Below are 63,775 nucleotides of genomic sequence, written 5' to 3'. Positions count from 1 at the left end.
ATGCAACCTGCATCTAATACCCCCATGGAATTCTGGCTGGTCACTTGCACACTGGCTTGCCTGAGAACCACATGTGTTCCAAATTTCTAAGAATGCAAATGGAACTATTTGGTAAAAATTCACAACTTATATGTTTGTTACAATCCTTTTCACAATAGCACCCTAAAACATGTCTTACAGCAGAGCTGCCTGTTGGTGGCAAGCTCTCTGGAGAAGCCTTCAAAGCTGTTGACAATTTCTTCCATGTCTCTATTGACCACATGAATAAAGAAAGCCTTGACAGCACATACCACTGCCAAACATAGCCGAATTTACTGCCACATTACATCCAGAAGGACTGTGGGCCCTTTCCTCAGCTGGTACTTTGAGAATTCACCTTTTCAGACAGTCTGTGAATTTGGAGTACCAGCATGGAACCTTTCACTTTGTGTCCAGACTTGGGTGGCCACTGTAGTTTAGTTGAGTGGCCATGTTTCATCTTATACTTCCTGTTTTCAGATGCTCACCCTTCCTCAAGAAAATTAATAATGCCAAAGGGCTTTCAAGATGAAAGTTATTCTGTATCACCTCCCACTCCACAGAGGAAGAAAACAGCCACCCTGGACTGGCAGTCCAAAACACTGTTAAGGGGACAGAGGCCATCAGATCCTATTATCTCGTGAGGAAAACAGCATTTCTCCAAAATAGACAGTCTTTACATACTATCTCTTTCCAGCCACTGCTGCATCTCCCTGAGTTGTCTTGCTACTTGCAGTCACACTGAAGTTCTCATTTCCTCATAAGGCATTCTGTTTCTGGCAGTGAAGTAATGGCAGTTGTGCTCCAGCTGTTTCAAGTCCCCAAGACTCAGGGCTGCACCCGAATTGTTTTTTTTTCCAGTCCCACATACCACCACTCAATGTCTACATTTATTCCAAGCAAAGGTATCTGCCAGGGTAAACTACATGCCAATCCTCTTCACCAAACTGCAGAGTGTCGTAGAAAGGACAGACAGAGCATAAGCCTTGTGACAACCATCATCTTCTTCAGCAGCATGGAATAAACAGTTTTGAGGGTTAAGAAACAGTGATTCCAGTTCTGTGAGTTCTCCCCTGCTTAGGGTATTTGCTTAAGCTACTAGTAACTGCTGTCTTAAACGGTTTTGTGAGATCTTCTTTGTGTGATTCTGGCTAAGACATTTTCCTTGCCTGTGTCTCAGTTCCTCTGCTGTTCTCACCGGCATTGTGGGAGCAACATCCCATCCCACTATTCTTGGAGGTGATGAATCACATACTACAGTGCCTGAGGTCATTTATGTATCTAGGCAGGTTGTACTACGCACATTTCACCCATGACGACGGGGAGGGTTTTCAGCATCGTATAACAAACCAGGTGATACACAGACTCCAATCACAGGCATAAAAAGATAATGGTTTGTTCCTAAAGAAGCTTAAAATAACTGACTACGAACTTGCCAGATTCTAAGGAATAAAAAAAAAAAAAACCAAAAAAAAACCAAATGAGATGTTTCTGGGAGAAACAACTGCAAAGGTAGGTTGAAGGAGGAAAAGGAGGATGATATCATCAAGTCAGAGGTTTTGTAGGTGTTCAGCTGAGTGCTTAGAGGGTTTTGACATATTCTCAGTGTCAGTGAAACAGACTGGAATGCTGCCACAGAAGGAAGTGCTCCTTCTACAGTCTAGAAAGGGCACTGCTGCAAATCAGCGATGTCTGGAACCTCCGCCGAGGTACAAGGAGGGAGCAATGAGAACCGTAGGGGAACTCATCAATGTGCTCACTGGGCAGTGCTTGTGGAAGAGTCACAGAAGCTGTGTCCTGTCCAAACTGCCTAACTAAAGCCTCCTGCTCCCCTGGCCTCGCATCTTGGATGCGGCAGCTCAGTGACCTGGGAAGGCAGATCCCATTGACAGTCACTGCTGCTCTCAGAGGCCAAGGTCCAGCACTCACCCAACATGTGGGCTGTCTGAAAGGTGACTATGTGCATCCCAGGGTCTCCTGGGTGAGCCTCAGGCTAGAGATCCATGCTCTGTGCTGTCTGCATGACATAATTTGTACACCGGCTTTGTGGCAGCCAAATTGCTGTAGAAGGCCCACAGGTTTTATTCAACTTTCTCTCTCTCTTTGGTGTTGTTTTTGGTTTTTGTTTTTGAGTAGCTCAGGTGTCCTCTGTGAGCAGTAATGGGAAATTACTGCAGCTTTTCTTCTCCAAGCTCAGGATCAGGGCTCAAGGGTGGTGGGTGATGCTCAAAGATGTCCATCTGAAAGGAAACATTCAAGAAACTAAATGTTAGATTCTGGCTGCTGCTTGATCAGGGTCTTCAACTTGACCCTGGATGAGTCAAAACACCCCTTCTCCCCTTGATAAAGGATAATGACAGAGATAATGACACTGATCTCATTTGTTTGAGAGTGTGCGAGAAATGCTGTGTATTAGGCAATAAGGGTTGTTGGGCAAGATGGTAAATGGCTTGGAAACCCCTGGGAGAAATGCTGCCTATCAGTAGATTTCTTTTTATTGCCTGGCATAATAGTGTCTGTCTTGGAACAAGGAACAAATGAAGTCCAGGCTATTTCATCGATAGACCAAGAGAATTTCCACAAGATAGGCTGACCTGTCATAGTGGATGTGCATCCCACTATCCTCCTGAATGCTCTTTGTCATCCCCAGGTCACAAAAGGAGTAATTCCTTCCTACTTTACTGATCAATTGAAATCAGGGGCATGTCTATTGCTTTGCTCTTCAGAACACTTAGTTGCAGTCTGAAAAGGCTGTAGCCATTCTAATGACAGTGGCGCCAGAGCTCATATTTAGCCTACTTGTAATCTCCCCATTATAACCTTTAACTCACTGAAGCAATTGATTGAACTTCAGTTCCATGTGGGAAAAACCCCCAGAACAACCCTCTCCTTTCAAACAGCAGTTCTTTGATAAAGATGTCAAGAAAATTAAACGGACACATTTTGATGCAGTCACTTTAACAAGTAACACTAGACTAAAATGTAAACATGGAAATTGTTTCTATTGTACTTCTAGTTCTTTAGCACAATGGAAATAATACACATTTGTGGTAGTCATAAGCCACTTTGAAAGACAGAGTCATTCCAGAAGTGAAGAGGGTAATATAGAACAAAATCAAAACTCCGGTGAAAGGGGTATAGATCTGACCTTGCTGTTAAAAAGCTGATTAATTTGCCAGGCATCCTTCACTTAAAAAAGAGAAAACAGCAACTTGTGAATTCTCATATGTGTCCATGCTATTGCTGCACAGCCACGATGGACAAACAAAAGCTGTTTGGTTGTGAACATCCTGGCTAGAACTGAGAGGAGAGGAAGGAGCAAAGAGGCATGTAAGGAACCTAGTCACCAGCTTTCACTCTTAGGAATGTGAACCAACACTCTTGCCTTTTCCTGGGAGCTCTACAGAAGGACAGAATCACTGACTTGGCTGCCTTGGCAGGACTAAACAGGCTGCAATTTAGCATGGTCATTCCCTGTTCCACAGCACACCATGAGCATCTCCCTGAGTAGCATTTTCTACACTTGCTGGAGAGAAAAGTCCTCACTGTTCTCATGATGAAGCAGTCAAATGATAGATGTTCTCTTCACGTGCGGTACTTTTATCATAGGAGTCATACTGAACTGAGATTTATCAAATTTTGTTTTTGAAAGAGCAGAAATGCTTCCTTACTGTTCCTTACCTCAGCAAATATGCCCCTGGAACTGACAGACACTGAAGCCAAGAGAAGGATCAACAGCCATTTAGCCTCTGGAAGGCTGCCCCAAATGTGAATAAATGTGGGGAGAGAGGGGGCAGTATTGAATAAATGGTGAATCCTGCAGCTGGCACCTGTGGAGGTGCAGGAAGGAAAGGTGAATCGTTAGCACGCCTGGGATGGATTTTCAGGGGCAAGGGTAAAACGCAGAGATCTATTCATTTCCCAGTATGTACTTACCAGCAGCCTCAGCTAGAGCCTCAATAATCTAGCAGCAGGGCACGAAGGAAGGGCTCCTACTGGCAGAAGCTTTTTGATTAAAGAAAGGAATGCTTTCACAGCAGTCAGCTTTCCAGTTGGTACATGACTAATTAATCAAGACTGCTTGTATTCAGGTTTCCCTTTTAGATTTCCAGTCTGTTTCTCAGATCCTGCTGAGTTTAACTAGGTATCTGTCCTGTCTACTTTAGGAACAAAACAAAAACAACACAATGGCCAACATATTTCTCTTTGCCTACAGGAAATTAAATATTAAGAGAAGATGGACAGTGTGCTGTAAAAACAGACAGTGCTATAAACACTTTGATACCCCAACAACAGTGGTTGTAACAATTTGACAAAAACTGTGCCTTTAAAGAGAACGTTAAAAACATAATCGATGTGCTACCTACAAAAAGCACATTTGAATGCAGAACTAACAAGGAAAATAAGCTCAAAGAGTAGGACCAGAGAAGAACATGGGTCCCATGGGTAATGTCTGAACTCTGTGAAGTTCCTAGGCACACCATACCCATACATGGAGAGGAGAGAAACCTGACAACAAAATCCTACACCTACACACATTCACTAGGAAAGAAATGCTAAGTTACCTCCCAGAGTCTGATATGCTGTCTCTTTGGGATCCAGGGGCCAGTAACTCTCTGGTCAGTCTCTCAGTTTCTTTTTTTTTTACATATCCTGAGAGCTGATCAAGGTTCATTCTTCGAAACTTCTGAGAGCAAAACAATGCTTGGGACTCCCCAGCTAACATGAAGCAGCTCTGGTAGAAACCAGCCAGGATGAGCTGCCCAGAACCACCAGAGAGAACAGAAGCAGCACTTGGCATTAGCCTTGCTCCATTTCCACTGTGCACAAGGGAACAGATGCTCTTCAGTCCCCCCCGTATTCCTACCTCCTTTTCAAAATATGACAGAGACAAGAACATATGACATCTGCCATGCCACACCCCTGAGCCTGCTTCCATCTCCCCAGTGATGAACTGTGGTACCTCAGCTGCTTGCCTCCATCCTTCCGTCTCACTCTCCTCCTTTTCCTCCCCCAGGCTAAGGGAGAAGGAATCAGGGAAGCTGTTGCTGTTTCTGTAGCTAACACTCTCTCAGTGTCACTAGGAAAAAGTGCAGAGAAAATAATCTGGTCCTTCAGGAAATGTTGAAGTCTGCAGCAGGTTCTGCTTCCAACTCTCAACAACCTCATAACAGTCTCTCACAGCTGACACCCAGCTAGTCAGGATTCTTGATCACAACCTAGGTTTTACACTCAAGGCTGTTGCATCAAAAATAGACACGACCGCCTCATTTCCACCTCCCGACACTTCCTACCCTGTCCTGGAAAGGTGTCTGTCAGGGATGCATATCCAGGGGGGTCCTCCCAGCCCCACACTACAGTCACGCTCCTGCAATGTTTGGAAGGTCAAAGGCAGTTTTGTTCCTGTACTACAATGAGGCTGAAGTGGGAGCAGGATGTGTGTCTATGAAGGCACCTGCACTTTCAGACATTTGCACAGAGCCCAAGTACCCACTGCAGACAGCAAGTTACTTGGTGAATCACACCCTTGGACTTAGGAAGTGACCCACCCAGACCAGCTTCTGGTGCCCCGATCAGTTGCTCCAATCTAGCCCTAAACTCCTTATGCCAGGTGTGAGGATTTGAGTCTCCTGCTTGCAATGTACTGCTTAGCTTATGCTGAGTGCTCCTGTGGTTTTTAAACCCAACATTACTGTGTAGCTCTAAGCCAAGTCATGTCAGGGAAACACAGGCACGAATACAAACATCTACAGCATCTCCATGGAAAACTTAAAAACTGAGAAGTTTATTGAGCAGTTGAAAATAAATAACAAAAGTGGGGGCTTATTAAATTTACTTTATACTCACTTATACTCACTCCAGCTGTAGAAAACGTGTTTTAGAATAAACAGAATGTAGAGGACTGTGGGTGAGACAGCATTTTACCTTGTTTCTGCCCATTAGCAAACTCTAGAAGTCTTTGTTCAAACAAAAAAACCCCACCCCAAACCCAACCAACCAAAATACCCACCAAACCTAACAAAAAACCCTCCAAACCTTTCCAAGGCTACTTTTCAGTTATAAGGGCTACTCTCAAGCCTGGTGAAATGACAATTCATTGGCTGCAATGATAAGAACACATAAGGTTCTTTTCATAATGCTTTATGCTAAAGTAGGAATGTACTTTATCTGAACAGTAGGATCGTACATATGTTTATGTTTGGAAGTTTACTCAAAAATACTATGAAAATACTCTTTAAAGTACTACAGCTGGAAACAATGCATGACAGAAACAGACTGCAGGCCTAGCATGCAGAATGGGAAACACAAGGTTCAGATGGACAACAGGGAGGAATACAGATTACCAGAAATTACATGATTGTTCTCATTAAAAATAGTAAAACATTAATTACATTACAGGAAATACTGAAAATACAGTAAACTTTGCAGTTTGTAGGTTCTGTAAGAAGAATGGTTTTAGTGCTGTATTAGTTATTATTGAAACTCAAACAGTACTAGCTCCTTGACTTACAGTGGCACTGTATATACATGCCAGGATCTGTACTTAAGAGTTGTACTGGTCGTTGAGACAGGTAACATTCAATGAGACTGAGATAAAACATTGGCTATCACAAGAACAAATGTAAAAAATTCCCTGAAAAATTAGACAGAAGTGAACAGTGGCTGCTAATCCCAGAGAAAGCAAGAGGGAGGCTATGTGCCTGCCTTACAGTGTGGCACTGACTGCCAGCTGAGAGTTTAAGTTGGACTTGCTCTCACAAGAATCCCAAATCTGTCTGTCTGTCCACCACAGGGGCTTGTTTTAAGCCCAGGCGGAATTGTTCTTACCCATTCCTGTCAAGGACCTGTGAACCGGTCTAGAAATGTCTCTCTTTTAAGAACAATAATGCACAATGAACTCATAATCCTGTATGGAAGTACAATTTTACAAAGGATAAAAAGACCTTGTGAATGCTTTATTCCCAGCCTTCACCCCACAATGTGAAGGCTACTCTGCTTTTGTCCCCTTCCCACCTTCTCCCCTCCCCCACCTGAAATAAGCAGATGCAATCAAGGTGAAATTTATTTTGAACCAATTCTGCAAAACAGTTCAACAATGCCATACTTTATAAAAATACTTAGTTACATAATTAAACTTATTACTATTTATATAAAAAGTGTGAATGTGAATTTTAAACTCTGTTAGGGTAAGAACCACATCAAGGTCTTCAGGTGAAACATAAATTTTCATAAACATACAAACTCTTTTGGAGAAGTTTTATAATACACAACCATTTACAATGAACATGTTCATTAAGTTAGTGTTTTATTCCTTTACTATACAAGTGTTATTACAATGAACTGTTCCATTCAGTAATTAAAAATCCATACAATGCCAGTGTCATTTTTGGCATTTTTTGTTATGACTGTATTAATACATAAACTCATATGATTGTGTTATTAATTTTAAAATATTTAGAAAAATTAAAATTTCATAATATTTTTGGGTTTTTTGAGTATTTTGCATGTGTGGTTTTTTTTGTTTTGTTTTTGTTTTTCTTACAGAAAGCCCTTTTAAAATTTGATAACCACAGATGTATAATTGATGAGCAATGATGAGGGAAAATGAAAAATGATGGCACTGTTCCTACACAGATCTGTTTGGTAGTTGGATTCAATGTAGTGTAAACCCATGAATGTTAACTTTAGTACCAGAACTATATTACCAGCTTTTCTGAATTCATTTGTTGGATAGTTTTACAATGGCAATATGAATTCCAAGCTGGTAACTAAGTAAGAGTGCTTCAAAATTAAAGTACATAAACTTGATCGGAAATACAAGAGCCTCATGCAAATTGTTGAGTAAAAGACATGATGTTATTGCTTGATATGTCAGTAGCCAAAGAAAATAAATCTAGATGTAGTGTCAGCTTGGCTGAATGCCAGCAAATTTCATTACTTGGAAAATATTAAATATATTTTATCCCTTTACTTTTAAAACTTTCACATTTTCTTTCATTTATTTTTAGTTAAATAATTCTGTAGGAAGGGCAGAAGACAGAAGAGCAACTGCGTGTGTGCCTTAATAGTCAAGAAAAGCAAAAGTGCAATCAAATCCCTGAACTAGTGACAGATAGCACTTGTGGCACCCACCCTCATTAACACTTACAAGCCACATACAACAGTACCAAACCTGTCTCTGAAAAAGGACTAAAAGGTGGTCATTTACCAGCTTCAGTCTTGCTTTCCTGGTGAACTTTGTTCAGGTAGTCTTCCCATACAAAAGCTTGCTGTTCCATTGGAGCTTAAAAGATTAAAGGCTTTCCCTCCGTGATTGTATTACATAGGTTCAAGTTCAAATATCATCATACTTTATCAACACAATTTTATAAAATATTACCTCATTTTCTAGTTACCTTCATTATTCTTAATTAGCTATGCAGAAAGAAAAAAGGAAAAATCTCTCATGCTACTTTCCAGTTATATTAATACAAGTATTAACACAGTGCATTATGCTCTCTAATCTCACTATTGAGGTCTACCATTTAGATCAAGTTTCTCATTCACTGTTCCAATTTCTCTTTTTACCTGCCTACCCTAATTAAGTCCATGAAAGTGGAAGCTTAAAGATCGAGAGTATAAATCAAATACAGTTGTACCATATTTTGTTTTGCAGGGGTGGGGGCACACACATGTAGTTTTAAACACAAGGAGTTTTACTGAACTGGAATAGAATTGCTTGGTCCCACAAAGTTCTTCTGCTTTAAAAAGGCCTTACCCCAAGATCACTATTTCCAGACAATTCCCTCATTAGTAGATTGATTAGCAAATACTGGGAGAATAAAGGATTTGAAACATTGGTTTTTCTGCTATTGTTCACACCAACGCTCATTTTTTCTGCCCCATATTTTCAATAAGCTTCCCTTGGACCCTGAAAATAAGTTGGGAAAGAGGAAAAAATAAAAACATGTCATTGGTAAATCAGAGTATAACACTTTAAAAGTGGTTTTGTGCAACTGCATTATGAAATTCCAGTTTGCCATTAAGAGCATGCAAAGTAGCGAAGATTTTCTTTCCTGTGATTCCTTAGAGACTTCAGGAATTCTTTGCAAGTCTTTTACATTTGGCAGATTTGTGCATGTTATATAGACTGTTGGCTTATAAATTGTCTCCAGGCTGGTACTGTGGTTCTGTAGCAGTAAAGTAGTCCTCCAAGAAAGACTGTATATACTCAAATGTTGGTCTCTCATCAGGGTCCTTCTTCCAACACAGTTTCATTAACTCATGAAGAGACTCTGGGCAGCCTTGTGGACAAGGCATCCTATACCCACGTTCCACTTGTTCCAGAACTTCTCGATTCACCATTCCTGAAAGGAAAGCACAATACCTCTGAATGACATTATGCAAAGAAGTTTCCCAAAGTTTTTCAATACCCTCTGTAGCTGCAATGCATGTTGTTCTACCAAAACAGAACCTTTAATGAACGTGCTTTATAGTGAATGCATTTTTTTCATTTTGCATTAAACACATTTTCTGAAAATTATTTCAGTACACTGATAATTCCTCAACACCTTGTCCTTTTCTGTTTCTCCCTTTCCCACTGCCTTGGACCTGTCCTTTCAGAAAGGAGACTCAAGCACAAATAGCTTCTCCCCTGCCTTAGGTTCCACTCAAGGACCACTTAATTTGAAATCAGGCCAAGAATAAAGCTTTATATATCCCTAACAGAACTACCTTACAAATTCCAGATCCAGCAAAATATCTCCTGAAAAATGTTTAGTATCAAAAACTGGTTTAGCAAGGTCAGTGTACTGATGCTCTCTGTAGCCTGGGAAAATGTCAAAAAGTATAAATAGCAGGAACAGATAAATAGGAAACATAAGGATACTCAGTAATCTGAAATAAACTATCAGTCACATTTAGACATGCTATTATCTTAAAACCCTTCAAAATATGCAGTATTTAACCCGAAAATAAGCCAAAGTATCTTTGTGAACAAAGAAACCAGTGAGGTGTGAGTAAGTTTTTATCTCTGCTTGTCAACTGTGGGCTCTGAATGAAGGGAAAAAGTACAAAAGGTAATTTCAGAGGCACAGAATACAACAAAGAAAAGAAAAATCTATTAAATATTCCTGTTACCTGGATATGGCACTCTCCCCTTAGTTACCAGCTCTGTCAGTAAAATTCCAAATGACCACACATCCGACTTGATTGTAAACCGACCATACAACGCTGCTTCTGGAGCGGTCCATTTAATTGGAAATTTAGCTCCTACAAACAATGGAAAGAAAGACAGATTCTCAATTTACCCTTGCTAATCCACAATTTGCTTACAGTTGAAAATATTTTGAAGTGACTAATGCACTAAAAACATTTTTATACTTTGCTTTATTGATAAAATTCAAGGTATAGTATTTTAATATTTCTCAAACTAGGACAGCAACTACTGGCTACAATATGTGGAAGCATTAAAGACATCTAAGAGTCTTACTTAAATATGTTTGAAAAAGTGAACTGATTAACAACTTCTCTGCAATCTCCCTTCAAACTGAAGCATGGTTTATCCCCCCAAAAGAATTAAAAATGCTTTTTGAAAACACAAATAAACTGGCACATAACTTTGAACAAAGGAAGTTTACTAGGATTACACTTAGGCAAGGGGCACACCTAAACACAGCTGTGAAAGCACACTTCCGTGCATGATCTTTATCCGTGAACACAGAATACACAGGCATGTTCTGCTAAATGTATTAGTTCTGAACAACTGAAAGGCAACTGATCTAATTAATTAAATAAATTTACTGGCCTTACCTTGTCTTGCAGTGTACTCATTGTCCTCTATTAACCTTGCTAAACCAAAATCTGCTATTTTACACACAAGATTGTCTCCTACAAGAATGTTAGCTGCCCGGAGGTCCCTGTGGATGTAGTTCATTCTTTCAATGTAAGCCATGCCATCCGCAATCTCAAAAAGAAAAGTGTTACAAAAGGTTATTTTTCATGACTATACACATTTCTCCCAAGCATTAAGCTGCACTCCCTTATTTTAGCTCCATTCCCATTGTATAAGTATAGGAATTACAGCATAGCGACCAAGAGCTTGGCACTGATTAGTGTGTCTGGTTGTGCAGTATCTGCTAATTGCAAACCAGGCCGTTTCCTTTCTGACAAATTACAAACCCACTACAGAAGGTGTAAGAGCAGCATACAATAGCCAAAGCATTCTATATTTATGTTTCGTTGACATCTGATACCTCTTCCCTAAACACAAAATACAGTTTTTCTGATACCTGAGCAGCCATATCGACCAGCTGTGGGAGTTTTAAGTATTTTCCTTCCCCTTCTTTAAGGAAGTCTAGCAAGCTGCCTGTAAAAAACCAAAAACATTAACTTGACCTGAAAACACAAATGAGATTTTTTTCTTAGACATTATGATTGACATATGATTTATCTCATGAAATCCATATTTAAAAATCCATCATTTACCAGAATATGTGACCCAGTGATCATGCCCATAGTTACCTCTGTACTAGTAACTAGTCAATGCAATTCTATTCAAGTGGTTTGGAATCCACTTCAATCATGCAAATAACTAAACACTGATAAAACAGACTGCTGTTTTTGCCAATACATTTTGCCAATACATTTTCTCCCATTGCTGTTAGTATCAGTGCTCCTCCTAATTGGAACTTTCTTCCACTGTGAGATTTATAAACACAGAACAAAAAAGCCTCTATCCCTTACTTACATTCTTCTGCGAGCCTCAATCATAAATTAGAGAAATTATTCTGAAATTGTTGCTTTTATTTTGTTGCTTTATCTTTCCTATGAGGAATTTTCCATTCTTTACGATTCCTTATTTTCTCCCATTTACATAATGCAATCATACCCAGAATATTACATGAGCAGTATCTGAAATCAGTTCCAAGGACCTGTGCTTCAGTTAAGACAACGACCTTTACTTGTGCAGTAAAGCTTTGTCTCTATGTCACAGTTTTCCCTACAGGTGGCATTAAGTCACACGAGGTAAGAATACAACCTCTCTCCTAAGAAACTGGTGAAGCTTGGTAACTAATCACTCTTGTCACAGCCAAAATTACAAATGTGGCCATGGTGGGGAAAGAAACCACTTGAACTGCATATCCTGAAGTTGATTCATGGCAGTAACTGGATTAGATTTCTCCAACATAACTTGTTGTGGTTTTGTACAGTGAAAGTAAAAATGGGGCAGGCCAGATCCACACTGCTGCTGCTGTTTGCTGTGTGTGTTTGCACAGACTATTTCTGACCTTGGTTCATGAGATCAAAGGACCGAAGAGGAGCAAAGATTTCACACTGATCTCTAGTAACCTGTCCACACTGCAAAAAACAGTTGGATACTTTGCAGTTTGTACCTGCCTCTTTTCCTTGTAAAAGGGGAAATATAAGTTAAGAAATATTGTTCTACTAGCTTAGAACAAAGAAGTTCTATGGGTTTTTTGTAAAATGTGAGAAGTTTGTCAAAGGAAAGCTATAAAAAGAAGCTTCTAATAGCATTTTGAATAATTTAGACAAATTACAATTCTTTACTTCTGCTTTTGCAAGGTAACCATTTCTAGTAGTAAGCTTTGCTTTTCTTTAGACGGTTATAAATATTTTTTTCCTTACTGCCTTGCTGAAACCTGATTTCTAAACAATGAAAACTGATTTTGCATGGCTGTCTAGTGTTATTTAGGAACAAAAATGCAGAAGGAACTTTTTACATTTTCTGCTCCCTTTTAAACTTATACAATCCTTTAAAAAACACCCATCCAAACAAGAAAAAAACAAACCCATACATTTGTGGTGCAGTACTGAACACAACTAGCTATTCCCTTACTTCTGTATCTTACGAGGATAGCAAAATTTCTCAATGAGTTGAGCAGAAGTCTGCATTTTATAAAAAATATGGAATAACTGACTTGGAAATCTGCTGCTTCTTAACACTAATATGCTCATGATGTTTATTTCTACATTCTGCCTAAATCTCTAAATCTCTGTTTCAGCAGTAGGGGGAGGGGGAAAAGATATAGAGCAAAGGAAGAAGGATCAAAGACTGAAAACAAGGGGATAAAGGAGAGAGTCTGGAGAAAAAAACCCACTCAATCTTTTTAAAATTTACTGTTACACTGCTGGGAAAGAAACACTAAAGAACCCAAAGCTGAATATTTTGTTGTTAGTGTGACCTGTCTACAGGCAGCCATAATCTCACAATAACATTCCCAGTGATATTGTTCCATTTAAATGTGATGGACAGTACACATTAAAAATGAGGAGGAAAAAAACCCTCAATCTTGTACTTGGAAGATTAGCAAGGGTGACACAGATGTGCAAAAAAAAAAAAAAATCATGTGTCTGTCCATAATCTAAATCAGAACTGCTCCAAGTAGGTCAAGCGTTGCTCATTTTAATTAAATCAAAATTAACACATACTCCAGTTAGCTTACACCTAACATTAATTAAACATCTGATTTATTGCTGAGGTCTTAAATAACCTTTAAAATGTAGTATTTCTAACTATTGTGTCCCATACCTTTTGTCATGAATTCAGTGACGATGTAGATTGGTTCCTCAGAAACAACTGCATACAGCGGAACGAGCTTGTCGTGTCGTAGTTTCTTCATGATCTGAGCCTCCTGCAGGAAAGCCTCTGGCATCATTGTACCAGGCTTTAGTGTCTTAATTGCTACTTTTGTGGTTCCATTCCATGTTCCTAGAGAAACAGATCAGGTTTTATTCCCCACTGTAAAAGTCAGGAGATTTTCTGCTGAAACTTTTTTTTTGCTTCTGTTTTCTTAGCTAACAGAATAATCATAAACTAGAACTTTATTGAGTATTAATTTTACCATTACATGCATGATTGTAACTGGTATTTTTTCCCTTCATTTCTCTATGATCTTATCTATTCAGATCCTGATTTACTTAAAATCCTATTAAAACTTTCACAAGAACAAATGAAATGTGTTACTTTAAGCTCTTACCCATCCATACTTCACCAAAACATCCTTGGCCCAACTTAACTTCCAGCCTCAAAGATTCTCTAGGAATTTCCCAGGCATCTTTTGCTAGTCCCTGTGTTTGTGGTTTCACAGTGGGACACACAGTTGTTAGCTTATGACACAGCCCATCGGCATGCTCTGGAAAACAGAAAAAATAGTTAACAGCCTCACAGTTAAGCAGGGGTAAAACTGTGACAGAAGTAACATCTTAATGTTGGTAAAAAAGAACTAGTCCATTTACTTTTTGTTAAAATAAGAAAGAAATTTTACAGCTGTGAATTTTAACAATAAGCTATGTACGCAATCCTTCTTCCTCACAGTAGGCACAGGGTAACATTGGGACACTGGAACTTGGGCTTACCTCTGTAGTGCTTCACCAACTTCTGTAGAGATTCAAATTGTGCTCTGGTTGTGATATAGTATCCACCATTGTCAAGTTTCCTGATTTTGTAGTGTTTTACATTATCACCTCTGACCTCATCCCAGTCACGTATAGAAAGGGAATAAGCACCTAGGAAGAAAGTCACATCTGGTTCTTCACCAAAATATAAAAAGGTATTTAACATCTCTCCTCAACAGTCATTGTACACATACATGGTGTGCACATTGATGTGTAAAATGGGACGGGCATAAAAATGTTCACCTTGGTGGTGGGGAGAGCAGGGAATGGGAGAGAGAAGAGACACACAGACACATACATACCTTTAGTGGTTTCACTCTCTCTTACTAAGAAAATACCACGCTGGTTCCCAGGATTTAAAAGTAGCCTTTCTGCATCCTTCCTGCCCATCTTACCAAAATACCACCTAAAAAATTTGAAAGAAAACATGTAAATTAAAGCTTCCTATGCTTTGGTACTCATATAAGCAAAAGATTTCAAAATCTCAAGCACTGACAAGCTGTGCTAGGCTGTTTGGATAAGCAAATACCACAGCAGATACAGATCAACAAAAGCAACGACATCCATATAATCAAAAGATTAAGATTACCTATTTCTATATGACTCAATTCTATTATTTACAAAATACATGTAAAAAGGCCTGTATCTGCAAATACTATGGTTTTCTGCTGGTTTAACAATGGACATCAACTGGTCTTAACACTGAAAGGAACACCCTCCTCAGGCTAAGTTTAAAGGCAAAGATGAATCAGATGACACACTTTGGTAGCACATGCAACACTGCAGCAGTTGAAACTCCCTTCTTTAAAAAGTTCTGGCTTTATGTTAGAAAACAATATTTAATGCAAAGTGAGTGTGCACAAGTATCATTGGATGACAGGCTCATTCAGGTTGGAAGAACCCTTGGAGTTCTCTGGTCCAGCCTCCTGCTGCAGGCAGGGTCAGCAGTGGCATCAGACCTACCTTCTCAGGATGTTGTCCACTTCAGGCTTAAAAACCCTGAGGGACAGACCAGCAATCTGGGCAACCTGTACCACTTCCTCGCTGTCCTCACGATAAAAAAGTTTCTTATATTCAGCTGGAAACTCTCCTGATTCAATTTCTGTTGCCTTCCACCTTTCTACCTCGGTGGAAAGAGCACTTTTTTCTACTGATCACTTAGGAACAACCCTATGGTAGGTGTCATTTACTTTTCTGCAAGTAACACTTCAAATGGCTGTATCATTCTGATATCAAAAAGAACACAGATGTCTTAAAAGACTGGCATTTTTTCTTGCCTTCAGCTCTTTCACAAAAGGAGTTTTTTCTTCTACACTCCCATATTCATCCTGATGAACAGCCTACACAGTGCTGTCCTGAGCCAGTGATAATTTTAAGGTCCATCTTCATATGAATCCCCAGATTTTGGAATAAGACTTATTTCTAACTACATTTTATTTTTATTTGATGCCTCAGAAGTTACAAAGTGACATAAAGTGTAAATTTCAAACATATTTGTCTGTCACTACCTTATCATCAATCTAATTTGGCTTCATGAGTGATGGGAAAAGCAGCACTGGAAACCGCTGCAAAACAATGGCTCTGTGGGTGAAACATTTTCTGGGGAAAAAATGTAGATAAAGAGGGATCACTTTGTTGGCCATGAACAGAATGGCCTATGCAATCACATGGGAATTTGAAACATATTCTTACATTTTTTTGTATTTGCAGTTTGAAGTGTTGAAGGAGATGTGCAAACTTAGAAACAGATATGAGAGAGAGACAATTTGGATGTAACCTATGATCTTACAGAAGCAAACTTGAATCCTAGTTCATAACTTCACATGAAAATGCCCCTTCCCCAGATTACAACAGCATTTTACAAACTACATTGTAAAGTGCTATTTTATTTCACTACCTCTAGAAGGGTTGAACAGTTTTTTTTTTTAGAGACAATTAAACATTTATATTATGATGTCATTAAAAAACCCCACACAAATAATATAGATCCTGTCACAAGCAGCTTCTGCTATAAATGCCCCCAGGCTTAGAAAAACCCAGAGACAAAATCTTAGCAAACTGGGGTTCTGTATTGCATTTGCACTTGTAACTCTAATTGCAGTCACAACACATAATCTACAAACACTATCAAAGCACAGGGCTAACAAAGTCTAAACAAATGAACTTTATTCAAAATGCTGTGGGGATATATCATAAAATTAGCACTGGTGCTTTAAAATAAACAGTTTTTAAAAGCTTCCTCATTCATTACCCTTTACTCTCACCTCTAGTCATTACATAAACCTATGACAAATCTCATCAACTCTGTTTTGGCCAGTGCGTAGGAGCCATACTTTCTTTGTAAAAGGCTATGATTTCCATTTTACCACCACTGCAGTTGTAATGACATAAGCCTTTATTGCATAGTTTACAAAAAAAAAGAAATCTTTGACTTTTTTCCCCCCAGAATACAAGCTAATAATTTTAAAACCAGATGAAACTCGTGGGTATAAAATAACAGAGCATCTTCAATGCAATCATTTTTTTCATAGCAAAGAGCCAAGTGAGAGCAGCAGCAGCAACATGTTAAAGTCTTAGCTTGAGATTCAGGAAACATCTTGAAAATCAGGCACTTTTCCCAGACATGCAGTAGCAAACAGAGAAGTGCACAGATCACATATAAGGGAACTCCTGATTGGCAGTACCATGCCTGTATATTGAAACAAGAAGTGTGCAACTTTATATTTCTAGTACAACAAATACAATGCCTTGGAACAAGCATAACCTAAAACTCTACTCCAACCTATGGGTTCCACAGTCATTTTATGTGATTATCTAAGCACTCCAGGATGCTATTAAATAAATGTAGGAAGTACTGGTACACTGTAAAAGCAGTATAATTTTCCAAATTCATAGCAGTCCTTAGCATATCAATTTTGTGACCAAAACGTTATGACAGATTAATAGATTAGCAGTAATTGTGCACACAAATGCTTTTTTAGAATGTAAGGTTAGGTCATACTAAGTATGTAGCTGATCTTGACTTAGGGTTTGGCAAGCAAAAATAAGGATAAAAACCTAGAGTCGATGGTGTGTGAACTCTCTAGCTAAAACCCATCTATTTTTGCTTTATATCATACACATGGTGTGTCCTCCAATTTTTATCATTATTTTATTCTCCCATCCTTTCTCCTTTAGCCCTGCATATAGCAATCAAGCATAAAACATCTGCATGTCTTTCTACCTCATGCTTACCAATAATTATACCTATGACATAATCCAAAAGTAGCACTGCTATCCCTTCATTAATAGTATTCTCCTACTTTACACCCTTAAATGTTACACAAAATGAACTTTAAAAACAGTACCACCACCGAGTATAAAGTGTGTAAGATTGACAGGATACAGTGTCTTACTCTTCTGCTTGAATGGAGTCTGCAGGAGCTACATAATTGCTTGGGATGTAGCCTGTCTTCCCGGTAGCAATGGATCTTGCTTCCCACCAGTCTCCTTCCCTGCAAGGAAACATCAATTACCTCTTCCACATATAAACAACACATCGTTCTGTAGTACTTATAAAGTACTCACATATGAAAGGCAGGTAAACTTAGGTAACATGTTATTTTAATTCCGAGGGTAACTTAAACAGCTTGTGCTGCATCTACATAGATCTTGTGCTGCCCCTTTAAAGATTCGGGGCTTTTTTTATTTTTAAATATAAAACTAATATGCTTTATGGCAGAGATGTGTAAAACTTCTGAGTTGTTTAGTGTTCATCTGGCTCTCCAGATCAGAGAGTAACTCCAGGTGCAGAGTCTGGGATGGAGCAGTACCTGTCCCCATCTGTGCTGCCCCAGAGGGGGTAGCTGTGCCTTGCTGGGGCAGGGAAGGGAAGGGAGTCACACAATCAAGAAGAGGCCTGGGGCTACCACAGTTGCTACAGTTCTACATCTGCACCCAAACCCTGATCTCAGCCTGAAAAGTTACTGTCTTAGCAGTATTATATATTTTAACCCCATGCTTCTTGAATATTGAATGTATGAAAAAAAAAAAAAAATCTATCCATCACTAAACTAGGGTAGACAGATTTTCAAAAGAATTAAGGACCTAATTATTCCAAACAACCCAGTGAGGTCTGTGAATGAGAACACTTACGTGTTATTTATTATCTGGAACCGTTCACCTTTCTTAAATGAAAGGTCATCTGTAGTTCTAGCTTCATAATCATATAAGGCCACAAATATAGTAACACCACCTTAGGAAAAAGAAAAAATATCCCATGTGATATAGCAGTAGTGTTGCAACACTTGATTTATGGACTTGTCCATGAAACAATTCATCAATTTTGATTTTGAAGCAACTAAACACTCTGAGTTGCATCTCATTTTGGAAGACAGATCAATAACTAGCTAATTTCTTACGACAGAGCAATGCCTATAAACAGACATTCTGAAAATACGCTTCCACACCACAAAAGGCCACTAGACACATCACTGGAACTACATTAATAATTACAGCACTTATATACAGAAACCTGCATGATGCATCATCAGTAAAAAAAAAACCAAACCCACAGCATCTTTATTAAGCTTGCTTCTTGTTAAGAAGTGCAATTCTGGAAGAACCTATACCACCACAATGATGAACTATCAGCTGCTAACTTTCACAGAAGTAAAAGTTCCTGTTGCACTTAGCTATAAATAACTGATCCATTCCGAACTTTTTGAGGTTACACATCGAGACCTACCCAAGGAACTGAACCAAAAATATAGTTTTCTCTTGAGGACAAAGACATTGGTCTGCTTTAGCACTGATGGTATTTTTTGATTCCACCAAGTCTCCCCACCTGTGAAGCAGGCCCTTGCTGAGAATGATCCATCAGTGCATTACTCCAGAGAACAAGGACCAAGACAGGTCACATGAGGAACAGCTGCACTCCACCAACCCTAAGGAATCTGTTTTCCCATCCCACTTCTGGTATAGGGGACACTGTTGAACATGTTCCCCAACTAGGACAGATGTGAAAGAGGTGAATGGTAGGAAGGTTTCTATGCTTACCAGCAGGAAACCTTTTTCTATATGTCAAAGAACTAATTTATAAAACTGGGAAGAGGAAGAAGAGGGAAAAGAGAACAGGCTGTTTGAGATGTACAAGCTACTAGCAAAAAAATAAAGAACCATGTAGCATAACTGCGAGAAAGTTAAAATAGAAAAATTGCAAATAGGCAATTCAGAAAGACTTTCTAAGCCCTAGAAATACTTGCCTAATGAACATTTAAGAAGCCTAATGATTGTCCAAGCAAGAACATATTTTTAAATGTATAATACTACATCTCTAATATGCACATATAGATACCAGGATTTATATGAAAGTATACCAAGAGAAACACATTGCATCTAATTTTAGATCTTACTATTAGCATGACAGTGATCAGAAAGGAAGAATACATAATGCAATGGGGGCAGACTATATGAAATATTCTTTTGCAATGTACATTTTCTGACATAAGAGCTCCTAATCACCTAAATATTTTCATTTGATTTGAAGTCTTCCTGTGGTTACAGTCTCTCAGTACGCCTCAGTTGGAAATGAATTTACAGTTCTGCTAGGAAAAACAGAAGAAACCCCCCACAGGAGGTTAGAGTAATTGAGTTGTTTTTTGTTTTTTTTTTGAAGTGTGATTTATGTACTGAAAATGAATGAAAATATTCCTTACAAGTTAGCAGCTCCTAATTTAAGTTAAAATGAAAACAGGTTTACCAATTTTTCTCTTTATTACTACGTTATTTTGATGACACAAAATGATATGTGGAGCAAGAAAAGAGTGAGGATACAACGGTATTCACACAAACAGAACGCAAGTGTTATGGAAATAAGCCATCCCCAGAGAGTTCTTCAGCAGATGAATGCAATCAATACTCTCAAGTCACAGTATCACTAAAGTTTTTAACTGCATATAAAGAAACTCGGAAAACTTCAGCTACCATAAGACCTCTTTTTATTCTCAGTCACAAGTATTATTTTTTCATAGCAAAGAATAATAAAATACTTGAACAGAACAGCATCAGCACAGACTGATTCAAACAAAGATACTGTCAAATGATATTTCATGTCTCTTGCAGCTGTTTTCTTTGTGAACTACAGCGAGGTGGTCTCGTTTAGCTGCTCAAGCTATCTGTAGCCACAAGACTTCACTTAAAGATTTCCCTCTTATCAGGTCAGTATGCCATCCTCTAATCTGTGACTGGTTTTGGAGAGAAGACTTTACCTTCTTGTTCATCATGGGGATTACAGAGCACTAGCACAGCTTAATGGAAGGCAAGAACAGCAGTCCATTTTTCTGTTTTGATTTTCAGCAATATTCTATGAATTCAAAGTATCTGAAGACAGTGTGTAATACAGGAGCAGCGTGACTAACTCAGATTTCTTCTCCTTTTCTGCTCTAGAAGAATAAAAGATGGCTCAACTCTTTTCAGCCTCACTACAGGCCATGATGACAACCATATCATCCTCTTGTCACACATCACTGATCAACTGGATAAGTACTACTGACACTTACATCCTGTTTGACAAGCCCATCTATTCTCCTCTCTTGTGAAGCAAAGGGTGACAGAATGTGATCCAGTGTTTTATTGGTGACAAATAAAAAAGCTTACAGCAGATGAAGGCTGTCATTTCACTCACTCTTTACAAAAACACCCAATTTTGATTTATCTGAAAAGCAGTACTGAATATACCAAATAACTGTTAGGGCAATTTTACTTATGTATGCATGCATTTATTTAAATGTGTAGGGTTTTTTGTGGATGGGCTAGTTTTACAGAATGAGGAGAATTTCATATGCAGTATCATTTCAAATTGCAAAACAATGAGAGCATTCACACAAATCAGCTTGCCTGCTGATAACTGATTTCACACTGATGAGATATCAGACTCTGTTTTCATGAGAAATCTCTCTTGTTGACTCTGGTTCAAGACATAATATGCTCAACAACCAGCAGGAACAGGCAAGAGAACATCCCTTCTGGTCTCTGCAGCAAAGGATTTGTGATAGCCAGTGTGGGCCTACATCCTTGATGTCTGGTTACACCCAGGACTGCCTGCAGGCACTGCTGGAGATTCATACATGACCAAGGAACCAGATCCAGCAGGAAGAAATATGCCAAGATTCTTGGGGAAGATGAAATACAATAAATTTTCCTCAGCAGAGCTAATGAGAATAAATAAATGCTGCCCTTACTTAATTGCTGCATATGTTCATCCAAAATGGGGATTCAGAGATGACTCAAAAATGATACAGGCTAGATGTTCATTTTAATTATTTGGTTTTTAATGTACTCCCAAGAAAAGGACTACAAGGTGATCATTACCTGACAATTCATATTTGGTTTTCTAAATTGCTTAATGCCAAGGTCAGAATAGGTTTCCATGGATCTCAAATTTCTTGTGTTTAGAAGACTTTAAATGCCACTGGAATAATGTAAACACTTAGGCACAGTAATTGTGCCAACATTAGAGGTTTGCAGGAAAGCTAGAAATAGACTAGTAAGAAATTACTTACTCTGTTTTGTGAAGTGTCTGTACAGAGCGTCTAGAATAAATTGCTCTGTCTTTTTAGTGTCTCTCTCTCAAAAAAAATACATCACAGCCTCCTCTCAAAAATATCCATCAAAACTATGAAATTAGTTATGTGGACAAATACAGCATTTTTGTAAGTTTTAAGATTCTGATATAAAGGTAGGTTTAAATCATCAAACATGCATGTTGCTTAAAAATGCTGTACCTTCTATACATCAGCCAAGAAGATCTCTGTGTGTTGCAAATTCAATTTTTACACTTTCCATTTTGGTTTTAATATGACCACCAACAATGGGAATTCTCCTCTTTCATTTCACACATATTGTTCCCATAGTAAAGTACATAGAACATAATGCAAATCCTGTTTAGCTTTATAAATTGATTCACTGTTGTATTGATATAACTTGAAAGTAATCAGACTTGAAACCAGTTTAAAATATCAATTTCCTGAATCTGAAATGTTTTTCATTTTGTACATCTCTCCTAGTTTAAAGCCATTATCACATATGCATCCTTTCAACAGCTTAAAACTTCTAATCTAATTTTATCAACTATTCCTATTATTGCCTTTAGTAAGTCTTAAATTTCTCTGTGCTGTGATCCTAATTGTCTCCAGAAAAATAAAAGCCCAAATACCCAACCTTCATGCCCCAGTCACTCGTGAATACAGGCTGAATTATTATTGGAGCAGTAAAGATACTGAAAATCAGGAATCTCTAAAAGGCAATTTATTTTAAATTTGGAATTTATTTCTCTGTGGCAAGGTGTCATAGTATATTTTGACTATGACTTTCAAGCAGCTATAATAATAAGAAACAATACCACCATGTTATGCAGCACTCACCTGTTAAAGTACTAGGATATGTACTTGGCACAGCTGAAAATGAAGATGATGCTCCTCCAAAGGGTGTCATTCCTGAAGGCCCTCCAAAAGGAGTCATGGAATGACTATTAAAATTAACTGCTGATCCCTTTATTGATGGCGACTGTGTTGCTTGGCTGGAATCTGATCCATAATGACTGACATGGGAAATAACAGGTTCTGGAGCATTTTCAGTTCTGTATTTCATGGCTGGGCCTTTACCTTCTTTGCTTTTAATGCACCCCATGGTTGCTTCTGTAAGAATGAGAGGTAAAAAAAAAAAGAATTCACTTTCATGTTGTGTTTTTTGATAGACAATGCAGAATATTCACAAAAAGTTAACCCAAATGCTAATTTATTACTGTCAAACCCCATGCAGAGAGTAAACTCTGATGATAAAGTGCTCTGGAATAAAATCTAAACTATTACAAGACCAGGGAAACCCTAATTATTTTCCCTTACAACTTAACATAATAACAGAACATTTAGATTATTCTTCATCCTGGTTACTGTAAATGGTAACAAAAGAAAAAAGGGGGAATCAGGCAACAGATGAAGAAAAGACACTGCAGTCTTCTAAAGCAAGGTGGAGGGGGAAACAGATGTGACAAATCCAGACTCAATTATAGGAAGCAAATCCAAAGCAATTATACGAAAAAAACTGACTGGGGCATTCCTGCTTTCTTTTTAAGCATCTGTGCAATGAAGTCTAGCCCAACTGGTGACATCTTTAAAGACAAAGAAAACTTTTCATCCATTGCCAGCTCCCCAAATACAGCTCACAAACAAACCCCAGATATTCACAGCCACAGGATAGGGTTAAGCTTTAGAGTAACTAAAACGGCAAAAAACCCCAAGAGTAATTACAATATCCTAAGGGATTTAGAAGCTGAACCGTGCCCAGACAGGTGACAATTTATATCCCTGATGGTCCAGGACTGCCACCAGCTCCCACTAGAGGCAGACAGCGCCAGAGCTGTTTACCGTGGGGGCACCTATTACCTGCTGCTAAAGGGAATCAGAGAGGAGACCTGTCGCCAGCAATTAACACCGACTGAGCCTTAAGAAGTCACCACCTGCCATTTATCAGGTGGTGACAACTGGTAGCAGGCTTTTCTTGGCTTACCCCAGCTGGGAAACAAATCAGGAAGAAAACAGCAATGTCTATTAGATGCAGCACTAGCCTGGCATTAAAATTCCTGCATTATTCTCAGGAGGGGGTTTAAAAATCTACTCTAACTTCAAAAGTAAAACCTCTACAGACACAGGAAATCAACTGCTCCACATTCTCTAATGAATCAATTAAAAAAATAAGCAGCAGGAGTCTGAAAGCATGAAACCCACATATTTTGAAAAGTACAACAACAATTTCATGGACTCTAACAATTAGGGAAACACAGTATTTCCCAATGTGTGTCTAATTCTTTTTTTCCTTCTCAATTCCTTCTTACCTTGTTAACTATACATAGAAATATGGAACAAAGTCAATTTCACTAAACAAATACTGCGTTAATGTAGTTACACTGAGAGAAAATAATACCCTCAGTATAACTAATTGTTACAAAAATAAAGATACTGTAATTTCCTCAAGAACCATGAATCAGAGTTCCTGGAAAGAACAAGGTCCACAGACAGTGAAAGACCCTACAAAATTTAACGCTCAAAAGGATTAAGTATATTCACTCTGTCATTTCAATCCCTAGTACTGCAATATAATACAATTACTGATGCAGAAACAAGCAGCAACAAAGTCAAATAACTGTCCTGTTACAAATCACATTTAAGGTTTTCCAAAGAATAATGAATCATCACGAAGCACACCTTTTCAATTATTTTTACTTCTCATACTATTATTGCCAACTTTTTAACCATGAACAAATGCTAACAGAGCAAGGCTCAAACATGCACATAGGAATGCAATGTGCCTAAATACTTTACAAAAAAACCTCACTATCAATAGTAGAAAAGCCAGTTATTAATCCACAATAGAAGTCAAACATCTAGAATCACATCCTTTTAATTTCTCTACCACTGCAAATAGATACAGTAATCCAAAATACTTCCTTTTGGCCATGTGACTGCCTATTGTGAATTCTTGTCTTCCTCCGAGGCCTACTTGACAATTTTTAAAAAACTTGAATCAATGTTTTCTGCTACCATTAACGAAAAATCCAATCACCTTTACAAAAATCAGTAGCAGTGATTCCTTGTCTTAGGCTAGAAGTTGAACACTCAATTCAAAAGTCCAGCACATGACTAATGTTAATCAAGTAGATTAAAAGGGAAGTACACAGACATCTGTCCAAACGTCCATCACAAATATTTTTCCTCCCTTCTGGCATTTGCCTAATTTGTAGCAGGCTGATAAGACCTCAGCATTTAAATAAATAAATAAATAAATAAAAGTAACTAAATAAATAGACAGTAAACAATTTACCAAGTCCGGTAAAACTGCTGGATTCTGCCCAAGGAATTGGTGACTTGATCAAATGGCTGGTAACTACTGTCACCCGTAGTGCTCACCCGCTAAGGCTGTGTTAGCAGCAAGAACTTACTATTGGTATGCTTGAGTGTCACAAAGAAAAGCCCTTATTGAAGATCTGAATTCATTCTAGAAAAACAGAATCAGCCTCTCCCTTGCTTCTCCCCTCCCCAGCCACTTCACTGTTAAGGTAATCTTCTTTCAGGGGTTAAAGAGATTAACAGCAGAGATTCAATCAGCACTTCAAAGAGAAAGACATTCAGAAATAAGCAGACAAAAACGTAAACTACTTTTATAACTGCATACCCACAAAACAAAATTAAGCAAGCAGACCCCTTAGCTTTCGAAAGCAAAACCTACAGGTGTGAACTGCAGTAAAATACTGTATATGCATTTGTGAGGAGGAATTAGAGGCACATGAGGGGAGGGAAGATGACATAAACCAAGAGCGAGTAGTAAAAGAACCCTGACTGCCCATCCTGTGGGGGGAAACCCCCAACAACTTAGTACTGTTTAGTCTTGTAATAAATTACTGGATAAAGAACAAAAAATCCCTAAGCAGCTGGTGTGCAATGTTGGATTTGATTATTCTGGTACTGCATTTGTTATCAAAAATGTATGTATCTGAAATAACTACAACTATTTATAGCAACCTTTGCCTGGCCAGCAAGAACATATTAAGGAATACATTTTTATCATAAAAAGCCAACAACTCTCTTTTTGACGCACTGAACTCTTTAGAAATAGATTCAGATGGGAAATTCCTGGTTGCACTGCAGAAGTCCATCTATTTAAAGAAATGCTGGCCCAAGGTATCTTATTCACAAGCCACAGACTTCCCATTAGTTAGATCATTATTTCACACCAGATCGGTATCTGAGGCAATCTACTTGAATCTTCAGCATCTTGTCTTTCTTTGAAACAAACATTCACCTATTGATTCTGAGCACTGTGCCCATACATTTCTGTTCAGAGAAGGGTTTCAGTCAGCTTGCTGGAGATCTATCAGAAAAGCATGTTAAGAAAGGCATGGACTACAAGCCCAGCAGTCTTGCTCTGCCTTCTAGAGGAAAACAAACCTATGTTAAGATGTTTTCAAGTAGAAACAAGTAAAAGCTAAAATAATCACTGTTAAGGACAGTTGAAGGTTAACAGGTTGCCCACAGAGATCAACAGAAGAATGAGAGTACTCCAAGAAGTAGATATAAAATGAGATTTTAGTAGCATCTCACTGGATTTGTGCTTTTTGGAGAAATCATATAAAGGGCAACAGTTAATTGTCATTCAATACTCTACAAACATCTCAGACAATGAAGAAGATGCTTAATAAACACTCTGACAAGATGAGAGCTCCAGGAAAATCAATGCTGCCCTCTTCATCTTCCCAAATCTTTTTTATAACAGAGTGCCAGATCATGAGGAAAGTTTTGTTCAACAACAATTGAAAAGTGTGGCCAGTAAAGTCTTTATGTTGTCTTTTTTCTGCTTTCCTTTAAGGATGAGCTATCAGACCAAGAAAAACAAGGTGTTTTTTTTTTCCCTAAAGCCATTGTATCTTAGTATACTGATAAATTCCCTCAGGGTGTCTGCAGCCTTGTCCATCCAGCCCAGAAAGGTGTTTGTCCCAGGGAAACCACTCATTTATCCAACGTGTCTCTGCCCCTTCAGTTGGTAGTTACAGAACTTACTCCTTGGGGCATAGGATTGTCAGGAGTGCTTCAAGGAAGGTCTCCTACTGGCATGAACGAAGATAAAGTTTTCATTGAAAGAGGTGATGTCAACTCGGGTGGATAAACTGTCTGTCCAAGACACATGCCTTAGAGCAAAGCTGCCAGCAAATGCCTCTAAAGGCTGTGTTCCCTCTCCCCCATACTCTACTCATCAGCACTTTGAGGACCAGATGTTAGCATCTGAAACTGAAGACCAAGGGCTGGGAGAGCCTCATGTTTGTTTCACTTGCTGTAATGCATTTGATAACAAAACCCATTCCTTATTAAAAACAAAACAAAGTAAGAAACTAAAAACAAAACCAACAAAACCACCAAACAAAAAACACCCAAGAAAATTGGTAGTGTTTCCTTTAGGGGCCAACTGAACACTCCTCTGATCTTGCTCTTCTGTTACAATACAGCATGTCCCAGTCGCCTTCTGGAGACTTCACCATGAGGTAATGCCAGGAGTGACAGTCACATGTAACAGTTTTGATACACCAGAAAGGGAAAGATGCTCTAGGGACTTCGTCTCTTTTCACCCTCTCATATAAACCAGGTACTGTACAAAAACTAACAAGTACAGCAAAGGAAAATCACTAAGGGAAGGGCAGTTCGCGACATTTTGATTTAATTACTTTTGATTACTGAAATTGTTCATACAGCTAAAACAGAGCACAGAAGTGATTTTTCACTACAAAGAGTAAGTTGGAAGAACAAGAAAATCAAGTCGCTTTCCAGAAGGATAAAGCAAAACTGCAAATATTTTCCCACCTAAAATATACAAAAAAATCCTCCAACTAAGAAGTAACTCCTCATGCCACCTAACATAGAAAGATAATTTAATTTGAGGTTCACGAATGGCTAATTAAAAGATGAAAAAAACATTGAAGATTCCCACCGCTACCACAGCTTCACTTCTCAGTGTTAGCATAAAAAAATAAATTGTTTCTGTCAAGAAAAGACATGCCTTCACTTCTGTGAAACAAATGCCTTACAAAAAGGTCTTCCAAAAAGGTCTTCTTACCTTTCAACTAAAGTAATGATTTAAAGTCATTAAAATTTCATGCAGTGATAAAGACAGGATATTCTGTGGGAAGTTTGCTAATGGCTCCATTAGCTGGCAGCTGTCTATTTGCTCAAACAAGTGCGGAGCTGATTCCACATGTCACCGGAGACACAGAACCTATACTGGCTGTTTGTACATTGGGCAAACAGCATAGAGCATCTGCCAAACAGCTGGTTTCAGCTGGTGGTATTGAAAAATCATTTATTAGATGTGACATAGACTGAAAAAAATGAAAACCACTAGTAAAGAGGCTAACGAGTTTCTAGCCAATACTATAACATTCAGCTAATTCAGTCCATCTTTAACAGGTCACTGCTTTGGTATGAAAACAAGAGTGGGCTTTCTTGTCTACCAAACAACCTGCCTTGTTTATAAAGGACAGTAAACTAAAGAATTTCCCTGTATTCTTAGCGGAGTACATGCAATTAAAAAAAAAAAAAATGCGGCTTTTATCATGGGATATAATTTATCTTTTACGAGCTGTCATAAATAACAGGGTTTGCTTATTTTACCATGAACAACCCATGACATTTCAAAGAAAGATGTCCCACTGTATTCAGTTTTATAATTAGCAGTAACATTAGTATAATGAGGCCTTAGAGAGTCTGCATCATTATGCATTTAAAGTGCAACTGACATAACCTTGCAATTAATGACCTAATAAGGAGCAAAACGTGAAGATAAAGGAAGAAGCATTAAAAAAATCCCCACTGAAGCATGCATTTATGTTACTTGAATCTCAAGGTTTACCACACATCTTTCTGCGGTTTTACACCAAAAAATAACTATAAACCAGTACTATTAGACCTCAGCTTGCCCATATAGATATTTAAAACCATCCTCTTTATTACTAAGGCAACCTGAACTTTCGAATCCTAATGATTGTACAGATCTAGTCCTTCTTTGATCATGACTACACAAATATATTAAACAAAAAAATCTGGGGCTGCTGTGGAAATCATTTTGATTTCACAGCAGGAGAACAGACCCCAGATTGTTTTCTAATAAAGGTACAGTTAGAAAACTCATTGTAAACCCAAACAAGACTCTGTACAGAGAAAAAACAATTAGTACAAAAATCCTTTTTAGGTGGACATTTTGCATTTCAGAATCAAAACATATTTCTACATATATACTACATATTTCTATTCTGGTTTGTGTTTTTTACAGGACTCAAGAGTTTTGAATTTGTTTTAAATTAATGATTGATACTGATCCTTCTACTGGAGGAACCAGTTAACTTGCTTACAAGATCATAACAACCGTACTCTGAAGGAATACCAGACTCCAAAATGCTACCTGAAAAACAAGGATAAGCAGAAATTGCTAAAATAACAAGGTCCTTCAATCCTTCATGTCCTTCCCTTATTTCCTGATTTTTTTTTGGCATGGGAAAGTTCAATGGAAGTTTGTTTTCTCTGAGGTTTGAACGACTTAGATGTGGGAGATTTGCCCAGATGTATCAGACTTTGAATATTGTACCTATGCAGGAGTCTAAGGATTTACAGTCCTGCAATTTGGATTGTCCCAGACAAAGGCTTCACTACTAAAGAAACACCTACTGTCCTTGTTGGAACTAACAGGCAGGAGATGGAAGTGTCCCAGCAGGTGGTACAACCCTCATACCAGCGTACAACAGGCCCTAGCAATCCAACCACAAGGTCCCATTGGATGCTACGTTGGAAAATTAAAGGAAAAATCAACTATGGCAATGAAAAGTTCTAAAACCAGAAGTGGAATTAAGGGTATCAGTAAGACAAAGTTCAGAGAGATGTGAACACTGTCTGGTTTTCATCTCAGTTGCATTCTTCCTTTTATCTGGGCCAAACATGTAGGATCTCCTCCCACTCACCCTGTACCTGGACAGCTAAATCTGCAGAGGTATAGATTTGTGTACCTCTAAAGTGTCTTTCACTTTAGAGACAGGCAAAGGCTCCAAGAGCATACTGGAGACAATGACCATGTCATGAATGATATGTGGCTGGCTCTGCAAAACATACATGCTCATAAATCTGTGCATATTTACAGTCAAGAGTTTCACCTACACTATCTAGGGTAGTCTAAGGTGGCTCTTCCAATCAGACTAGGAGGTGACAAAGAATGACAAACTAGAGGAAGAAGTAAGCAAGCCTACTGTAATTTTGAACACGCTTCTAGTCAAAGTAAACCTAGTTTATTATTTTGCCTTCAGTAGTGGCCTTTGCCTCTAACCAGGAGTTCTACCTTCACCATGTGTCTGGACTGTGACAAAAAATAAGGCTGTCTCTTGTTATAAAGAGCCATCAGCAGAAGATGCCTTGGAACATGAGACAAGCAGGATGAGTGAACACTGCTCTGACCTCCACCACCCTGTAGCTCAGAATTCCACTCAAAGACTAAGGACTCAGCTATCTAAAGAAAACTCCAACAGGTATGTCCCAGCTTATGAATTTAAACTAATGTTTAAACATAATGTACTTATGTTGATACAACATCCGCACAGGAATTGCATTCTAGTATGTCTTCTCTTGAATTGTTCTATGCTTACTGGTTTAAGTCAGAACAATCTTACCCAAGAAAATAGAAGCAATTATTAGTATAATGACATTGACTTAAACATCAGAAACATTCTGATACAGACAAGGCTTAGGAAAACCCACAGGGGGTAAGTATCACAGGCAAGGCCAAGACTAAGATCTTGCAAGTGCAACTGTAGCAGCCCGACTTTTAGTCTGGTACACCAGCCCAAGGCTTCCTCATCTAAACTGCTCAAGCATCTGAAAAAGCACATTCCCACCATCAACCTCCTTGTCTTCCAGCTGCTCACAGGAGCAAATCTCCACTTCAGTTGGAAGCTGCGGACCTTGGGTGCAAGACAATGGAAAGCACAAAAGAAAGAAGTTGCTGGGTAGGAAAAAAATCCCAAGCAAACAAAAAAATACCTAACAGCCCAAACCCACCTGCAGCAGGCACAGAGCCTGGCTGGGGGTATCTGACTGACATCCAGAGGGAGTTGTTTCTGACTTCCAAAGAAGAGCAAAGAAAATATGGCAAACTTAAATAGTTAAAATTAATTTTTAAAACCCCTACCAATGGCCAAATAAAACTCCTACACAAAGAAAGTTGGTTTTCAGGACGTATACTGGATTTTGAGTGAAGTCAACATATTTTTCACTTTCAGAAAGGGTGAAAAGGCAGATGATGCAAAATATGTAACATTGGTGGAATAGTTTTCTTTATTCCAGCAGTCAAGATCACAAGGAAGAGATTAACTAAAATAACATAATTGCAAAAGCAGTTTTATGTGATGAAATATATAATACATATACATGAGACCAGCTTTAAAATTTAGAAATACATTGTCTAGCCATACAATTTCAAGCCCTTACCACACAAAGACATTTTCTCTGACAACAGATGATACCACAGACAAAACAACCAATACATTGTCTAGACAATATTACTCTATTGTCTTGAACATTTAAGTATATAGTCAATAAATAAATGCAGAAAAGGACAATTCTCCTGTTTTTTTTTTAAATTGGTGTAACGGCTATTTTTATTAACGTGCAAATAATTATATGCATCTTAAAAGCTAAAAGTTCAGTATGATTAAGAAGTCTGGCCAAAAGATTGTTTCAGATTCCAAGGCATGTCATACCTTGTCAAAGATATCCAGGATATTTTAGACAGGATGTAGGAATCAATTTATAAATAGAAATATTTTGTTTCTTTGAATTTTATTTGGAAAACAACAAACTTATGCCTGTTATCATAGACCATTTTCATACAGTCAGTTTCCAGACATTCTATTTAAGTATATTTAAAATTAAAAAAAAGTATCCAAAAGTTATTTAAAAAGCCGCTTTTAAATTTTGTTTACTAAAGTAAACTAACATTGCTTTCTGGGTCTCACAGCATGAAGCATGCAAAACACCTTCCCCAGGGACATCTGCCTCACAGAAAAAGCAACATAAAACTTACATGGTAGAAGAACAAATTGCACACTTTTACTCTGAATAGGTAATTTAAGAAGCAATTTCTTTCAATGTTCTACTATGAACTACATATGAAAAATGGACCACAACATTTGCAAGCACCAAGAAACTCAGAGATATTGAAATTCTTATGAATCATTTTCATCTTGTCAGCTGGGCATACTTTAAGATGACTAGGACTTCACTATCAGCAAGTATCCTCTTGCAACTTCATTAGTCAACTTAGAAATATAAAGCAAAGGAAGAGTCGCAGCAACTTCAAGAGATAAATCAAGGAAAGACCCTGTAATGTTATATCCACTCAAATTATAGCACAGTGTCACTGATAAGAAATCTCATGGAACTGATCACATCATTTATTTGCTGTGTGTTTGATGCACTGTAGTTTAGTTTGCCATTCCTGCTTTGCAGACATGAATTTCCCATCTATTCTTTGCCAAACATCACCCAAAGATGAAAACAAATTCTCCTTTATTCTCAATGCTGTTTTATCCTAATACACTTGACATGATAATCATGTTAAGAAAAATCTGTAATTAAAATGTTTAAGTCCAATTACTGACAAAATGTTGCAGCTCCTTTATTTAAGGACCATATACCCAGACCTCGCTCAACAACTAGCTCTTTGCTGAACAATAGGATTTCAAGAAGACAGCTGGAAAATATCAACCTTTGGACTAAAACAAAAAGTGAAAGTATGTATAAACAATTACAAACACACATGTATCTTGTTCTTCATTAATCAATAGCTTGTGTTTTTCCTTTGCACATAAAGAAAGTGAAAAGTACAATTAAACTGTAAAGAAATTTAAATGGAAACAAACAAACAAACAAAAAAGATGACACCTGCTAAATAACATCCTTATGAAAAGGAAAGGGCTGGATGATGTTTTAACTAAACAAGAATTACTACCCTAACAGCTATCATTAGTGCTGTTCTATTGTTTCTCTATGAATGGATATAATAGTGTTCATAGGCAAGAAGACCAGGAGAAATTATCTTAATTAGCTTGTCAGGCATCTTGCACAATAGAGGCCACAGGGCTGCCCTAAATTAATTTTTTCTTTTATGGTCCTGAATGTACACACATGCTCAAACTCATTTGAAATGACTGTTACGGAAAGCTCACCCACAGTCTGGACAAATCCTACATTTTGAATGCAGTAACTATGTGTCACATGCCATCTGAAACTGTACATGCCTCACATTCCATCTGAATTTAATGCCAACAGCCAGAAAACATCTTTGCCTTGGAGCCCTACCACTACCCTGTTCCTGTTTCCTGTGTAAGAAAGATCACAGCTTGCTTAAACCTTCCCTTTGGTAAGACTCATGCAGTCCCACTAGAAGTGGATCTTCAGTCACTCACAATCAACCTCATTTTCTCCAAGATCGCTCAGTTTTTTCAGAAACTCCCACTAACAGTGATCACCAGGAAAAGACATTGGCATTCATGCTAGGAGATATTCCTTAATCCTTCTTTCATGTAATGACAGAATGTTTTGGATGGGAAAAGACCTTCAAAGATCATCTAGCACCAGCCCACATGACTCAGAGCAGGGATATCTTTCAGGTTGCACAGGGCTCCATGCAACCTGGCTGTAAACACTTCCAGGGATGGGGCATCCACAACAACTGTGAGTGATTTGTTACAGTGTCTCACCACTCTCATCCTGAAATATTTCTTACTTGTATCTGATACAAGAAAGCTATGGTCTTTCAGATTAAAACTGCTACCCCTTGATCTGTCACTGCAAGCTTTAGTAAAAGTCTCTCTCCGTGCTTCTAACATGCTCCATTTATATACTGAAAGCACACAATAACTCTCCCTGGAGCTCTTTCTCTCCAGACTGAACAATCCAAACTCTCAGCCTGTCCTCACAGGAGAGGTGCCCCGGCCCTCTGATATCTTTGTGGCCTCCTCTGGACCTGGTTCAACACCTCTACACTGTTCTTTTGTTTGGGGCCCCACAGCTGGATGCAACACTCCAGGTGGGGCCTCACCAGAGCAGAGCAGAGCAGAGGGGCAGAAGCCCCTCTCCTGACCCTACTGGCCACACTTCTCCTGATGTGGCCCAGGAAATGGTCATCTCATTTTTCATTCACCAATATCTACATACTTCTTTGCAAGGATGCTCTCAATTAATTCCTCCTCCAGTCTGTACTACAACTGGGGATTTCCCTGATCCAAGAGCAGGACCTTGCACTTCACCTAGTGGAAAATCATGATGGCTCCCTGGGCCCAGCTGATATCTTTAGTATTTATTTTGACAGAAGCCTAATGATTCTTAGGTCTTTTTCAGCACTGCTCTTGAACAGAAATTTCCACATCCTGAAAGCATGGTGCATATCTTTCTTGCCAAATGTATTATAATAATTTTTCTGTATAAAACAGGCATGAGTCTCAGTTATTTCAGGTAACTTCAATCCTGGAGCTGTGAGACAAAGTTGGATAAAAATTAATTCAAAGTCTATCACTCATCTGAAAGTGGAGACACCAGGACACGGTAAGAGTCTCACCACTACCCTACCCAGCCTTTCTCAGGATTATCTCCAACACTCCACTGCCTTGTTCATTGTCTGCCCTGCAAGCGCCCGGCCCTGTGTTTTTGTGCGTGGATCTCAGCTATGCAGCAGTTCTACCTTCCAAGTTCATCTGCTTCTGCAGGATGAAGGCACTTCTGCAGCACCCCAGCAAGCACACCACGACAGGAAAGCACTCACATTCTTCCTGTCTTTGTAAGCAGGACTGGTTATTTGTAGGTTACAGTCACTTGTCCTAAACAAGGGCTGGCTCTTGGAAAGTAGGTGTATCCTCTGTCTCCAACAGAAAAGCCTTGCTCCAAACGTGGGCATTTCACTAGTGACTTCATTAACTTGCTACTGGAAAAAAAGAGTATTTCTTTGTTTTCTAAAGCTAGGATACTACCTTCCCTTACATTCATGTTGTTTCATTTGCTTAAGGGATCAAAATATTCAACCCTTTCCAGCTCCAGACTAGCCATTAGAGAGACTTGTACCAAGCCTACAATGACGGCATGTAACGTGAAACATGTTTGCTTCCCATTCTCTGTTTGTTTTCTACTCGCCTTCTGCTGATTTTCACTCCACCACTTAAAACCACTGAAAGGGCTGTAAACACAGTTCATAAAAGCATTTCTGCAAAAGATGCCAAAGACAAACTTTTCCTAAGGGTGTTCTTATTTGATGGAGCGGAACAGAGGGAAACCATCTTAGTATTTCTTGTTATTGAGAGCCTTATCAACATACATCTCAGAAACAATGTTGAAGTCTTCTAATGATATTTTAGAGATTACATCAGTTCTCTGTTTCTCTTTTTAAAAGGTTTTCCATATTAGTCAATGGGCCTTCCCTCTAATTTAGCATGTTCCAAGCGCCAACAACATGAAACATACATCATCAGTCCCTACACCCTGAACATGAGCAAAGTGAACACAATAGAGAATTTTGCTAAGTTTTAGCCGTGGTACATGATACCAACAGTAACAGATGAGAGAAGTGCAAGCAAAGGAGAGAAGTGATCCTGGAACAACAACTAGAGGTCTGAAAGTTACCTCTGAAAGAGAAACAAAGCACAAATAATCGAAGAGCAATAGGAAATCATTTTGACACATTTTATGTAAGTAAATACTGCTAACTTCCAAAAGGGTAAAGCACAACACAAAGACACCCTTCAGTTTTTATTGCCCAGTTCAGGCAATGCTCTTCTAAACAGGTAAGCAGAAGCCTTGGCCATTTGGTGTTCTCAATCACTCTGGTACCTTGTTTTCAGGAGTGCACAACGAATGTTTAAGAATTCTCTTCAGGCTAAGTAACTGCTGTTTAGCAACAAATTTTCTTGTTTCTAACTAGTACGCAGGAATTTTTAAGACATTCTTTTGACTCCAGAAGTCCTGCCAGAAGGAAGGACAATTTCCATTCCAATTAAATGTTAAATTGAAGGGTGGAGGGAAGATGTCAGGGATTTAGCAGAAGCATGCACATCCGACAACTTACTCCTCAGAAACCTGCAAGAATTTTTAAAATTTTGGTCAAAGGTCAAATTTCAGTCATCAGTAACAAGGAAACAATAAACTTACACTATTCAAAAAGAACTAATGTTGCCTGATAGAGGTATTTCAATGACAGAACGTCTGATCTTCAAAAATAACCAGCACGATTAAAACAGTTTACATGAAAATACTTTGCTGTCTATTTGACAGTCTCTGACCAAAAATTTCAATAAACCCAAGAACTTATTAAAAACAAAATAAAATATACAAGCATTTAAAATAATGCCATTTTATCATGTCACCCTAAAACAAGAAAAAGGAAGAAGTCTTGTCATTATTCTGTGTCTCTTCTGGAGGGTGGGGGAGACATATTTTAAGTCCTTTTACAGAGTGTTCTTACTCCCTTCAGCGTTTTGGTTCTTCTTATACTGATGATTTACAGATATACAAAAACCTTTTTTTCCTCACTTCTCATAAGTTGAAATAGGAAGATATATCTTAGAGAAAATTACACGTCATCCCTATCCAGCAGAAAAGGGATTTCTTTGCTAAGCTCCTAAACTTCCAAAATTCCTTAAGTCCTTACCAGCTTTATAAACTTAATACTTCTAAATGTCATCTTTCCAGCAGGAAGCAATGCAATACTCTCATTCCACAGGTTAGCTTTAAGAATCAGTTTTGCATATTTTTGAACACTGTCTTTTGGACTGAAGCCAAAATTAATCTGCTGAAAATCTAGTTCAGCTGTTCAGTGCAATCTGTGGACCACTCACCAGAATCTACTGCAACTCACAAACAGTAGCACTAAGTTGGATAACCCTGAGCAGAACTAGAAGTACCCGTACCTGCAGCCACCTAAGGAGTGGCACAGTTCACTGGTGACTGGCCTAAGGTAAGATCTGCACAATACAACACTAAACCCCAAATACATAGTAAGAAGAAAGGAATAACCTGTTTGGAACTGTCTACAGGGAAGCAGTAGGTAGCACTTCATATTTCTACCAAGTACTGGCTGTAACTCAACAGGAAGAAGGGATATTGTCCCCAAGCAAAGTCCTATTTGACATCAAATGGAGAGTTCAGCAATTGCTCCTTATCACACAAAATGACAGGTTTGCATTTTCTGCTCACACAACACCCAGCATTAAACTGCCAGGCTAGCAATGGGGAGAATTACCCAGCCACTCCCAAATGGTAGAAACTAATGGGTTTTTTTATGTCCCCTCTTCAACGGAAAATATTTTTTCTAAAAGTGCCTGGCAATTTCTATTTGATAAAACCTCTGCTAGTGCTAACGGCTGGTGATGTGTTTTACCTGCCCCTCATACCTTTCCATAGCATGACATAGCTATTCTGACTTTCGCTATTTTTGTTTAGAGAGTTGAGAACTGCTTTACATCCTTGTTAGTACAAGTAAGAAGCCCATACAATATCTGTACAACATCCAGTTCTCCCAGTTAGGAACACCAGTAACCTTTTGGGCCCAAGTTTCCAGCCACTGATGTCCCCCATAGCTCCTAGTGAGGAACTCCTCTCCTCACCATGGTTGTATGTGGTAGAGTAAAATGTTCAAAGGATGCAGTTTTCTATTATACACAACCTCAAATGTTCTTGTGATTTATTTTTTAACCCCAAACTACTTTTCTAGAATGTTCAGGCTGATGTAGGAACTAAAAAAATGCTCATTTCAATGCAAAAAAAACCCCAACCCAAATTCAACAGACCTGACAGATCTCTACCACCCTCAATATATAAATGAGCATAAATATAATAAATTGTATACAAAACCAAAAGTAGCACAATAGCAGTGGGATTGTAATAATTTCTTAGTTTTGATTCAAGTAGTAGGATAGAATCTAATGGAAGGACTTGATCAGCGTAATCATGAGGAAAAAGTTGCCACAAATCATGACATAAAAAGCAGAGTTTCCAAAAGGGAAAAAAAAACCCAAAAAAACAATAACCATGACAGGAATCAAGACCTATAAACAGGAAAAATGAAAAGGGGCGGGGGGGAGGAGGTGGGGGCAGTGTGTGTGTGTGTGAGCATGGCACAGCATGAAAAGTACTTTAAAAGGATACCAGTCATTCCAAGTGTCTGTTCTAGGCAAACAGAAACAAAAAGGGTATTTGCACTGCCTGCCTTTTGTACCTGAAAATATGAAGGCTGGATCACCTCACACAGACTTTGTGTATAACCACTGCAGAGACACAGGGTCCTGTAGAGGAGCAATGGAATGGAATGGGACATGGAATTTATTTTTTTTTTAATTCCTAACATTTAGCAGAAAGTTCCAAGCAGAAAGACATCTTTCTGACTTTCTGACAACAAGGACTACCACAACGAGAAGAGTAGGTCAAATAATCCTGTTGTTACCCCCTTACTCCAGCAATCAAACCAGTTGTCAGGAAGAGTTAAGATAGCCTGGCAGAGTTAGATACCTAGAAATTAAGCATATGTGAATATATCTGACTTTTAACTTTCAAACCTGCTGTAAAGGCAGAGCAGCTCCAAACAACACAAAATATGAAACAGGCTACAGCGTGCTGATTTTAAACCTCTGAAACACAAGTCATGGAAGAAAATAAAAGACTTCTACTCAATTGCTGTGCCAGTCAAGCTAGTGTCCTTTAAAAATAATTCCCTAGCTTAAACTAATGACATTTATATTTGGTAATGGACTTCAGGTGGAATTCATATTCCAAATTTAGACATCCATCTGGGGGTGAGATGAATCATGCAGTGAAAGTGCTTATTTCTCTCCACTGACTATAACGGGAGCCTACAGAACCAGCTCATCTATAGGCAGGCAAAGCTGGCGTTAACCAACCTGTATCCTGACAGCTAATGCACAAGTTTAAGTGGCATGGCATGCCTAATGATCATCTCCTTCCACTGACTCAAAAAATCAGGCTAGAAAAGTTGTCCTTTAACAGAGTGAGAAGCAGCACTGCCACAAATTAGCAACTGGAATTAGCTTAAATTGCATGTAAATATTAGCACCCACTATTTTCCCCCTGCACAACAGATAGATGTTTGTTGATGGAAAAATAAACCTTTCAAATAAAATTACACATGGTTCTGACATCTTTGTAAAAATCTTGATATCTGTTGAATATGAAATAATTATTTTAAAAAAAGGCAACCATATAAGGAAAGCTATCAGGAAGTCCAAATCTTCAGAAAATTATGTGTAACTGGATGAAAGTATTTTATGATGTCTACTAATTCCTTAACCTCAGTCTCAACTTCAAAACCTCAGTCTAAACTTCTAAACTTCAAAAATGTTTCTACAGAAAGAAGAAACTAAGCATTTAATAATCAGTTACACAGTAAAGTATAGCACTATATCAAAATAATCTATTATGATTTAACCAAACAGTTAAAACCTGTTATTTGCAGAGCTGCCACCTTCACAAAAGAACAGAGCAGCTATACTAAATAGCAGTCTCTCGTTTGAAATAGTGTAAAGACTCTCAAATGGAATATTGCCATCCAACATAGTACTACTTCTTAATTTACAAGTAGTGAGATCTCTCAATTATTTCAATAGTCATTAGAGACACAAAGAAGTGTATTCTTTTTCAATAAGCATGTCTGGAGGCAGAAGTGCAATACAAAATCACTGCAAAGGAGTCAGAAGGGAGAGCAGAAATAATCTGACTACAGTCAGACCAGGCAACGCATTTGCTCGACCTATACACACCCAAAAACACCTCTTCCTCAGAACATCCATTACATGACCAAAATGTTCTATGCACCAGTAAGAGGATTAAGTCTTATGAAATTAAGCCATTGACTGACATGTACCTGCAGTCCTATCCCTGGTCTCACATGATCAGATTTTATATTTTGGAGATTTTATATTTTGGTGGCATGCACAAGGTTTCACAAAGAAAAAAATATGTAACCAGTGGCCCTAAAACTCCCCTTAAATATCTGCATCCCAGTGCGGGCCAAAGTTTGAGTGCTACTGTTAGAAAGGATTCTGGAAAACTAGTAACAGAGAAATAAAAATACAAAAGGCAAGATCCAGAGGTCCACGTCCATTCAAATATCCTCTCCCTTATAGCAGCCAAGAGTGGAGCATGCAACAATACAATCAATACACAGCAATGTTTCCCAAGAATATTCCTTGATCCCCCAACAGTATGCAGAAGCAGGATTTCCTGAACAAGAATAGGTAGGGTATTTGATGACTCTTTCACGAAACAGCAGTTTCCCTCTACACTGATGTAATGTTTAGACTCCTTAAATTCCTGAGGCAAGAAATTCTATAGCTTAATTACACGTTCTGTTGGGAACCACCTCCTTTTGTCTGTTTTCAATTCATCAGCTGCTATTTCCATTAGATACCTCTTAGTGTGCATGCACTAAAAAAAGACAGTGAATAAACACTCCCTGGTTTTGGCCTACTGGTTGTTGAACACTTAACAGGATGCAGTTTTTGGTCACCATTTCTACCTTAACAAATTCATGCTGCTGCTCTTACAGAAATTGTTACATATTTCAGATTTTCTCTTCCTTAAAACTTCAACTATGCTCTTTTTACAGCAATGACAGGGATCGGTGTAAGCAGGGCAAAACTGCATATGATGATTAAATTTCTTAGAAATTATAATCATTATTCTCCCTTTCTTTCCTAACCATTTCTAGTGGCAATAGCCAGCTTTGAACTCATCTTTTTAGATGAGAAGGCAAACTTGTTCTTCCCCACATCCGAAAGAACACATGAAGCAATTTATGGGAAATTTCATCTGCCATTTTAACGTTGTCTGGTTGCTGAGCAGTGTCAGGTCCCTGTGTAATGCTAGGGTCTGCCTTTGCATCTGCTACCCATCAGTGAAGTCTGTGAGCTCATTTTTCTCCTATACATCTTATTAACTTGAACATGCTCTGTTAACATAACCCTGGAGAATTGTTACCTGCAGCCCTTCTCTACTCTTATTTACTCCAACTCTTCCTCTTATATTTTAGTCATTAATTCAACCACATAAAATCCTTTCCCCCCATCCTTGGTTTCTTCAAAATTCTTTGGTGGTGGTCCTTGTCAAATGTTGGAAAACTGAGGGAACTACTTCGGTGAGATCTTGCTTATTCATGTACTTGCCTTCAAAAAACCTCCAGTGAGTTTGAAAAACATGACAACCCTTGATAGCAGGCTTCTAACTCTTCCTCAATACATCTCATTTATCCATGTTATTCTCATTATTATTATTATGACTGATTACATGCAACAGATGTCAGGTTTAGTAATCTGCAGTTCCCCAGATCTGTCCTTTTTTTAAAGTAGTGTCACATACAGATTAGGACACTATAGATCACATGTACACTGATTTATATCTTAGCTAGGTGTTGTACTTCTGGCTCACAGTCTAAAATACAGTGATCCTTGCTTGCTTGCTGTTTGGAAAGCTGTACTTCTCAAGTGCAAAGCAGGTGTCTCTAAAGACATGAAAGTGGTTTTCATTATTTTCACAGAAGGTTTAAGCATTATCTTTAGGAAGATCAGTACATGATAAGAATGTACTGTAACAGTAATACTACAAACATTTATTTGCATCAAAAAGTCTCTCTTATCTTTCCAGTCTGTAAATAATAGTTCCATAAATATATGCTCCTGTACAGCAGTAGCCATTCAACTATGTAATAGCTGTCCTAATTACCAGAAAACACAAATGAGCTTGTGAAGACACAGTTATTCATTTGCAAATGAGACAGCATTCAAAGAGAAGTAAAACTTTTAACATCTTTCTGGAACTGAGAGAGTCTGTGGAAATCACAGCCAACAAACAGGCAACTTGAGATAAGGACTACAACAATGTACGCAAATATTTTAAGGCTCACCAATTTTGTGCAAAGTTGAAGTTTTACAACACAAAGTTTTCAAGCGCCATCTAAGCTTCCGGTTTAAATTCACACCATTTTTCTTCTAGTGTCAACTTTCATCTCTTTTAACTCACATATTCAAAGACAAAGGATTGAAAATTAGTCGTACAAAGCCATCAAGCGCTTTTCCGTGGTGCAAGCCCAAATGCTAGGTTCATTGTGACAGTTTTTCTACTGGCAGGATGTTACAGTTACACATAACAGTGTGTTTAAATCCACATGCAACTGTTTCAGCTCCCTTTTTCACCTCCCTATCTTGCATCAATCTAATAGCTTGTAGTTCTAACACCTACAGAAGAGCAGCATGGATTTATCAATTCAGTATGTTTAAATCAAATGTATGGAGAAAAAACCAAAACAAAACACTACCAAGATTGGGAAAAAGACCATTGGAGCAAGCATAGTGTTCACATCCTATGTTCACAGCATTAGGCAGAAAAAAAAAATTAGCCTAATTACAGATGCAGAAAAAAACACCTTTCCAGATATGAGATGAAAACTTTTCCTTGTCTTAAAGCATCTGGTGCTGCTCAGTCTTCTGGGCAGCAGAAAAGTTAACAGTAGCCTCAGTGGTGCTGCTGGGGGAGTGAGAGGACACAGCTGACAATAAAGCCATACACAGCCTTGATATTAATAGCAGAAAGCTAAGACACCCAAGAGAACAATGCAGTTGCAAAGAGTTCTCTCTCTCTTCCCAAGCTGTCTTAAGAAAGCTATGAGGAACAAACAGAAAAACAAACAAACTTGTCTGTGAATACAAACAAAAATATTCTGCCTTTCAACACCTGTATTTTGTTTTATTTTAACTGCCACACTTATCGGTTTGGCCCTCTTAAGTCATTTAGTGAAAATCACAGAACAGCTGAAACTGGAAGGGACATCTGGAGGATGCCTACCCCAACCCCCCTGCTCAAAGCATGTCAATGACAGCAAGTTGCTCAGGGCTGTCTCCAGCTGGTTTTTGAGTTATTGCCAAGGATGGAGAATCCACAACAGTTTTTGGACCACCTGTTCCAGCGATCTATCACCCTTAACATAAAAAAAACCTCCATTTTTTTCTGATGTTTAAATGGAATTTCCTGTATTACAATTTGTGCCCATTACTTCATGCTATCAGTGGAAACTATCGAGAGCAGCCTGACTCTATCCTCTTTATTCCACCTCATTGGGTTATTTACACACATAGGGTGCCCCTGAGCATTCTTTCCTCCAGGCTGAGCAATCCTAGCTTTCTCAGCTTCTCCTCATAAGAGAAATTCTCCACACCCTTAGTCATCTTAGTGGCCCTTTGTCTTACTCACCCCAGTATGTCCATGTCTCTCTAGTACTGGGGAGCCCAGAAGCACATAGCACTCGAAGTGTGGCCTTACCAGTGGTGAGTAGGGGGAAAGGATCACCACTTTGATCTGCTGGTAACTTTTCCTAATGCATCCGGAACACTTCTGGCCTTCTTTGTTGCAAGTGCACATTGAGGGCTCACACACATCTTTCCCACCAGGACTCCTGGGTCCTTTTCTGCACCTTCTTTTCAGTTGATTGGACCCTACCACATACTGGAGGGCTGGAGTTGTTCCTCCCCAGGATCACTGAATTTCCCTTTACTGAACTGCTGGAGGCTCCCATCAGACAATTCCTCTGTCAATGTCCCTCCAGATATCAGCAAGACCCTCTTTGGTCTTATCAGCTCCTCCTGCAAGCTTGCTGAGAGTGCACCCCTGTGTGACCCCCATGTCAGTAACGAAGGTGTTAAACAGGATTGTCTCTGGCACCGAGTCCTGGGGTGCACTGCTAGTGACTGGCATCAGCTTTTGAAGCACTTGTGACTTGTGCCATTGATGCCAACCCTTTGAGCCCATCAGGTCAGACAGTTTCCAGTCACTTTGACTGTTCACCCACCTGGCATGCACTTCATCAGTTTGTTTATGAGGATGCTATGGGAGACCATGCTGAAAGCCTCACTGAAGTCAAGATAAACAATACTCACTGCTCTTCTCTCATCTATCCAGCCAATCTCATCACACAAGGTGTTTATAACATGATTTCTTCTCCATGCTATGCTGACAGGTCCAAATGAACATCTTGTCTTTCATATTTGAAAGTTATTCTAGCTCTTTTTCTTAATCACCTCCAATCTAAGCTTTTTTTTTTTTTTTTTCTTTTGATGTCTACAATACACTTACTAATAGTTGCACATCTACTATTGGAGATGTCCCTAGAACAACAGTCTCAACAGAACTGCTTAACAAACTACTTATTCCAGCCGGGCACTGAAATAACAATGCTTCTTTTTTTCTCCACAAATGTATGTAAGCTAGTAGCAATGTTGTTGCAGCTGTAATGGCCTAATGACCTCAGAGAAGCAAGGAAAACACCCTCCTCCCTGCCCCCAAATATACTCACTACTTACTACCGTGTCCGTAAGAAATTTTTCCTCCTTTAAACTGACTATTTTGTTAACAGCTTCCTTTCTACACATTTAGGATAATAACCATATTTTGTCAGGCTCTTGACAAAAATAACTCATTTTCTCAGATTCCCTGGCCTCCCTGAAAAAGAAACATGAGAAATTTTAGGGAGCATCATCTTGCGTGTTTTTTCCTTCATTATTTTTCACTCTCTCTCTTCCTGTCAGAAGTGAAGAAATATCAGGGCCCAAATTTTGCTTAGGAAAAAAATCCTTACACTATAAAGAATTAAAGAAAGCACAGCACTAAACCCTCTGCACTTCAAGCGATGGTGTACCTGCATCTTTTCAAGCTCCACTAAAACTAAAAATGCACCAAAAATTTTTCTCAGCAAAGAAGCGATGCAATTTTCATAAATTCTGTCCACTTTTAAATAATTCCAGGTAATGGATAATCCAAGTAGCTGGTTTGGCTAAATGGTAGCTCAGCTCTGTAGGCACTACAGTAATGACAGGCTACAGCTGTGGTTTTACACTGTATTATACATCCAACTAAGTGTTTCAAACACACACTGTGGCATTAAATGGAACTGGAAGAGCAGATTACAACATAAATCCTGTATTCTTCCACCAATTTAGCAATGTACTGCCAAAAAAGAGTCCACTTTAAAAGCCGTGTTGTACATTCAGCCAGGACACGTCCGCTACAGTTCCGACAGACCACGGATAATTGTCTAACAACCACTTCTGGGGTACTAATGCTCTCTGCAGCCCAGTGATTGACTAAAATACTTAGAACAAATTTTGATGTAATCCCAATCAGATTATAAAAATTTTGAAGCAGCTGATGCTCTGGGCCAATGCTAGTTGACAGCACCCATTTAAAAACTCTTTCACACCCGTACAAAGTTAAATCAACTTGGCACTCTCTCTGGTAGACAATTGTCTCCTTAAAGTATGAACACTATTCATCCAAGTGAATTGCTGCATTAAGGGGGCAGTTGGCTGGCATGGGGAGGACTGGACTGATTGACAGTGCGTCTTAGTCACAAAGAAGTTTTAGCAAGAGTTTCTAAAAACTAAAAAGCAGTAAGGACGGTGAATAGATGAAGCAGGCTGAAGACACAAAAGTACAGGATGTATCCAGGAAGATGCCGGTGCTTCAATAAGCTTCCTAACTATGACTAATCTTAAAACGGTTCTCGTGTCTTGTTTTGTAAATTTAGCATCTCAAGTGTTTCAGAGAATTTCATTTACTACTTAACCCCTTAACACCAGCTAAATATTGCAGCAACAGTTATTTGTGGAGGGTTTTTTTCCAGAGCTATGTATGCTAAACAGCTAAGAGTTCTGTGAAGCTTCCTAGGGAGCAGATTTTATTTCACCTCTGAAACGTTAATAAAGAAATGCAGAGCAGCATTTAAGGGCTCATTCTCAAATTATTCTAAGGAGATTACAATACTCCCATCCCCCTTTCCCTTGAGAAATTTCAAAGAGGAAGTACAAGAAACCTGTACAGAAAGTGCTTAGGTCATAATATACACACAGACAGTTGAATTTATTAATGATTCCAACAGATATCAGAAGCACTGGAAGAAAAACTTAAAGTGCAAGACTCCAAATTATATATTTTACAAGTATAGTTGAGTATTACATAAGTAATCACTACATTTGAGTTAATTTCTCAAATATTATTTTGTCATCATTTGTGTACACAAAACCGATACCGTTGTGTAAAGCAATAATGGAAGATGCCAAAAGCGCTATTGTCTACTGCGGAACTCAATGGGATTACTCCAGACACCACCAGCAAACACATAGGATACATCCAGTTCAATTTTCAGTCTAAATGAATTACCCACTTCTGATCTCAGCAAGACTACATAAAGCCACTCAGGATGCCAGCCTGAGGCTGAAAATACAAACGAGGCTCCCCAAACCTCACACAACTTGTCATATAAAGCCTAGACGTAAACAGCAATTTAAACATATTTCTTTCATCTATTTAAGGATAAACTCCTCAAAAGTTTTCCTTAATATTTACCAAGTGCTTGTTTTCTCATGATAATTCTTACACCACAAAAAGAGGTTCTAGTTTCTGTAAACTATTTGTAGTCAAGGTTAAGTGACACGTTGCTCAATGCAGTGAGCTAATATAACTACAATCTAATTGAAAAAGGGCAAAAATCTTTGATTCAACTGCTAAATTAACCTAGCTGTTTGAGCTAACAGATCCAATTTCACTGCCTGTTAAGGCAGGCAACACTTTTTTGTCTTCATTTTATACTCTAATGAAGTCTACTTCATAGAATTGCCTCTACTTATCCCAGAGGACAATTTAGTCCTTTTGTGTAGAGCTAATCCAGCTCTCCCTGAAGTCAAGGGGAATTTTGCACTTGACTTCAGTGTGAAAAAGGATCACATCCTAGAATAGCAGCACTAAAATATCAGAATAAAAACAGGTTCAGATTTTCCACTTCCTAATTAGCCAAAAAATGCCTCAGACAAACAAACTACCCTGAAACAAATCTTTTAAAAAGGGAAAAAAGTCTAATTTCCATTTCAGGTTTAAGCATATGAGAAGTTATTTTACATGGCAATGTTTTTCAAGAGAATAATCCCATTCAGATATTCTGACTGTAAAACTGTACTATCTGCATCTGTTTTGGCTTTCAGTTTCAGGGGAATTCGAGGGAAAAGTAAGAATCCACCAAATCTAAGAAATATTTTAAGAGAAGCAACAGTTTAATGGCATGGTTTCCAAGCTGTAGAAATCCTGCAGCAGTAACACTTGCCAACCTTTTAATTTTCTGTCAGAGCAATCAGGGTTTCCTCAAGAACTTCTTAGGCTGTGATATACTGACAGGATCAGTAGCTTTGGCTGGTTACTCTGTTGGCCTAAATATGATTTGATTCCATCACATAAATTATCTGGTTACCTGGCTACACCGTACTGCACATAATGGAGTAAACAATGTTTACTTCTAACTATTTGTATAACAGCAGAAGTAGAGTACAATAGACCTGTGAAGCCAAATTAAGTCATATGGTGACTGACCACACGTCATATTTAGTTACAACAGTAAGTTACCCTTCTGATGACATTTCTTTAATATTTGAAGTAGAGAAGGATTTTTTTTTTTAACTGAAATTTCTATAAAGGCACAGATTTACTTTTAGGATAACCTATACTGAATTTAAAAAAAAAAAATTCAAACTATGCTGTTAGTCACCAAAACTTTAAACAAAATTATCACCACATTGACAGAGCTAATTCATAACCAACTGAAATCAGAATTTGAATACCCAAATATCTAAAGTAACATAAGCTGTTGCAAGTGTAAAGAATATGCGACCCCTCAACCTTATTTAGTTATCAGTTGACTAGAATCTTAGGAACATTTAGGGAAGGCAAGGTTAAATGACAAATGAGAGATTTTTTTTTTTGTTTCTATTTTCAAAGAACACAAAAACTTGGAACTATGAGATCTATCCACTCTAATGCCTTAGAGGTTGTGGTGACCAAAAATTATTCACAAATTAAAGCTAATATTCTCTTTAGTAAATAAATCTATCAGATTTAAAGCAAAATGCGGTGTGCAACAGAATTATTGCCCTCTATATTCTTATCTAGGAAGCAACATATTCACTTGTACTTTAAAATCTAACACTGGTTACTTATATGAATTTTAATCAGAATTTCCATTCAAATGCCACTGAACACAAACTAGGAAGAAATAAAAATGTCTTGCATAGAAATTGCACTTTCATTGTTTAAATAATTAGGTATATAGCCTAAAAGATTCATTGAGACATTTTATTATTACATTAAATATAGACATAGAAAATCCATGCCCCTGGCAAAAAGCTAACAGGATTAGTGTAAACCTAATATGTAGAGTCAATATATTTTACCAACTAGGAAGGCTCAACCTCTTTCTTTGGGAAAAGAATGAAGAAGCCCAAGCATGAAACTGAGGTAAAATAGTAATTTAAAAGACCCATATAAAGCAAAGATGTCATGCTTGTTAATGTAAATCATGTATTAACTTGGCTGTGATTTCACCATGTATGCACTGGATTTAAATAGTATTCTGATGATATGTCAGACCTAAGCAAAAGGGAAGGGGAGGTAATCAAAGAGTCCTAGATTTAATAACCAATGCAAATGAATTCCAGAATATTTAAATACACCTACTATGCATGAACAAGTCAAACGTTTCCAGGGAAATAATTTTTCATCTATAAACTAACACTTGTCTCATTTTACGTACATCATGATAGCCTGAATCAATCAGTTCTACGGTTTCTACAGCGTACAAGCTAAGAAATAATTCCTAAAATGAAAAAGATCGATATTTTTAGCAAATTATATAATGTGCAATTCAGCAAGATATTTTGAAAGCTTATCACTTTAAATAGCCTCAATCACTATGATTTATGAATTGTGTTTTAAGTGTGTAGCTGTACTTAAAATAAGTACAGAATTGTACTTGAAAGTCAAAAAAAAGGTACTCATATTACTATTGCATCCTAGCCTCTAAAGCCATATACAGTTAGCATTTAATTTTAGTGTTTTCTGAAGCCAAAAACTTTGCACTTGCATTCTGCTCTCTCACTTAGAACCACAGAAAAACAACAACAAAAACAAACCCTTAAAACCCACCAAACAAAAACAACATAACCCTTTTCTCCCCCACCAACTACAGAATGTTAACATAATGCCTACTTCTCAGGCTTGAGAAAACAAATGTTACTCAAGAAAATTACAACTGACTAGTAGCAACATCTCAGGAATTATCCTTGTTTTCCCTTCTCATTCTTCATCAGTAATTGTTTTCAATAGGAATAGTATTTTGCTCTAAGTGTTCCTGAATACAATATTTAACTTTACTATGAAAACAGAATTCACCATGGCTCTCTACAGTGAGACTAATATAATACTCTTTTTCTCTCCCCAGTGAATGTTTTTCAGTTAGGTATGGATGAGCTGATGTGGCCAGTGCTACAATAGCCTTTAATCATCCACTAAACAAATATTTAACACTAGTATCAACTAAAAAAACCCATCCCCTCTTTGCTTTAAGGGCTTTGTCATTCTATAATGCAACTTCTAATCTAAAATGTATGGCAGGGGGAACCCCCCAAAAAACAAAACAAAAGAACATGCTTCGGCAAAAACCCCATATACCACGTCTCAAAAGCCAGAGAGCACACTTAAATTTTAAGACATTGCTGCCGGTAAAAAAACTTGAATACTTCTTATTTAGAACAGGCAGAATGAGAAGTGCCATCTGTTGCTCAAAGAACCCACACTGAAAATGAGCCTCTAACTAAACTTCCAAAAACTTTTACATGAGACATTAATAATTTATCCTGAATGGAATGGATTGGAAAAAAAAATTAAGACAACAGGTATTTGCCTAGATAGACTTCTGGTCTGATTCATAACAACTGCTCTTTCAGTAGGCTTCAGTTAAAGAACGTGTACATCAGAGAGGCTCTATTAAGACTTATGATAAAAACCCACAAACAATCAAGAAAACTACAAGTCTTTTGTCCCCATTCAGTAAGGGACAGCCGTCTTTTGAGAATGATACACAATTCACCTGGGCTAGCCATCACACAGAGCAGAGAATGGTCTTTTCCTTTCAGAACTTAGTAAGCTTTGCATAAATTTGCATTGGGTAAAAGAAGGCAAAACCCCATATTTTCACGTTCACCTGTCACTGAAGTATTGCAGGATTTTTTATTAGGAGAGATCACCTATGAGCCCATAAGATGCATTAGTAAGTATGTTCACAGCTTCATCAGAGCATTGCTACAAGTTCAGATCTCTAAGGAAAACTGGAGTATTTCAACTGAACTACCACAACCGGAGCTGGTCACTAACATTAAATACTAGGTATCAACAAAACACTAGGAGTCGCAAAAAATATACTGCTGGCATGTTCTGTTTTCAGCTCAAGAAGATACAGGAAGAAGGACACAAACCACTTGCTTTTATCACCATAACCTTTCCTCCCATTTCATCTCACCCCTGCTTAGTCTTCACATGAATGTAAATGCTGTATCTTTACAGATTTTTAAACCACAATTTTTTCTGCTAGGTTTGGCATGGATCTGTAATTTTTAAGATATTTGGAGACCCCTGTTTTATACAAATTTCAGACCTAAATGTCACACTTAACTCTGTGTTTCTCACAGAATAAGTCTGACCAACTTCTAACTGAATACTATTTTTTCTCTTAATATTCTTCTGAAGACCTTGGTTTGGGAATCAGTAATGTAAGGTCTGTATTTCAAACTGCAGACCTCCAGAAAAACAGACCAAAATCAAGGCGAAGAAAAGAGATACAAGAGCACTAAAAAGATGTATGACTAATCTTGGTGATTTGTTTTAAACACTTTACAATGAAGTTATAAGAAACTACCTTACTTTTGTAGTTATTTTTAAATTTCTTCCCTCAACCTCAGCTTTGATAGTTTTCTTTCCTAAATTTGGCAAACAAATGCTAGTTTCAAATAAATGTGTACTTCAGATAAATGTGAAGAATATTTTCTAGATATTAATTCTATACTCATTTTTCAGTGGAGCATACTTAGACCAAAACTTTAAAAGCATTGTTCATCTGTGAGGCACATGTTAAACTAAGCCTATTGAGAGACCAGTTTTTATGAATTAGACCAGAAGTCCATCAAGCCCAAACATCCCTGAGTAAAACCAGAGGTTCATCATGGGCCCCCAGCATCTGAAATGCTGGGCAACACTGCATTCTCAGGAAGGCAGCCGAAGAATCAGGAAAACCTGTGATCATGCTGTCCTTGGTGCAGCTTCTGGACTTTGGGGTACCATCACTCTGGGGCAAAATAAAGTACTTGTGTTGAACAGCCTGAGCTGGCAAAAACCAACCAGAAACAGCAAGAGTATGTAAAGAAAGAGATGGACTTTGGAGGGTTTTTCTTCTACTCTTACAAGTACACGTTACAAGTGTCAGTCATGATTTTAGTTTCCAATATAATGTTCTTGAAAAGCAAGAAGATACACATAATAACTGAGACTTGTTTTTCCCTTGTCACACTTTAGGCATAAATATTAATGTTGTTATTTAATCATACTTAAAATAACTTATTAAAACTGGATTGTTCACTATTAATTTGTTTTAAGACTCCCTTTTCTGGCTGACTGCCAAAACAGTTATAATGCTATACAATTGCAATACACAAGAGATCCATGGCACCCTCTAATTACTCTTTAAATACCTCGCACAAGCACTGCCTTTTCTTACAATTGTGAGGCCATTAGGTAGGGTTGAAAATTTCACAACCTTTATCCCAGACACTTAATTTTATTTCTAAATATCTTATTTTATTATAAGTTTGCATGCATCATCAAAATGTTTGCCTGAACTATGGGCAAACATTTGAAACATGAACACCATCCTCCATGCCAATCCTTCTTTTCTACAGGGCTGTCAGTCCTGGGAAGCAAACCTGAGGCCTGACTGCATTTATACTCCATAATTCACATCATGAATAAAACACTACTACTGCCTCAGTTTTGCAACACTAGGGAGTGCTTTTGGGCATGTGCAAAGGAACTTAACCCTACTAAATGAAACACCTCCAGTACCGAGACTGAGTTTAAATGTGTGAGTAATGCCACAAAATTCTCCTGAAAGTTTCTCCAAAACAAAGTTAAAAGCCCTGATCTATGAAGATTTACTTATGTGGGTGTGTTTATTCAACTTCACTGTCACTGGAATTAAATAAAGTTATTCATTCTTGTAAGTCTGGTCTAGATAATCCTAAATTTCAACTAAAAGGGCTCATCACTTTTGAAGAACATGAATTTTTCCCAGACTTCTCTAGACTTCTGGTGTGAAGAAAGCCACAGACACATTTTAAGCCAGAAAAGTTTTTCATCTCCCTGAAGTGACAAGTCAAGTGACAAATTATTTAATGTTCAGTAGCACCATCAGAAGTCAAAATTTACATAAACATTTAAGATATAGATGCAGTCAATACTGATGTGACACTACTATAAAAGCACCTGCCTTCCAAAAATACAAATAAAAAATACCACCTGGTTAGCGAAAGAAAGTTATCCAATTCCCTACTCGACAACTAACAGTGTTCAAGAAGCTAAAATACAAATTATTCCAGTCTGAGGTTTTACTTCCTCAACATACCCCAATCATGCTCTGTAACATTACCTAATACTACAGTCAAGAAAAATCGAAACAAAACCCTGTTCTTGGCCACAACAGTCAACACAGCCTTAAATGCAGTTAGTGAAGATCTCTACAGCAGTATCCCACTGAGCTGTGGGGCTTGGATACAAGCCAGGACTAGCTAGAAGTCCAGCTTGAGGGCTTGATTTCAGCTGTGCATGGCTTTGGTCCACTGACTTACAGGACACAGCATGAAACCCAGGGCTCTATGCAGTGCCTATCCAAAACGGCAACAGAGAGCGTTTCCTGTCCTATTTCCAGCTACCCTTTACATTCTCAAAGAATATGTGTTTAAATCTCAAGAGAACAAACTTGATGCATAAGTGTTTACTTACTCAATTTCTAGCATTAAAGTTGGAAATCATCTCCGATCCTGCAATCGGCTGTGCATCTTAACATTACCTAAGGGTGCAGTCCCACTCATTTCAGTACTTTGGTGCTAATTTCTGTTTTGATGCACAGGCACCATCAAGGATAACACCCCCATAAGTGAAAAAGGCAGTAAGAACGACCTCTTACAACCTAAAATGAAACTTGTCCTACAATGAGTCGACAGCATCTATTCCTTGTTACTTTTTCCCTACTAAACTCAGCATACACATGGGAAGTTGTCCAGGTTTACCTCCAAAACCTGGCAATTGGTGATACAATCTGGAACCCTACAGCTCTAATCATTGGTGCGAATCCATAAAGCCAGGGACTGTAGCGATTGAAAGAAGTTCCCATATGGCAACTGTAAAACGGTTTGTATTTCAAAAATTATAAAAAATAGTGGTTCCTACATCATAAAATCCATCACTATAAAACAGCTTCCTACTGGCACTCTCAAGGAGAACAGAAATTAAATAAATCTTGAGACTGAGTTATCTACTTGTATTTGGAGGTAGTTCCTCCAAAACAAAAACTAACCCATTCTGTTACAGTAGTTGGAGAAACTGCAGTTCTCCCTCATGGATCAAAATGTTCCACCCACAGGGACAGGGCTTTCAGTACTAGAAGCCTGAAACCTTTCAGGAAACCACAGGCTGTCTACATATGCATGTAAGGTGTGCTACCTGAAAAAGGCTGCTTGATGCCACACAGCAGAATAAGGACATGTTCCTAAAGTCATCTTTGTGTTAGTACTGACACCAATTTTTAAATTAACATCAAGGTACCTTACTCAAACTGTGATCAAACTACACAGCAAAACAGTTGGGTGCAAGTAGGGAATATGGATGAAAGAACGCACTTCCTTTAACATTAGTGCATTTAACGTTTTGAACACAAGGAACTACTGAAAACATACAGGTTTTGTCCACAGGTAGCGCATATGGAAAAGCAAAACTACACAGCCAAGTTTGTTCATAAAGTAAACTTTGACCACATAATCTGACATGAGCCACACCGCAGACTTTCGCATCGCTGTCACGTGACGGCCATGATTTATTAGACCTAACAGAGCGACAACTTCATTCTTCAGGAGCTGAGAAGTGCACAAAGCTCAAAATAAAGACTATTTCCTTGATGTACAAGAATAGTTCTTTTGCTCTGTTGAATGAATATTGATAGAAACATCTAAATTGTGAAGTTTTTCAATAATCCCATTACACAGTACGCAGCACACCAAAAATGTATTAAGTATTTTTCCAGCTATTTCAAAATAATGCAGCATATTAAATATACTTTCAATGCCATTCATTTTGTAGCTGGAGAACTGTTGTTGAGTAACAAATATTCCCGTGAAAATCTCTCTTTATAATATCAAATACAGATTAAAGCTACCTTGGGCTCACCAGTCTCATTCCCCATAGAATGGTACTGGGGTCCAGGTATTAAATAACTATCAAAAACTGGACCAGCAGCTCTGCAAGCAGCAAAACCAGGTAGGCCCTATTTCCTGCATCAATTTCCAGCTTGAGGTAAGTGTTGCTATGAACTCTCTGGTGTACAGGTTAAAAGCTCCGTTCTACCTGGCTTCCTTACTTCCAGAAATTTTGTAGAAACTGCTCACCTGGGAGACCTCTGCTGCCAAATTTATTTGAAATGTTCTAAGAGCCAGAAGACTTATTAGAGGGACTGAAGGCACACAGAGATTATAGTTCTACTTGAGCTGCACCTGCTAAAGAAAGAAAGCTAACAAAGCACGTGGAATAATTAATTACTGGAAATTGCTGCTACTAACTACTGTCACACCAGGTACCACTGGATCTTTTTCTTTGAAACTGAGCAGAAACACAGTGCCCGTGCGGCTGTCTTTGTTGCCATCACAGATGCTACCTTGTCCCAAAATTAACTACAACACCCTGGCTGTGCAAAACACACACGTAGTCTCCACTCTACGCTTATGCTCAGTAGAAACCTCCTATAACTAAATTTACAGATATACATCAGAAATAAGAGTGGAAGTGCAAGGTTTTGTTGTTTGGAAACGTTCTTCTGTGAAGCCTACAAAAAACATGGTTATGGCTGAGATGTACTACCTAACAACAGAGGTACTGCAAGGATAATTGACAAGGCAATTTTACCCCTCTTCAAGGTCTTAGTTTCCAAACAGGAAAGAAAAAGACTCTGAAGTAAAGTTTTGTATCTCACTCCCCCAAGTAATGATCAATTTCACTTGCAAAATCTGTCTGAAATATCATTCAGCTGTCTATAAATTATTATGTGAAAACCAATACACTTTCTTTGTCAACACACCCCAAATTTCAAAACTGGTTTTGGAACATTCTGCCACTTTACGTAAACCAAAACACCTTATTTTTAATTAATGGCAAGTCTCTGCCAAGGGTTAAATCCAGCAGGTACACCTGAATACACCTTAACAACATGAGTTTCAGAAATATTTCTGCCCTAGTTTTCGCAGTGCCAAGTGGACCGTACCCAAAAGCATACAAGACACCTAGAACCCCATATATTCATGCAATAAATAACCACATAATAAACTTCGCATATTTGTAATACTGAGTATTGGAGGAATCACACTAGCCCTTGGCCTGAGCACACAACTTTAAGCACATCAAGCCTGCGGGTCCACGCAGAGCAGAAAGTTATGGGCAGACTCCACAGGAACAGGGGCCTGTATGTGTCCAGCGTATTTTTTTTTTTTAAACTGTAAGGAAGACAAGCAGCCTTGACGAAGTGCGATGACCGAACATTTAAATTAATGACTCAGAAATGTAAAGCGGTCGCGTCCCAGGCTCTGTAATGGGATATAAACCAGAACAGTAGGGCGGGAGAAAGAAAAATCAATAGAAGATAAAACCACGCAGACTAACCTACAGGCGACTGCTGAATTTTGCCCTTTTACATCCTCCGGCCCCGCGCCGGGAGCGGAGCCGGGAGCGGCTCACGCCGAGCGCCAGCCCGGGCGCGGAACGCCGCCAGCGCCGGGGGACGAGCGGCCGGCCCGCGGCAGCCCGGCGGGCAGGGCCGGGGGACCCGGGCCGAGCGGGGCTCACGGGGCCTCCCGCACAAACTTACTGCCCGCAGCCCGCCCCGCGCAGCCCGCCCAGCCCGGCCCGGCTCCCGCCCGCCCGACCCCTCGGCCCCGCGGGCAGGGGCTCGGGCCCGGGAGAAAGTTGCCGAGAAAGTTTCTGCAGAGGAGAAGGGGCCGCGGGTGCGGGACGCCCCCCGCCCCTGGGGCGCGGCGGCGGGGCGAGGCCGGGGGCGGGCGGCCGGGGCCTAGCGCCTCCATCGCCGCCGCCATCGCGGCCGCCGCTCCCGTGGGGCGGCGGAGCGGGGACGCGGCCGGGGCCTCACCTGCTTCTCCTCGGCGTGGCGGGTGGGAGAAGGAGGGGGGGAGGGAAGGAAGCGGGGGCCCCCCCGCTCCTCCCGGAGCCGCGGCGACCCGGGGAGGGAAGCGGGGAGGAGGGGAAGGGAGGAGGGACGAGGAGGAGGGAGCCGAGCGCTCCGGTGCGTGCGGGGAGCTGAAGCCTCGCTGCGGGAGGAGGAGGAGTAGGAGGAGACTCCCCGCCCCTATGGCCGGGATCTCCGGTGGGCACCGCGGCCCCTCCTCCGCACCGCGTTTCCCTCCATGCGCTCCGGCCCGGGATGGCCGCACCTCCCGGCCGGGGCAGCGCCTTCGCGCCCGAGCCGGAGGCCGCGGGGAGGAGCCGGGCGGCCCCCGCGGAGCCGGGCTGGCGGCGGCGCTCCCTCCTCCGCGCCGCTGCGCACCGAAACAACATGGTGGAGGCGTGCGGGGCGGCGGGGGGCGGCGGCGAGGGAGCCGGGGCTTGCCCTGCCCCGCGGCTCGCCCGAGGGCGGCCGCCGCCAGCCCGGCCGTGGGTGCCGGGGACCCTGGTCGGGGGAGATCCGGCGGAGCTGCTCCTGCCGCCGTGCCGGGCCGGGCTGGTGAGCTCGGCGAGCCTCTATTGCCAGAGAAGCTGAACGTGAAAGATTCCGGCAGCGGAGCGCTTCGGCGTGGTGCGTGAAAAGCGAGCAAAAATAACTTTAAAAACTCCTCGCCTGGGTATCTTCAGGTGGGCCACGGCTTAGGCTCGGTACATTTAATTCGCTGTGGGTCAGACAGAAGCAAGATGGCCCGTCGGCAGCTCGGGAATGCCCAGGGCGACAGCACGGAGCAGACCTGTCCCCGAACACCGAGCAAAGGACCAGCCTGTAAATTACGCGTCCGTAACTCCGGGGGATGTTACCTTACGGGTTTCCCACTAATCGCGGTTCCATAAGGCGGTGTTGCATATTTTAAGAAATAAAAAGTCGGATTTGTGTCAAGGTGGGCTGCGTGGAAAAAGATGGTTCAAATGCATCTAGCCTTCAGAACTGCAGGCTGCAGGAAGGAGCGAAAGAACAAGAAGAAAAATGAACCTAAAGAGCCAAAGTTAATGAAGCGTACATAGCAAATCGGTGGTTCTCATTCAGCATTATCTTTTATTGTTTCCAGCTCTCTAGTAGTCAAATTTACATCTCTCCCTGCTTTATTTTCTTTAAAACCTGACCATAAAACAGTAATTGTATTGATGACTAATGATAACGTAATATAGTTTATTCTTTAGAAAAGTAATTGATTCAGGATGTCCCGTTTATTTTGCAGGCAATGCTGCAGAGTAAAGCCATTTGTATTTTTGAATTTCAGACAAAGCAAATACATGTATTTGCTTCTAGAGGACCTTAGATACACTTAAACAGTTAACAAAATAAAAAAACCCTGAAAGTGTTCTAGATTTGGAGACTCAATACCATAAATTGTTCTCATGTAACCCTCTTAGAGTGGTGGAGTTTATAATTTCCTGTTCAGTCAGAAATCTAACTTGCATTATACAGAATTGATTTTTAATTTCAAAAACAGTGGTGAATTTTACAGACTGACCTTGACAATGAATTACTTAACAGTTTGCAGACTGGTTGAAGCTCTAGGTCAGCCATGGCTTCACAACTCCAGCTGGGTTTATGGTAGTCTTGAGAGAGCAAGGTTTGAACTCCACTATCATTTGTAAGGTTTTGTATACACAGGCAAATGTTACTGATTGGCTAATTTTACAGCACAATGTGTAAATGATAAAATGTGCAGTGATAAAATGCACAATGCACAATTATAAAATGTGCAGATCTGAAAAACACGAGACCTAGTTGTGTTATCATCTTCATTACGTTTCAGAATGACTCAAGAAATTTCGTGGCATTGGGCTGAAGCTTCGTAGTTAGAGACATACTGGCTCTTGCCAGCTGTCGCTGTAATTTGACTTCTGGGTTTCAGGTTCAGTGTTGATGGATGGGATTATATAGTACTCCTTTCTCACGGCACCTGGCAATGCTTATGTGGTACTGAAACGTTTGTTGGGATTCTCAGTTCATCACTCCTCTCCTGTTGCTTTCTCTCCTAAAGACCAACAGAAGGAATGATTTGGTGGGTTTCTGAAAGGCTGAGCTATTAGCTGTGTCCTCTACTTGCTGTCTTACGTGTATGTGTGCTATTGACTGCCACAGACTACTGGAGCTGCACCAGTGATTGACTTGGTCGGGAGTGGAGAGACTGTCACGCCTAATTTCAAGCACAGTGTGATTAAAATAGCAGAGCAGTTGGGGAGAAGATGAGCTGACCAGTCCCATAGCCGAGAGCAAGCTCAGACTCACACCATATGGGTGTGAAAGAATAGATGAGGGTTTGAGTCGGGAGTCTTGGAGGCTAGACATGCTTTCATTGCAGTGGAAAAATTGGCTGCTTCTTAAATTGTCATGCACTTGTCCCTGATAGTTTGAGTGTTCCTCTGAGTGTGCCTTTTATAAGGAAATGTTGAACAGGTGACTTAAAACAGTTAAACTGTTGGTGGTTCAGCCCGGTTAATCTTGCACAGAATGGGACTCGGGGTGTCATTGCCACCTTTTGCCTGGCAGCCAGGCAGCCAGCAACCTGTCTGCCACATAATACCTGGGTAAAGCTCCCTTACCACGGCTGTTCCTGAGTGGGCTCTCAAATGTGTTGCGGTGCAGGTGGACGGACACAGCTTGGTGTTCACTCAGGAGACAGAGTGAATCAGCCGAAACTACCTCAAGTCTCAGCTGCTATTTAGGCAAGGCCAGTGCCTGCTTCTAGGAAATTACCTCCCTCTCTTTTTTTTCTTTTGCTTTAAATTAATATTTTTGACCTTACTCGGGAAGGAGGAGGGAGGAGCTACTCTCAGATGCTTTAGCATGGCTGGAATATAGTGTAAGAAACTACTGATGCAGGGGTTCGTTGCTGCCGTTTGCTGGACGCAGTTTCCCAAACAGCCCTTCAGACAGGCTCAGCATTCACCAACTCATCATCTGTGTTGCGTGGTTGGTTGGTATTAACTTAATCTTGAAGATCTGTGCAAAGAGCCTACATTTAGGAAAGCATTCTCCATGTACTGTCTTTGAAAATTGTTGTATATTTGAATCACTTTCTAAAGTAAGTAATCATTTATGCTTATACTATCCTTAATGTGTTTGAATAATTTGAAAAAAAAAAAAAACAAACAAACCCAAACCCAACCAAAAATGTATTATAGGATCAGGTACATATTGTGCCAAATAAAGTATTTTTAGGGTGATATGGGGGAATACAAGTATAAGAGCAGAAAGAAAGAAGGAGGAACAGAGCAATAGAGATGGAGAAAGGCAGACTAAGATACTGCAAACACTCCTGTGGGTTCAGTGGTTTGTAATTGGAGCATATGGGACTTGCACCCTGAGATGTTGAAGGAGATGGACAGATTGATTCTCTGAAGAGTATTAACAATACATGCCAAAAGTTAATGTATGGGACTCATGGTAGTAACCTGAAAACATTGAGACCTTCTTGAAAACACATGGTAGGATTGCTTTCTAACAATTCAGAATAAATAATAAAAAAAAATAAACTCTAGTGGTTCATGGACAAAAAAAACCTTTTATGAGAAATTAAAAAAAAAAAAAAAAATCTGGTCCTAAACTAATTCCCTACTTTTAAGAAATAACTGAGGTGGTCAAGGCCTCATCCTCGCTATTGCTCTTTGAAAATGTGGAAAACAATGGTATTTACAGCAGCACCTCCTAAAATTCATGTGCAAAGTACCCACTCCTCATTGTACTGTATGATCACATTACAAAAAGGTAGTTAATCTTGGAATAATATTAGTCATTTGCTTGTTTTTAGCTCTTGGATCAATATTTTAAGAACATGGTGTTTATCAAAACATAGGTATTTCTTTTTAATCCCAAATACATTTCTTTTGAATCTGAATATTCTAAGCATTAGTCAAATAACTGGGTAGTTTTTGTCATGTTAATTTGTATTTAATATTCCAAAAGCTATTAATAAAATCATTGATGTTTAAAAGTGAAACATCTTCCTTGGATATAATGCAAATCACATACCAGTATAGTAGTTCGGTAAGGAAATGGAGTGCTAAGTACTGTGTGGTGGATCTGTAATTATTTCCTATTCTGAGGCATGTATCCTATTTAAGCCTGATGTTAAACTTAAAAATTTTAAGATGTCTCATTTTGCCTTGAAATGCATCTGCATCTCCAAATGGCCAAGATCTCGGTGTTTGGTGCCCACATCTATTTCTGCAGTTGAATATTCCGTCCTTTCTCAATTAGCACTTCTCTTTGATCTTGGATAACGTGTCTAATTATTTATGCATATTATACTTCTAGCAAGTATGTGGAGAGGTCTCTTTGAAAAGCATTGTTTCAAAGATTGTTTTTGAACTTACTAAAAGTTATACTTAAAAGCATGTCAGACTTTGAAAACCCTGTATTCCCAAACCTGTTGCTATTTACATTTGTGTCACATCCAGTTACATCAGACACGCTGGATTACATTGTATAATGAAAGCCTTATTGCTGTACTCTAATCTTTATCTCTTTATATCCGATCTCCTTTGAATTGCACATGAGTATTGCTTATGGTTACTTAAAATAACTACTGCTTTTGTTCCAAGGGCAGTACTATATATGATGAGCACTTCGCACTCAACCCTGCTTTGGCAGCAACTTCACATCCTGTGTCTTTGGTTCTTGCATGATTTTATTGGGAGGCTTGCACACATTCTTTTTTTTATTTTTCATTTACATTTCATATTTGAAAAATCTGAAACCTGTGAAATCACACGTGTTTGGAAAAAAAACATGACACGCTTACTTGTGCCACTGTGCTCTTCTGAGAGATTTGGAGCATATGCCTTCCTCCTCACAAAGCAGGTCACGTACTCTTAGGGAGAGTGGAAAAGGACAAAGAGTAGGTGGAAAAGCAGTTTGTGCAGTAAAGCTGGCCTGAACTGGGGTTGGTTTTAACATCATGCAGAGTCATTCATATCCTTTAAGAGATTTCTGACCTCGTTTGATAGCTAGTATAAAGAAGCAATTTCTGCTGGCTTTGAGAGACTTGCACATGTACATAATAGTTATATTTATTTTATTTTTCTTGTACTGGCTACCTAGGACATCGTTGTGGGAGTAATGCTTAATAATGTTAGTAGCTGCAGAATCCAAGTTAATATGGCATTTATGAGGCACTGGAAGGGGATTCTGCATCAAAACGTCCACTTTTCCAGGGCATCCTGAATTTTTACTGTTGAAGACAAGTGCTGTTGCGGTGCTTTTATACATGACTTCGTAAAACAAATCCAAGTGAAATAGTATTTAAAAAAAAAAAAATCTTATTCCCCTATCATTAGTAGTTAAACCTTACTTGGGACTCTGTATGGTCTTTTCCTCTCAGCTATCACTTTGCCTAAAGATGAAAAAAATCCCTCAGGCTGAGTGCCCTTTATTATGCTTTGATGCTTAACAGATACTTTGAATTTTCTGTGACTGGTTGTTTTTCCTGCCCTGATGTTTTGAGGATTATTGTTGTTCACAACCCTGAGGATCAGAAAGCCTTCCTTCTTAATTTAGAGATGAATGTGATGAAATTTATTACTTTGAGAATAGTTCCAGGAGTAAAATCATCCCCTCAGTCTGTGATGTCAAACAATTCCTTGGAATGGAGCTTGGATGAAGATGGGGTTGCTCACCATTAGGTGGGCATAACTGCTGTGCACCATTTAGAGATCTGAGAAAACTGGACATATGTCAGATATATGGGCTCATTTTCTCAGCAGGCCCCCTAATTCTATTGTTTTCCTCATGATTTTAATTTTCTCGTCACCATTCCTTCAGATGGAGGTTACAGTCCCCTCAGGTCTGCTGGTGTAGCTACAACTGTAGTTCTTTTCCTATAGTTTTTCAGCACGGCCAACATGGTCTTACTTTACGTCTCTTAATAGTTATCTATAAACCTAGAACATATTGATGCAATTTTGCTAGGGAATTATATGTATATATACATTATTGTGCTCACTGCCATGAGGAAAAGGTAGTAACATAGGGGCACCAGTGAGTTCTTACCCCACCTACAGCCAGAACAATCTGAATTTTCTGAAATTTCAGAATTTTGGAAAATCCAATGTGATTGTATTAATAGATGAGGAGAGCAGTGGTGGTAGGGAATAGGGAAGACTAGATGGCTCTGTTTTCTTGATGTTTAACTGTTACATTGTTCTTTCTGCATGAAGTTTTTCAGCTCACTCCAAGTAAATACCCTTTGGTTTGCTTATCACTGTCTGCTTTGTTCCCGTGAAGAAGGCACAGCCTCTTCCATTCTTACCTGAGAATCTGTGTTGGGGCTGAATGATGGAGTCATGGAGCGAGCTGAGGCAACAGCTACTCAAGGGACAGCACTTGTAAAACACATAACTCTTGACATCTGAAAAAGACATGAAGAGATGGAAAAAGCCTGGGTTTATTAAAAGCAGAGCTTGCATCGTTTCCTTGTTGTTAATTTCTATTATTGAGTGTGAGAGTTTTCAATTGCCTATAACCACCCAGCCTCCAATTTTTCTAGGCAAAGGTTGTTGGCAATTGCCTGCCTCACTGCACTGACATTTGTAAAGTGAAAATCTGCTGCTTTCTCATGTTAGAAGGAAGCAACTTTGCCAGCTAAGTTGTAGAGCAGCACCTCTGCTTCCAAACTGGACACAGCCATTTGAAATGTCTCAAGACTCCCATGCAGATGTCAGGGATATGCATTTTGCAGTAGGTGTTTATAGTACATTCTTACCTGAGCTAAAGGCAAGTAAGCCTCTGCACAGTCTCACTTCTCATGTAGAGGCTTGGTAGGTCTAAGGTGACTTCTCCAAAAACTCTACCTGCATTTTCTCTCACAAGCCAAGGAGGTTGGAGATGCTCTGTTTTAAGGCTTCAAAGGCTAAGCCAGCATTTCTTTGCAATTAGGTGGGAACACAGAGCTGGAACAGACCTCCCACCATGCAATAACTATTGTGGGAAAATGTTAGCAGCTCTAACCTTCTCCACCCCTAGCTCAGAAAGAAAAAAAATATACAGGAATTAATAAAGAAGGAAAACTACTTTTGAGTTACTCTTCTCTTTGTTTTGCAGTCTCCTGATTTGTCCTGATGTTTTATCACTGTGCTTCTTGGGCATCTGGCTTTTAGGAGGAAAAAAAAAAAAAAAAAAAAAAAAAAAAAAAAAGGAGCAGAACAGAACCAAACCTGAGCCTGCCTTCATGAGTGCTGAGCCTGCTGATGATACGTCACAGCTGCCCTTTTTGTTCATATTCTTCAAAAGAAAGAAGAAAAGACTGGTATAAAGGTTCAGAAGAATGAAGTATTTGTCATGAATTCAGAACTGCAAGCTCTAAGAATGAGAAATTTAT

General features: G+C 39.1%; 1 protein-coding gene across 1 annotated transcript; it reads right to left on the bottom strand.

Moving 5' to 3' along the window:
- Window positions 1-7,063: 7,063 nt before the first annotated feature.
- YES1 (YES proto-oncogene 1, Src family tyrosine kinase) lies at window positions 7,064-56,531 on the bottom strand. Its single transcript, XM_066329599.1, has 12 exons — window positions 56,356-56,531; window positions 22,818-23,090; window positions 18,550-18,649; window positions 17,811-17,909; window positions 14,718-14,821; window positions 14,377-14,526; window positions 13,998-14,153; window positions 13,550-13,729; window positions 11,289-11,365; window positions 10,810-10,963; window positions 10,138-10,269; window positions 7,064-9,365 (listed from the first exon to the last, which is right to left on the bottom strand). The coding sequence occupies exons 2-12, from the start codon at window positions 23,080-23,082 to the stop codon at window positions 9,157-9,159; spliced, it is 1,626 nt and encodes a 541-aa protein (XP_066185696.1). The 5' UTR covers window positions 23,083-23,090; window positions 56,356-56,531; the 3' UTR covers window positions 7,064-9,156.
- Between the last annotated feature and the right edge of the window lie 7,244 nt (window positions 56,532-63,775).

This window comes from Sylvia atricapilla, chromosome 1 (genome assembly GCF_009819655.1).
Source record: "Sylvia atricapilla isolate bSylAtr1 chromosome 1, bSylAtr1.pri, whole genome shotgun sequence".
In the NCBI taxonomy this organism is placed as follows: domain Eukaryota; kingdom Metazoa; phylum Chordata; class Aves; order Passeriformes; family Sylviidae; genus Sylvia; species Sylvia atricapilla.
The sequence above is the reverse complement of the archived record's forward strand: the minus strand, read 5'-3'. Positions and strand labels throughout refer to the sequence as shown.

Coding starts and splice junctions, on each gene's coding strand:
- YES1 (XM_066329599.1), bottom strand. CDS start 23,082: ATGGGGTGCATTAAAAGCAAAGAAGGTAAAGGCCCAGCCATGAAATAC. Junction 18,650..22,817: donor ATATCCTAGTACTTTAACAG/GTGAGTGCTGCA, acceptor CTTTTTCCTAAG/GTGGTGTTACTATATTTGTG. Junction 9,366..10,137: donor GGGGAGAGTGCCATATCCAG/GTAACAGGAATA, acceptor CTTTCCTTTCAG/GAATGGTGAATCGAGAAGTT.